The 72,089-nt window shown below is 47.4% G+C and overlaps 1 long non-coding RNA gene across 1 annotated transcript; it reads right to left on the minus strand.

The window, feature by feature from the left end:
• Positions 1-35,907: 35,907 nt before the first annotated feature.
• On the minus strand, positions 35,908-38,614 carry LOC120371642. Its single transcript, XR_005584506.1, has 3 exons — positions 38,454-38,614; positions 37,833-37,990; positions 35,908-36,012 (listed from the first exon to the last, which is right to left on the minus strand). It is a non-coding gene; the product is annotated as an uncharacterized LOC120371642 (long non-coding RNA).
• Positions 38,615-72,089: the final 33,475 nt, after the last annotated feature.

The following is a 72,089-nucleotide window of genomic DNA, read 5'->3' on the forward strand; positions in this document are numbered from 1 at the left end:
CATAACCCAGCTGGCTGGGTGGCAGTTCAGGGAGGAATCAAACGTCCAGAAACAAAAGAGTAAATCAAGTCACCATTTTACATCTCTTTAAGCTGTTTCCCTCTTATCGTTCCCTAGATTCTGTCTCTGGTAGCAGGAGGAGTTATGATTTGGACTTGTAGAGGGGGCTTGCCAGAGGCTGTCATGCTTATTAAGAGGAGGAATGGGTTCCACCGGGCAGAAGGGATCTTTGTTACATAGGAGAGAAGGCTAGTGAAGTGTGCTGGGGAAAGGACAGGTTCAGTGGGAAGGGTCCAGTGGACAGCGAGTCGTCCTTTAGGTTGCAGGTCCTGAGTCGCAGACTAAAGGGAGGGAGGGAGAAGGGAAGGCGCAATAGACAGCAGCCCCTTGTGAGTGTATTGTTGAGGAGGGGGAGACAGATGAAGAATGTGAATGTGAGGGAAAGGGTGTGCCTGACACCCCAAGTAAACACAAGCAGGTACCTGGTTTGCAAATTCCCCATTTACTGGCTTTCTTGGATACAGACAGAACTTGTAGTCCCCACAGAGAATCTAGGTCCCACGCAGCACTTAGGGGCTCTCTTTCCCCACAGTCTCTGGAGTTCAGGCAGGCCAAAGGCTTAACAGAAGAGTAGCTCTTACAGGTGTCTGCCCAGCCTGGCTGCACACCAGGATCTGTTGTCTCACAGCACCTCGTACTTCCTCCCCACCTGACAGACCTATGGGGTGAGATCAGGGTTTGCCTCTAGAATGCAGCATACTGTACCCTGCGATCATTCGAAATTACTGAGGTTGAGATAGAATTTCCCAACTTTTCACTCACAAGATAACAGCGAGTGGGGATACTTAGATAGCCATGCTTATTGTCACGTCATGGACTATGTATCCACAGCCATGGGAGAAGCCAAGACCCCTTCAACACGTCTCTGAATGGTATATTCTTCTAAGCACAGGAACGGATTGGCCTTGTTGCATGTGGTCACTCCTGCACACATAGCCCTTGTCTTTGGGCATACCACACATCTAGCACACGCCTTTGGACACTCTACTCACCTAGCACATGCATTCCTATTGGAGTTGTGAAGCATATGATCACACTCTGCGTGTTTTTCTTTGAGGGCAGGGGATCTTTGGAGCTTCTGCTGGGCCTAATCATTTTCCCCCAAGTCCCTTAATATAGAAACATGTTGAGATTTCCTAATCTAAGAGATGATGATAACCTGAGAAATTTCCAGTCAGGCTTCATTGGGCATGGCATTTCACTGCTCTTTCAAAAATCCCTGGTGTTTTCCTATCCCAAATCACAGAAGAAACAGAAAACAAATCAATCTGTGTAATAACAGCAAGAACTGCTTTTCAGTAACCATGGAGTGGGATGGAGAGGAAGGGAGGAGAGGAGAGATAGGGAGAGAAAGTACAGAGATGGGGAACGGCAGCATTTATGGACTCATTGGAAACTATCAATCATTATTAGTGCAATAGGCTATTTAGAGCTGGTGAGTATTAAATTCCAGCAGAAAGGGAGTCAGTTTGATGAATAACAGAGGGAAAACACTCCCACTGAAACAGAATAAAAACAAGAGTTCGCCTTACCTCCACACCTCAACCCCAAGACAAACATTCCCCACCTGAGAGAAGCTACTATGCGAAACACTGAGTGTCTGAGAGAGAAGCCAAGAAGGAGGAGAGCAAGGAAAAGTGTGAGGAGATAGTATGGTGAAAGAAGGGAACGCTGCGGGGAGACAGTGAGCTCTGGGGACTGAGTGTGTTGTTATGGGAACATTGAAGGGCCCCCATCTTTCAAAGCCCAGATTGCCATCCAATGGGGAGCAGGGGTCGTACTCTACCTTAATTATTAGTGACTGCAGCAAGTTGGTTCAGAAAAGTTAAGACCCCAATCTTCCTCCAAACTTCCAAACCTTTCCAGGTTCAAAAACATTCAGTTAACCGTCTCTTCCAAGCAGGGTCCACATTTACATGTGTGTCTGTAAAGCATCATATATATCTATGGTCATAAATATTATTGTTGAATGCCAAGACTGGCATGGCTCAAAGACTGAGAAAGACATTGTCCCTGCTCCAAGGAATGTATAATCTAGTTCATACTCAGGCTGAGCATTCCAGGCCGATATAACACAGCTGTGTAATAATAAATGGTAATCATTTATAACATTCTCTGGTGCCTCTGTGTTTTCCTGTTTGTGGCTGTTCTGAAGATTCACAACCAATGCTAGAAGGACTACGCTCACAACATTTCCAACCCGCAACAGATATCTTACACTGGACTCCACACAATGGTCACCAGAGCAAGTCATTAGTAGTACCACCACTTAATTACACTGCTAGCAATGGGACCTGAATTTTTGCAGACCCTACTGACTCCTCTGATTTCAGCAGTGTTTGGTTTCTGGTGGGCGTAGAGGACTCTGCTGAGATTCAACAAGGCCATCCCAGAGAAGTAAGTAAGTAAATTGTCCTAAAAGAAAGGACAGAATTCAAAGGCTGGTGTGGTGCTTTCTCCTTTATATCTCTCGATAATGGACTCGGGTATTGGAATGCGGGGGAGAGGGGAATCTTAAACTAGACAAATTATGAAAAGAGTGAATAATTACACTCGTGGTATTTGGTTTTACAGAAGAATTAACTTGGCACAAATGCAAATTTGAAAGGGAAAGGCTGAAACAGCTCAGGTGACCTTTTCCTGGAGCCATGTGGGTTGTCGCTATGATGAATGGGATACAGTGTCAGCACAAAAATTTGCTAAACAATAAGGGAGATGGCCAGTGAGGCCAAAGGCTAGAGCCTGGAACTGCCATGAGAGAGACATAGGTTCCAGCCTGGCTGCCCACTCTCCACCCCAGTGGGGTTGGGATGTGAAGGTCCTTTCCAGGGTTGGTGAGAGAGGACACACTAAGGAATGCCCCTCCCCTGTTCAGCACCCACTACTAGCAGGGGGGGTCACTGCAGAGGTGCAAGAGAAGGTTTGATGCTGTCCACATGGGGCATGGTGGAGTCCTACAAACTAGGGTCAGGAGAGGGAGCTCAGGGGTGACTTACGTCACTGGGTTCCAAACGAGGGCCATACTTCCTTGACGTTACTTTTCCATAGAAACATTTGCTGTAGTTGGCCCAGGGACACTGTGTAATCCCTAGTGGGAGGAGAGGGCTCTGTGAAGCAATCTCTCTATTAAGATGTCAGCCACACTCTGAAGCAGTTTGAGAACTCATGACCCATGTGGTGTGCTCTGTCTCTGCTCTCTGTGATGTGATTCCACGTCACTGAATGCCAGATGCTGAAAGAGTGGGGGCTTCACCCTTGATCCCGTTCTGGGGTCTTCCTGGATGTGCAGACCCTGCATGTGGCATGTGTAACTGCCATATGGCAGCGGGCCTGGGGACAGCTCTGGGATAGGACAAAGACTCCTCTGTGGGTGTGTTTCAAATTAGGGCCATTCAAGTCCCACAATTAGGAATGTAACTAAACCATAGTGTGAATCTTTAATAGAAAACATCCACACATGTATAGGAGGGACCCTAATGAAGATGCCGACACTTTGAAGGGCCTCTCTCTAGTTATTGTGTGAGATCTGGTGGGATGGCTCCCACATGACATAGGATCAAAGAGAGACGCTCCAATCCTGGGGTCTCTTGGACACTTCTGCCAACTTGGATCAGGGTTTTCTTCTGACTCAGACACATTTTTTTCACACTTGTTTCCCAAGTTCCTAAATGCCTGGAGCTATACTGGAAACTCTGAGACAATTTCAGATTCCTTTGCAACAAAGCCAGGGCCAGGACAATAGAACTTTGAAGTTATTGACATATTTGTTTGGAAGGTTGTTTGGGGTTTTTTTGGCGGGGAGGGGATGAAGGGGGTAGTGTTGTTTCCAGCATTAGGACAGAACATGGGCCTGCTGCTATGCTATGTTTAATTTGTAAGTGTTTGCACAGCAGTTGGAGAATATAAAGTGCTCTAGGTGAAAAGAACGAGGAGTCCTTTTGGCACCTTAAAGACTAATAAATATATTTGGGCATAAGCTTTCGTGGGCTAAAACCCTATCCTTATTGTTATACCTTCCCCTATTCTCTAGCTGTATTTTTATGAGAGCTGCAAGAGCGTTAAAAAAAGCAAAGAAATTTTAGTTTAGTTTATTTAAATGTAAAATAAAACTTTAGTGCTTATGAAAGGTAATGGGTTGACAACCCTGGGGAGTGAAGGGTTCTATCTACAGAACAGAGACCGCATGGGCAGAGTCAGGGTAAGCGTCCCCTCCCTTGTCACCCACTACCTCACCAATGTACCCTGGCGGGTCCCTCCTCTTGGAGAGAAGAGGAGAGTTCAGTCACCAGGGATCATTCAGTCTTTGGCCTCTGTGCTGAAACTGCCAACAACAGGCCAATTGGTGTCAGTCATGGAACATGTTCATTTGTCATGTGGACATCTGTTAGCTAGGAACTGGACTGAATCCCATCCACTGATTCTATATAGCGGTCACCATGCAGCCATTGGATAGGAATCACTTTCAGCTGCCATCCATCTGGGCTGAAAAACTGTTTGCCATGCTCATGAAGCAATTCCCTGTGATGCTGTTTGGGCCTGACTGCACAGGGACCTTGGAAATGAAGTCCCAGATGAGAGTGAAGTTGGTAAAAGGCTGAAGGGGACAGTCAGAGAATGTAGCAGCAGCCCCTATTGATGGCAGAATAACTGCAGACAGGAAATGATGAATCTTCTTTCTGTCATCTTGGTTGTTTTAATGGATTTAATAAAATAGTCTGAGCATATAAGAGTGAAGCCCTCATGATTCCAACCCCTCTCCATCCAGATATTGCCCAAATCCCATATTCCAGAAACAAGACACAGCATGGGATGTGCATACATTGCTTAGCCTGGACTGATGAAAGATCATGAGGAGTCCTAGCCTAATGCAGAATTAGAATTGGAGGACATTCTTGCCTCGTATAGGACTAGAGAGCCTCCTTTGAAGCTTTGACGATGGTCTGACAAGTAGTAGGAAGGCTGCTTGCAGTGGTGGTGTAGCCGTGTTGGTCCCATGATATTAGAGCAGGGTTTCTCAAACAGGGGTTGCCGCTTCTGTAGGGAAAGCCCCTGGCGGGCCAGGCCGGTGTGTTTACCTGCCCCGTCCACAGGTCTGGCCGATCGCGGCTCCCACTGGCTGTGGATCGCTGCTCCAGGCCAATGGGAGCTGCTGGAAGTGGGGCGGGCCAAGGGATTTACTGGCCGCCTCCTCCAGCAACTCCCATTGGCTCAGAACAGCGATCCACGGCCAGTGGGAGCCGCGATCAGCCGGACCTGCAGATGGGGCAGGTAAACACACCGGCCCGGCCCGCCAGGGGCTTTCCCTACACAAGCGGTGACCCCTGTTTGAGAAACCCTGTATTAGAGGAACAAGGCAGGTGAGGTAATATCTTTTATTGGACCTACTTCCGTTAGTGAAAGAGACAAGCTTGTGAGCTATGCAGGCAGAGCTCTGCTTCAGGTCCGAAGTTTGTCAAATAAAAGATATTATTACCTCACCCAGCCAGGGTCTGGATGGCCCTTTGTGAGTAGGAGAGGCAGGCATCAGAGAGAAGGACTGGAGAGCTCCCTAGAGTCGGTTCTGAGGATGGCCCTAACTGAGCTGGAAAAGCAGGTATCCCAGTGGTGCAAGTGAATGGCTTCCCAGTGTTGAGGGTGGCCCCATGTGAGACCCAGAGGCAGGCATCCCTGAGACAGGCCTGCTGTACACTCTCTTGTCTAGTCTGGGTGGGGTTTTTTTTCCCATTTGACTGAGATTTACTCTCATTGTGATTCCATTCCTTGCTGGTGATAAAACATTTGATGAGCTGCACTAACGGCCCAGACTCCGGCAGCCCCACAACACCCCTCTCTCCTCCCATCCCTGCCCCCATCAAATATGTTTGTATTTTTTAACGTTGTAGGCAACAATCTTAAACCAAAACAGATGTGACAATGAATATTTATCTGCAGCATCTCAGTATGGGATTTTCTCTTAAACTCAATAAAATAAACTGCTCATGCTCCAGAACAACATTGCTCCGAATATACAATACACAAGGGGCAGGAGGGGGAATTAGCAGATGAACTCAGCATTAAACCCATTTAAAATCAAAAGAGCAGTGAGATTTACATGCAAGCAGACTGGTTGGTCGCTTTTAATGAGATCCTGTTATGTTTCTGGAGGCACGTAAACTCCGTGCAAAAAGCTTATCGTTGACGCTGGACACCACAGGTAAAGAAAGGGCCCGTCTGTCCAGGTGGGGAGCAGGGGATGTGGAGAGGGGTGCAGAATAGAATACCCACTTCCTGTAAAGGAGCAATGAGTCCCGTGCAGTAGGGGGAAGGGAGCAACACACAGGCAGTTCAGGAATATGCTGACTGACTTAGGAACGGAGGTGGAGAGGAAGGGGAGTCAAACGGGAGGCATGAATTAAAACTAGATGACTATGTCTGAGTTTCACATACAGGCCTATTCTGGCGGCTGCGCTGAGCGCCTGAGGGGCAATTTCATTTTCTATTACTCTCCCTGCCTTCTGGGATTGACTCATAATGTGAATGGTTTAGCATGAAGTCAACTTCATCAGCACACTGGCTGCCAGTATTACCTGTAAATTCAACACCTGGAACTTGCCTCTTTAGAAGCTACCATGGGCTTAATTTAGGGGTTTGGCCACTAGGGGTATGTCTACACTGCAGCTCCAGCTCATGTAGACTGATTCACACTAGCGAGGTTCCAGCTGGTACGCCAAAACTAACAGTGTGTCCATTGCAGCTCAGGCAGCTGCTTTGGCTCTCACGCGCACGTGCAATTGTGGGGCCCCAAACTATGCAATGGGACAGACCCGTAGCGTGACTGTCGAAGGGGAGAGAGATTGCTGGGTTTTGCAGTTGTACTGACCAATTGTGTGGAGAGTGGATGGGCTTTGCAGTGGGCTATTGGCAGACCAAGGGGGAGACTCTCAGCAACACAGGCTACTGCAAACACATCAGACCTGTCCTCCAATCCTGCTCCGGCTTCCCATAGAATTTCCAACCAAGATCAAGATCTTGGTCCTTATCTTGGTCCAGGCACTCCAGGGCTCTGGGATGAAGCGTTGACCACTCTGCTTCTGGGGCACAGTGGAAGGGAATACCAGAAAGGTAAAGCTCATCTCTGTGTAGGACACAGCTTTCCCAGAGGGGCTGGTCCCAGATCTGGGACAAACTCCCATGGGAACTAAGGGCCCTCCCATACCGCACCACCGTCCGCTCCAAGTGCCTCTCAGCAAAGAAGTCAGTTTAGTATGAAGTGTGAGGGACTTTTGGTGATGTGACTAGACTGACACCCACTCACTCATTTCACGCAGGCCCAGCTGAGTTGGAAGAGATGGGAACTGACTACTGATCTTGACCCACAAAACATGGGCTCATTTTCTGCTCCTAGAAATGTGCTCCAGTTCCAGTCCAGTCAGCAATCCAGCCCACAGGGCTCTAGTCTGTTGCCCCGTCTGTTCAATGTGTTTATATGGGGCAGAAGAGGAGGGCTAGTGTGGAAGCATGGGCTGTGTGCGGATGGCATCAGCTTTATAACTACATCTCTTCTGACCCAGCTGGTGCAGCTGAGTACCTTACCCACATTGTGTGGGCAGTAGAGATTAGGGTGCAGATGAAGGTGAACAAATTGTTACAAAACAGAGATAGTGAGGAGGATGGAGGCTGATTATACAAACACCCATCATTAGTTATGCCCATATGAAGGGAAACAGGTGGGGAGCAGAGCTATATAATAAAAAGTAATGTAATTATCAGGATAAGTGTTTACCTTACTGACCCAAGCCTCCAGCCCCATCACTCCAGTCGCCTTCTCTCTCCTATGTCTGCTCTGTAACTGTAATTACTTGCACTTCAGCTACAGCCTATACACCTTCCCTGTCCTCTTCTGGGTAGGGATCTACCCTTTGTGCCTCTCTGTGAGGTTCCTACCACACTTCTGGGTGCTTGATAAATAGTGAGTCAATGAGAACAGGCCACGATCAGTCTGGAGGGAGAAGTGGGAGGAGATGTGAGAACTACCTACAAGCAAGGGCAGGGATATTCCAAGCAGACAGGGATTGGTTATTCTTATTAGTCAGCAAAGGCAGAACAAGCAAGAATGGATTTAATCCACAGTAGGGAACATTTAGGGTGAGTATTGTATTAGAAGATACTATATAATTCTAAGAACACATTGGCAAGAATATAAGCTGTCAAGGCAGCGGCGTATTATTACCTAGGTCAACAAGGCCTAGGCCTAGGGCGGCAAATTTGTAGGGGCGGCAAATTTGCTCGTGCCCCCTCCCCAACTCCACCCCTTCCCCAAATCCCCAGCCCGCCTCTTCCCCCAGGCGTACCACGCTTCCCTCCTTCCACCTCCCGCCAAGGCTTGCTGTGGGAAAGCACTGGGAGGGAGGGAGAAGCCAGGGGCGGCTCCAGGCCTCAGCACGCCAAGCGCGTGCTTGAGGCGGCATGCAGCAGGGGGGCGCTCTGCCGGTCGCTGGGAGGGCGGCAGGTGGCTCCGGTGGACCTCCCGCAGGCGTGCCTACGCAGAGTCCGCTGGTCCCGCGACTTCGGTGGAGCATCCGAAGGCACACCTGCGGGAGGTCCACTGGAGCTGCGGGACCGGCGACCGGCAGAGCGCCCCCTGCGGCGTGCCGCCGTGCTTGGGGTGGCGAAATGGCTAGAACTGCCCCTGGGAGAAGCGAGTAGCGGCGCGCTTGGAAGAGGCAGAGCAGAGGTGAGCTGGGGCCTGCAGGCGCGGGGAGTAACACAGGGGAGCCGGGAACCGCTCCCCACCCCAGCTCACCTCTGTTTCACCACCGCCATCCCCCGAGTGTAACGCAACTCCCCTTCTCCCTCCCAGGCTTGCCGCACGAAAGTGCTGGGAGGGAGGGAGGAGAAGCGAGTAGCGGCGTGCTCAGGGGATAGTGGAGGTGAGCTGGGGCCAGCAGGCGCAGGGAATAACTCTTGTGGGGGGCAGGGAGCAGTTCCCTCCACGCCACCTCCACCATCCCCCGAGCGCACCACAACTCGCCTTCTCCCCACTCCCTCCCAGGCTTGCCACGGGGCAGCGGAGATGAGCTGGCTTGGGGGGAGGGGGAGGCGGCAATTATTTGAGGGTCTAGGGGCGGCAAATTTGTTAATCCGCCACTGTGTCAAGGGAGGTTGTGGGACCTCTGCATCTGAGATACTAGATTGGTTGTTATTTGCCAGAGAGAGTGAGAGAGCATCCAATTCAGCTGCTGGAAAAGGCAATGAATGGGGAAGCTACTGCCACTTCCCAGCCTCTCAGTCTGTTACCATGGCAGAAGATTTCCTACAGGGCTCAAGAGGGAAAGCATGTGCCAGGTGGGGGAGTCTTGGTTTATTCTGAAGGTCCATCAAAAAGGAACATCCCCCTGGGGTTCCTTTGCCAGCTGTGAGCATTTGCTGTTGAGGTGCGGGGGAACTGACGTGAGTGGCTAGTCTCAGTATGGGTTACATTGATTTGCAAATGGTGTGCTCAGGAAACTGGGAGTAGAAACGGGCTTTCTAGAGCCTGGCAAAGTGCAAGACAGTAGTGTGTAAGCTTCTCTCCACAGCTCTGCCAGTGCATCTGAGTCCTGACCAGCCACCCTTTTGTAAAGGGACCACTCAGTGCACAAGAGACACTACCTACAGTACTGCAGGCTGGGAACGCGCTGCTTCATTCAACCGTAGGAGGAAAACACACACTAACTAAACCAGGATGGAAGGAAGGGTTGGAATATGACCCCAACCTATAATACTCTGAGTAACCCAGTTAACCCCTTGATTACCATTCTATTATATGTCTCATATTGTATGGATGTCCTGTGCTCTCACACAGCTCTGCCAACGTCATTCAGTCCTGACCTGCAATTCCCCCTGCTACTGCTACCCTCTGACGAGCCTGAATTGCCACCCATGCTACTCGGGCTGCACTGCTATTTTTAGCGGACTAGCTCAAGCAGAGCTAGCACAGGTACGTCTATGCGAGACGGGAAGCACACCTCCACCTCGAAGCGTAGAGGCTGCCTATGACGCCACACAGTTGCGCTAATCCATTTCGATTCTGTCTTGCAGACCCCGCTGCTATTTGAGCTCTGGGCTCTCCGCACCACTTCCAGGGGTTTGGCTCAGCCTTTGTAACAGTATGTCTGATCACATGTCAGTTTGAAAGCAGCGCCCCAGGGCACTGACTGATACTACCAGCCTCCAAGCTGCATCCAACATCCTGAGATAAGTTTCTCTCATTCCCCAAACCTTATAAAAGTTGCCTGATGTTATGATGTAGCCGCATAGCATTCCTTTGTAAGGAAGTGAAGTGTCAGGGGCACAGCTGTGAAATATATGCCCAGCTTTCTCTAATTCGGTAGCAAGCGCAGGGCAGAGAGAGGGAGCGGGTTCCTGTTTAGGTTTTCAGTTACTGCGTTTCTAAAATATTTATTTTTCTGGGTGTTTCTATCACAGCCTTTTTGGAATCTAAATATTTGGATGATCAGGCAGTTGTGGCCGGATTCAGAACGCTGGCCTCGGCATTTCACTGCTCGCTGAGTTACAGTATGTGTCAGGCATGCCGATGCCCCCAGCTCTGCACTCTCATTCCACAGGTCCCCTCAGTTCTTGCATAAAGATCAGACACTATTTAAATGTAATCTCTGGGGGTGGAGAGGGTGATGTGAGGAATTGAAAGGCCTGATTGGGGGGAAGAGGGAGAAAGAAGCAGCATATAAATGAATAAATAAAAAAAAAAGATCATTGGAAAGCAATGGAAATTCTTTATGGTGCATTAATGTGTTTTCTCAGCTGTTCTCTGTACTTTCTCCTAGTTCTCTTGGTTCCTATCCCAAGGATGCTTTCTGCTGGAGAGCGGCGGGAGCAGGAAAATTCAAGTTTATTGCTTTCCCCACGGCCACCTTCCTCTCTGGAAACAGCTATTTTCACACTTTGCATTGCAGTGACAGAAAAGCATCAAATGCCACTCAGAACAGACAACCTAACCCTGATGCGTGGGACAGGAAAGGTGACTGCCAGCATGTCAGGCACAGCTCAGAGTAGCCTTGAAACTGGGCCCAATCCTGCAACACTTACACACAGAGGCATTTGTGTGTGTAGGGCCCTTCACATGATGGCATGGGGTTGGGCTACAATGAAATCCCAAGCAAGGCATTGTAACAGTGAAGCTTCGGGGCAAAGCCATTTGGGCCAGCGTGAGGCTGGAACTCTGGCCTCTGCTTGGGATGGCAGAACTGTGAGTTCTGTGAAAGCGGTTTGCCCAACTCTTGGGGGGTGAGGAATGCCTTTCAGTCTCTTGTGCCAGCTGCCTGGCCTGTCCTGGGATGGTGGCTGGCTCCAGCGAGGAGGTGGGTTAGTCTGTGAGAAAGCCACACACTATTTATTTTGAGTAAAAGAGTAGAGTCTGCTTTATGAGTGGGACAAGTAACGTAACAAACAAACAAATTAACTAAACACTTAATCAATGACACTATCAAGAATAAAATATGACTGGCTCTAATCCTCCTGCTTCAGGGCACAAACTGATCACCTCTAGCCCACCTGAGGGTCAGGAAGAGGTTTTTGCCATGGGATAATAGTACACACTCAGGAGTATTATGTGGGTTTTACTGCTTCTTCCAAAGCAACTGGCATTGGCCATTCCCTGGCAGAGACAGGGAGGGTCCATAGCTGAGAAAGTTTGTGCAAGGAGGTGAAGTTTAGTGTCACAACTTTGTGATATCATCTTTGTGTGATGGAACATTAGTGTTGTGCACTGAGGATGTCATCTCACTGAGTCAAGATGTTACTATGTCACGGCCTAACATTGCAATATAAGGATGTTTCGTAAGCTCTAAACTGCAATTTGGACACCTGTGAATGTTCATAGGATACAGGATCACTCCTGGAAATGAGAGATGGGTGGTATTCCTGGACTCTTCTAGGATGCTATACCAGATGGCATATGTGACCCAAGGACCTCTTGATGCTAACTGGCAGAGGGCACAGGGGGAAATAGGGATGACCCTGGGTTCACCAAAAGAATGTCACGTAAGGTCTCTAATGCAAGCCTGTGGCACACTGGTCATCATAACTGTTGTGAGATTTATGTACAGAAAATATGTGAGGAGTTATGTTCATATGCTGAAAATTGTGTCTTCTGGGCCTTGTAGTTAAAGGGAGGTCACTCAAAGGTACAGTACCTTGAGACAAACTTCTTCTAATAGGAGGTAGGAGACACTTATCTCCTTGGTGGGCCATTGTGTGGTGTGTGCCTTACAACAGAAGTCTGTTAGCATACGGAGTCAAACGCTAATGAAGAGCTTGCAGAGACTTCAAAAGAAATTAACAGGAAGAGGTACACCGCAGCAGAGGGGTGGATCCTATTTTCAGTGGTGTGGAATACCAGTAAGACACCCTTGCATCCTTCAATCTGTGCAGAGAAGCCAACAGCAGGCTTGATCTTATGAAAGGGGGATCTCAGCCAACTTGGCTGAAAACACTGGAAAAAGGACGTGGGGTAAGCTGTCTTGCAGCAGGTGGAGGAAAGTCTTGTGAGTTAAGTTTAGGCTCTAGTAAGCACATTATGATTTTGTTTTATTTGTAACCATTTGTTTCCAGTGTTATTGCTATCACTTGAATCTCTGTTCTTTGAGAATAAACTTATTCTTGTGTTCACTATAAATATATCTAAGTGCTGTGTGTCAAGCAGAGTGGTGATCGTGAGCTGGTGTATGCTGTTCCCGTGGGAGTAGAAAATCTGAGAGTTCTGTGAGCGAGGCACAACGGGAAGACGCTCAGAAGACTCATGGATCAGTGTCTGCCTATCGCTAACCTGCACAGAGAGGGCGAGACCTGCAGAGGCCTGCCAGGGAACTGATCCAGAGCAGATACAGACAAGACTTCTTCATGCTATGGGAGGGTGGTAGCAAGATGCCTCACAATCTCGAGCTTGTTGGAAAACATCACAGCATTGCAATTCCTAAGTGTTGACTGAGGGTTAGTCTTGATTCCTAGCGTGACCTATCCATATGAGCCTCTCCAACCATGCTGTGGCCGAGCAGCTATTTCAGGGAACGGATATTAAGGTTCTATTCCTGGCTCTGGCTCGTAGTATGACCTTGGGCAAGTCACGTCCCAGATCTGTGCCTCAGTGTCCCCATCTGCAAAATAGGGATAATGATATTGACCTAGAGAGGAGTCATAAGGCTGAATCCATTAGTGTTTGCAAAGTGTTCTGAGATTCTCAGATGGAAGGTGTCATATGGCACCATTAGTGGAATCTGTTCTATCAAAAGCCACCAAGGTGGTAGCTGTCCTGTTTCCTGACATCACAGACAATCTCCTGGGGGAAGGAATTCAGGCCAGACGCTCATGGTGGAACACAAGTCACATAGGCATGGCTTCTTATCTGTTTGCTGCCAGCATTGTCCTCTCACTGTAAAGAGTGACGCAAATATTATCACACCTGCGCTCAAGGTGTTCACTGGGAAATGCTTTCATTACCTGGGGAAGTTTCACAGCCTTTATTTTCATCCGTTTCCTTTTTCTTTTTTCTTCAGACCTTCAAAAAATCCCTCCTAATTCATCTGCATTTTAGACCAAGAACTGACAGAGAGTCCTCAGTGCAGGGGGCTTTCTGCTAGGACATACTCTCTGTATGATCAAGACAAGATGGACTGCACAGCACTCCTTGCCATAGGGCCGTATCTTGATTAAGGAACTGGGACCCCGGAGATCTGGCTTCTGTTCCTAATTCTGACACTGACTCACTTGGGCAAGTCCCTTCACCAGGCTATGCCTCAGTTTCACCACCTATAACATGGAGTGAAGATACTCACCCAGGGAGTGGGATTGTTGTGAGGGTCTTAACTTATCAGGGTCAAGTCTTGCTCCCATTAATTTCAGCGGGGCCACGGTTTGTTCCCTGTGTTTGCACAGTGCTGTGAGATCATCAGACAGAAGCTTTGGGATGATTTTATTTTCCTGGCTGCTCATCATCCATCTGCTTATTTTCTTGAGTTTTTCTTCTCGTAACCCATTTTGACGTCTGCAGCTCCACTGACAAATTGACTTGAAAGCACAGCTAACTTTGCCAATCGCTTTTATGCATGACCATGGGGAGAACAGGCACTGCCTCAGAATGGCTGCTGGGTCTCGCGTCAGGAGGGCAACATCATTCTTTTTTTTGTTTTGCAAGCAGAGACAGCCATGGAGGAGAAAAGTGTGTCCTCGATTCATGGGGGTCTGAATTCTTCCAGCATCCCTGCAATAGATGAATGAATGTTCAGGCTGCTCTGGCAGAGCATCCTGGGAGAAGAATTGTAGGACCGTCAGGAATGTCTCTGTCCCAGCCTTGGCATCAGGCAGCGACGCTGCCCCAGAGCTGCAGCTACTGTGTCCTGGTTTGGACAGAGGAACAATCCATCTTTGTTCAGGTTTCTCTTTGCAAACACCCGCAACATCTTGACCCACACAACACACCCCTTATTATTCTAGGGCCAGGGCTCCTTGACAGCGGTGCCAGTGCACTTCAGTCCTGACCTAATCCTGACTTTACTATGCCAGTCGCTAATCATGGGCTCCCACAAACAGCTCTGCTAATGCGCTTCTGTTCTGGCTTGCAGCACCTCCCCTTCCATCATGGTCATAGGCTCCCAACAAAGCTGTGCCAATGCATCTCAGTCCTGACTTTCCACACCCCTTACTAGGCCATGCTGACTTCTCCCTCCAAGCTCTGCCAACACACCTCCTTTCTGTCTGCAGCAGCCCCTGCTTTCTGGGACCCACCACAGCGCTGCTGATGCTCCTCCGACACAACCCCTGGCCTCCCACTCCAGCTATTCTATCCCTGGAGCCCCAAAGCTCTGCCTAGGCACTTCAGTCATCACCTGCACAGTCCCCTGCTATTATGGGGTGAGCCCCGCTTGAGACCACCCCGCACTTTGCCCGAGTGTGGTGGCAGATCTGCAGCATGGATAAAAGTGGCTGATGATTTAGGCTGAGGCCTCCAAACTTGTCTCATGTGTGCCCTGCGCTGGACTTGCCCTCAGCTGTGCTGACAGGAAAGTGTAACACCCCAGCCCCACTCTATGGCACCAATAACGTGATTGAAAACACAAGACATGCTCAGGTTCAGAGAGATCTGGGCCACACCTGGATGCCATCAAGCAGTTTAATTTCCCTTTTAAATTACAGAGCAGGCTAGATGATTTCCAGTGATTTTCAGCACAGGCCTGTCCCTGAGCCCTGCCTTTCTAACAGCTGCCTGGTGTACATCTGATAGAACACCTGCTGCTGGATATGGGGCCTGGACAGACAGAGCAGGCAGCTAGCTACCGAGCAAGAGAACAGCTCGGAACCAGGCACAAAGGGCAGAAAATTGACTGTGGAACAAGGGGATGGGTCAGAACCAGGCAAGAAACTGACTGCAGAACCAAATAATCCAGATGATACAAAAAGGAGAGGGAGTGATCACATCACACCCCCTTGTCACCTTCCCACTCTCAGGGTTTATCAGTTTTGTTTGGGCTCAAGGGCGAAACATGTTTGTCTGTGGGGGGGTCCTGAGTGGGGGCTGCATGACAGGAAGTATCTCAGGCAATCAAGGAGAGAGAGACACACAAATCTGTGCTCTGAAAGTCAGTCCCCATCTCCTCTGTTCCCACTCTGGTGCCCACTGAATGGCTTGAAGGCTCATCAGAACTGCTGTGTCATCATTGAAGTTCTTGGGCCTCATTCACCTCTCTGTGCCATCAGCATAAATCACGGGTAACTCCACTGAAGTCACTATAACTGCAATTGTGGCAGGAAGAGCGGAATCAGGACCCTGAATTTGATGGGTTCAGGCCGGTAGTGGCTACATGGGGAGATCGTTGTTTGGGTCATGAGTGCTGTGGGAGAAGCAGGCTCTGGAGTGTTCCTCTGCTCTCCTTGCTGGCCCTCAAAGCAATGCGGGTGGTTCTTTGAGAAGCTATGGCCGCCCTGCTTGGCTGCAGGGAAGGCCTCTGTGATGTTGGGAAGTGAAAGTCTAATACTGGGAAGCAGAGCAGGGCCTCCTGCTGGTTCCCTCTGTGGTTCTGGAAATACCCAGTCTACGGTACAAAGATGTCTGTGTTTTCCTCTCTGTACAGGAAACACCTCCCATTGATAGTATGGACAGGATCCCATCTCACCCCCAGCACGACTCCAAAGGTCTCAGCTTTAGTATGTTTACTGTAGTTTGACTGTGCCAAAGTCCTGGCCTATGTGTAACAAGAAGTCTTCCTTGGATACAATGTACGGGCCGCATTCGGCCTTTACTTTACACTCTGCAACCCTAGGGACTTCCTATGCAAAATAGGTCCACAACTGCCTACTTTCTTGGCTCAGCTTTCTGAAAATTGGGCTCTAAGCCCAAAGACACACAGGAGGCCTCTGACAGAGACAGGAATAGAACTCAGGTCTCCCACCAACCTGTCCATCCATCCCCTTTTTTAAAGTATGATCAGGCATGTTACAGTACCTCCCGTGACACAGGCAGTCCAGCATAGTGAGCAGAGCTGAGCACAGTCCTGGGGGATGGGGCTCCAGCTCACGTGTGACTCTGACCATCCACATTTCCTTCACCACTGAGGGGCAGCATTCATCCCCCAGAGAGTCTCAACACGGAGGTTGGTGGATGGGGGGAGCTGGCCTGGAGCCAGACACACAACAGATGCCTCCATCACTAGGGCACAGAAACAGGATACTTTCTTTGACTGAAAAAGAACAATGGAAGAAAATGAACATGCAAAATGTAGGGCAAGTTAAATATGTTACACTGGCAGCAGATCAGTGCACTGTTCAGAGAGAGTAGACGCTAAAGATAGACCCAGAATTAATGGACTGGGCCCCGCTGCGTTCCATGCTGATTAGGCCTGTTGTCTATTGGCAGCAACAAGCCCAGTCCGGAGGGAGCTCGGCCGAGTGATTGTACGGTAGCTGCAGTACTTTGCGTGGTTAGGGATTCGCTGCGCTCTTTCCTGAGCCTGTCAGTTTCTCCTGTAAAACTGTCAGCTCAGGAAGGTCCCAGAAGTGTCTGTTCATGCAGCACCGGAACTGGGATTATTTGGATTGTTCTTCTATTTTTCTTTCTTAATCAAGCGTAATCTGATTATTTTGCTTTAAATTTAAATTGAATGTAGCAAAGGTGAAAGGTCCTAGATTGACAGTTCTGGAGAGGGAACGCTGTAGTACCCCAAGAGCAGGGACAGTATGGGCAGCACACCAGCGGTGCATGGGAACCCGGGTGTGCAGGGACTGGCACTGAAAATAAGAAGGGAGTGAAGGCTCTGGCCAGTCCTTGGACTCTACAGAGACTGCTAGCAAGGGGATCAGTGAGGGCCAGGGGCGGCTCCAGGCCGCAGCACGCCAAGCGTGTGCTAGGGGCGGCATGCCGCGGGGGGCGCTCTGCCGGTCGCCGGGAGGGCAGCAGGCGGCTCCGGTGGACCTCCCGCAGACGTGCCTGCGGAGGGTCCGCTGGTCCTGCGGCTTCGGTGGAGCATCCGCAGACATGCCTGCGGGAGGTCCACCGGAGCCGCGGGACCAGCGGACCCTCCGCAGGCACGTCTGTGGGAGGTCCACCGGAGCCGTGGGACCAGCGGACCCTCCGCAGGCACGTCTGCGGTAGGTCCACCGGAGCCGCAGGACCGGTGACCGGCACAGCGCCCCCTGCGGCGTGCCGCCGTGCTTGGGGTGGTGAAATGGCTAGAGCCGCCCCTGGTGAGGGCCTGACCAAAGCCCATGCCAGACTTTCCATTGATTTCAATGGCCATAGGCTCATCCCCTAAATGCTAGTAGCATGTGTGGGTTTGGGACATCTGTCCTCTGAACTGGGAACACCCAACTCATATCACGAAGGGGCTGAGCTGTGGTCAGCTGGGTAATGACAGAGAGTGGATCTGAACTGGGGCCTTTGAGATGAAAGTCTCCACTGTTGTTCCAGCAAAGCCATTTTCCAACATCCTTGCCGTCTAGCGCCCCTCGTTTTTTCCCCTTCCATATATTCTTGTATATCCATTCTGCTAATCAAATCGGCTCAGCGTAAGAACCAAGGAGACGTCTTGAAAGGGGATTTGAACTGAAATTCAACCCGTTCTGAAAAAAAATATTCCTTCAAATAGAAAAGTTCTAAACAAACTTGACTTAAGAGTCATTTAATACTTTGCCAACTTCCCTTTCCACAGCTCACAGGCTCCGATCAGCAGAGGGGGCCCTGCAACTGGCCTGGCTGCGGGTCACGAATCAGCCCGTGGCATGATGCCATTTCCCTCATTCTCACTTTACCTGTTTTGAAATATGTAAACAAAATCAGAATCCCCCATGCAGCAGCCACTGACCTGGAAATACCATTCTCAAGCCTATTTTTGTCTCAGATCCCTGGCCAAATGCCAGCATGGGTCATTAAATTCCACCTTCTTAAATCCTCCTGGCAGTTTCCATTGGCTGTGTTTTGTTTCTTCACTTCTGTCTTAAATTGTAGTGTTGCTCATAAACAGCTGCCATGTTCCACCGCAGAGGTGGCTGCATTTCAGTGGTGGTGACATGATGACTGTGAACTTCCCTGGGGATATCTGGGATGAATGTGTGATACTGACGACGATCAGAATCAAAGTGGAGCAGACTGTCCAGCAGCAGGAAGTGCACTAGCTGGACTGTCTTGGTTTACAGAGTTTTTCAAGCCCAATATGTTCATGACTAACCTTCCATTTCCCCTTCTCCTTCCCTGTAATCTTTCCATTTTGTCAGCAGCCTGAGTGCTGAGAGGGAATCACTGGCTTGGAAAGGCTCCTGAGTTTCACTGAACTAGCACTTGCCTTGCAGTCACGTGAAAAGAACAAGCGAAACCACCCTGAAATGCTTCAATCCCCTTCCAAGCCATCCTCCCTGCGTTCCCGAGGGACACCACACTGTAGTGAACTGAGCACAGGGCATTGCCTGGCACTCCTGAGCCCTAATCTCAGCTCTGCCATATTAGGACCTTGACTAAATCACTTCTCCTTTCTGTGCCTCAATTTCCCTATCTTAAAATGGGGCTGATCATTCTTATCTTCTTGATGATTAACTGGATAATGTATGGGAAGCTTTGAAGATGGACAATGCTCGGTCTTACAACAGTGTCACTAATTAACACCCACCCGCTGCCTTCCCCTGGCACTGAGACTGTGAATAAAAGAACTGACTCTGCATTGCAGATCAGATGGGTTTCCAGGGATCCCAACCCAATCCAGGTCCCGCTCCCTTTCTCAGCTCCCGTCTTCCTCTCCTGGGGGAGTTATCGGTACTCAGTATTGTACAGAAAATTTCATGTGTAGGGTTCAATGGCTAGATGATCACGTGGAGCATGGAGGAGGAGTTTTCCTGTACCTCTTTTATTCCTCCTGCCTTCCACTCTGTCTGGGTGAGCCCACCCAACCCTTAATTTCTGGACAGAACAGTGGGAGGACTGGGGGGCATTAACCCCTCTTTCCCTTCCTCATAACAATGAACACGGGCAGCGGGAGGGAGCCTCCCACCCCCCGGAAGGAGTCCTCTGCAGACGTCCCCAAGGGCCTGACAGAGACTACCAGTCTCCTGGACCTAGGATGTCTGAAGCCTGCAAAGCCACCCCTGCAACACAGGCTTGACAAATCCCCTGTCCTCTGAAGGCAAAGAGGCAGCAGCAGACAACAGTCAAATGCTAGGCAGACCGCATCCCCGCTGGGCCTTGAGCCCATGATCCCTGGTTCAGGAATCCAATGCTGGATCCATTATCTATGCCCTAAAGATTTCCCATTGCTGCTGGATGATTCCCTCGCATATTGCCTGTGCCGTGTGAACTTGGAACTCACGCAGCAAAAGGCACCCGGATTCTCCCGATTTGGTTCCACCTGGCGCCTCTGACTCTGGAGAAGTTTCTTTGAACAGGGTCCTCCTTTGGGTGGCATCTAAAGTGGAGTTGTTGGCTCAAGAGAAGGGCACTGGTGACCGTCCCTGCCAGGCCTGCCAGGCCCAGGCATGCTCTGAGGAGCACACACTTAGCCCCGGGCATTAGAAAGAGAAGGAAGAAATGTTCTAGTTGCTCTTATCACCCTCTCTTGACCGAAAGACACATTCAGTCTCCCGTGACTGGAAGGAAAGGCCACCCTGACACAGAGTTTTCAAGGATGGCAAGGGAGACCCAGGGCCACATGCCCTCTCTCACTACCTCTATCTCTTCCCTTGTCTCATTGTGACGAATGCCCCGGCAAGCAGAATTGTCAGTGCCCAGGACAACCAGCCTGGCCTGCTACTCAACCCCGTGGCTCCTGGGGTCAAGGAGGCGCTGCCACGGCAGCTGCTCCTTCGGGCACAACGACCACCAGTCCAGCCTGCCAGGGAATCTCTAGATGTCTGTTCTCGCTGTCGCTGCCACAACCCACTGACGGCGCAAACTGTTAATATTCTCCACTCACTTTGGTCTGTTGCAGCAGCTGGAATGCGACTCAGGCAGCGTATCCCTAATAAAGGCAAGAGGGCTGAGGCCCATTACACATGTGTTTTATCCTAAATGAAAATGAAGTAGCTATATAATTGCTGCTGTGATGGGCCCGGGGAATTTTGCTTTTTCTTTCTTTCTTTTGTTCTTTTTGTCGGTGTTGTTGCTCAAAATCAGAGGAGTAACCACAGCCTTACGGATGTGAAATCTCCTTAGACGAGATCTACACCTAGTGGCTACAGTGGGGTATGAGACGTGTCCCCGGCTGAACATCAGCAGCATTTAAAGTCCAGTCCAGCTGCAAGCCTGAGCTGCAAAAGCTGGATCTGGATTACAACCCGTCTCTTCAAAGTTTGAATTTCTTGTCAGTAAGGGACAGAACTGGGAGCCAGGAGGCCTGGCCTCTGCTCCTTGCTCTGCCACTCTCTCGCTGGACTTCATTTTCCCCCATATGTAAAATGGAGATACTAATACTTGCAGGGGGATCATTAATAATGCGTGTAAGGGGCTTTGAGACAGCACATGACAGACATTGGTAACTGAATTCTGGCTGATCTAAGCAATCCAAAGCAGACACCCCACCTCTCTCCACATCATTGACTTTCCATCCCTTTTTAAAACGCAGGTCAACAGCCATCAACTTTGTGCTGCATGAGGCCAGCGAGCAGTCAAGCAGTTAATTCCCCCACTGGTATGAACTATTCCAAGCCCTTCACGCTTCTACGTGTCTCCTCTCTGCCTCTCCTCTCATCCTTACCTCCTGCGAGCGATGGATCTGCTGGAGTAGCTCCCATGTGCCGGGCAGTAGCTGCATAAATGATGTTTTCCAGTGTTACATTGTATTACGGGTGGATGGACAAGGAAAAGGCAGCCAGGACAATCGCCAAGATGAGCAGAGACCAGAATGTGAAAGGGAGAGAGGATTTCCTGATCATATATCCCAAATGAGAACGTCTCCATCCTAGAGAGGAGAGTCCTCTCCCTTGATTCCAATGCCTGTAGCCTCTGTGGGCAGGTTCTGATCAGCCCCCAGACTTTCTACAAGCAGACAGAGATGATTCAAAGGTGTCGGACTGAATGAGCTATTGGAGAAACCAAACAGGAAGGTGACTGGCTGCTCATCCTTCCAGGTGGCCTGGGGGGAAAGGTCTATAAGTGAGCCCGGCAGATTTTGGCTTTGTCCAAATGCTGCAAATGGAAGAAATACAAGTGATCTTTATTCTCCCAAGTATTCAGCCATAAACATCTTTTTACATGTACTAAGAGAAATTTTGCCATCTCCCCCCTCCAAAAAAACCCACCAATATCGAGCAAATGACTTCAATATTTCATAGTTTTTGTGGCAAATGTTCAGAACCCAGGGATTTGTGAAACGTCTTGTAATTCAGTGACTGCAATGAGCAGCCTGATCAAAATTAACTAGTTTGCTTAGCTCAGCTCTCACAAGCAACCCTACAATAATAAACCAAGAGTTCAGATTTGGGGCTGCACCTCCCAGACGCACAGCATAGAAGACTCAGCCTCCAGATACTGGGTTGGAGCAGGGAACAATACATCCCCTGGTGTAAGTTAGGCAGTCTAGGGACTGCTCTAAATTAAGCATCTCCAGGATTTGCAGCACAAGCCAGAATGGCCATAGTGGTGTGAGCTATGGCCCCACCCCAGCATGTCCCCTATGCTATGGCACATGGGAGTGCTAGAGTAGGGTGGGCTGCCAGAGAGGCATTTAGGGACCAGACCTGAGGGCCGAACCCCTCCCAACATGCCTAGCCCGGCGTCCAGGTGTTAACCCTATAATAACAACCCAATGTGCATAGCTCCCATAAGGAACCTACCAAACCCGAAGTGGTGTGTGCTACCCCAGCACTCATGAATGACGACAACAAACAATTCAGCCTGGCCTAGAGCTTTCAAACAACACCCCAATAACAATCCAGCATGCTTGTGGCTGTCCCTAGGGCGGCAAACCAGAGCATGCAGAATGGAAGGGAAAACCACGTGGGTAAGGTAACCGATTGCAGTTTCCAACTTCATAGTTATTAAGAACAACAGTGAGTAAAAAATGAGGTTTTTTTAGTGATGAAAAGCGCCCTGATAGTGTTTCCTTTCAGGTTTTATTTGGATATTTAGGAGTACAAAAGGGAACTGACTCCTGAGCCCTTGTAGAACAAGCATGATTTTCACTTTATAAAATATAAATAACCCTGCTCTGCCATTCATGCCAAGCCAGTTGGAATCTCTAAGTTTTTTCTCAGATGTGATTTGTCAGAAGCAGGCAGATAAAACATAACTTATTAAACCCAAAATGTCATGAGTGCTAGCGCGGATTCAGATCCGAGAAGACTCAGCCATCAGAGAAGGAGGAGATACATAGCGATGGGGGAGAAGCCATGATTAGAAACCAGCACTTGCTCCTTGCTACAGCTGGTTGTTGGGCTAAAAGAGGACCGGTGAATGTTTTTGAGGATAAAATCAGAGAGCTGGTATCGCTTGTATTTCTGGGGTCTGAGTGTGTATTATCCATGAAGGTTCAATCACCTGGCATGGGGGGAAATGTTCAACGGTCCTAATGTTTTATGAATTTTAGCACGGGTCATTATTCATCTAAATATTCACACCAGAAAGTGCACCATTTGCTGTTCACTCTTGGTTACCCTTCTGTTTAAAAATGCTTCGGTCCTCCAACCATGGAGCAGAAACAATATTGTGTGACCAACCACACAACGTGCGCTCAGATACAATGGTAACGAGCCTGTATGAGAACCTGAACAGAACATGTGTAACGAGCAACAGTCAATGCCTAGTCAGTCTGAAGCTGGATTCTCTCAATGGGCTTCCCTTTTCAGGCTTCCGGTGACATATGCTGTATGTCAGACTCCCGGATCTGTGACTGTAACCGTTAAAGAACCCATGAGTGGAAGCATAGCTTTCTGAGCTACACACTGACAGTATGGGACAGAGCAGGGATTGCTCTCAGGGTAATGAGAAGGATCTTCATTGTACATTACAATGGCACATATACATAAGAAATGTAGGAATCACCACCTGGGAACAGACCAGAGGTCTATCTAGTTCAGGCACCACCAGATGCTTCAGAGGAAGATACAAGAAATGCTGCAATGAAGGATTATGGAATGTCCTTAGGGAACATTTCTTCCTAACCCCATAGGTTAGCTGTTGGCTTATGCCCTGAAGCAGGGGGATTATATCCCTGATGTGTTTAATCCTGTCTTAAGTCACTGTGGATGTTCTCATTGCCTGTATTAACATCTGATCCCTATTCATATACCACTAGGCAGTGGAACGGGACGTGCACGCCCAGTGACACGCCAAGCAGAACCTCTGCTGCCACCATAGCATTGGTGTGGACTGGAAGAGGCCATCAAAGCTCAGAGAGGTCCTGCAGAGGGAAGACCCAGTCAATGTCAATGGGAATGTCGGTGCCAGTGAACCAGCCAGATGTGTGGAGACGGGTCTCAGAGTGACACAGTGTCGCGCAATGTCACATTAAGCCTTTCACATGTGCCCTTTGGAGTAGGTGATGGGCAGCGCTGGCCCTTGAAATGCAGAATGAAGTTAGAATTTGCAAGTCGCCCAGGAATTCTGTAAACTCCTGTAAACACCTGCTCCGATCTACCACTTTCCAACTGAGACGAAAGGGTCCTCACAGAAGAATCACATTTTAGTGATTGACCTGAGCCATGAATTTTAGATCCAGAAATGGACCCAAATCCAAATTCCCCCAGTGTTGGGGGTCATTCAGACCTTGGCTTGTGGTTCAGCCCTGTTTCCGCTGTTCACTCACTTGGCTGCTTGGGGATCAGGATTTACTTGCTTTCGTTTTTATTTTCTTGTATGTTTCTTAATGTTGCCTATGAAAATGAAGGACTGAAACCCACCCTGGCTAGACAGCCTTAGTTCAAGCAGATGCAAGCACCCAGCTCCACTGACACAGCTCAGTCCTGATTTGCAGCGCCCTGTGCTGTTCCAGTCCTGGACTCCTCACAGGGATCTGCCAGCACCACTCACTATTAGCCTGCAGCCCCCTTGCTATTCTAGTCTTGTGCTTCCCTGCAAGCTCCGTCAATGCACCCGCATCCTGACCCGGAGGTCCCCCTTGACGTCTCCTGAGAAGAAGGCTCCAACCGCTGAATTGTGGAATGGATATGGTGCATACCGAGAACCCGCCAAACTCATTGTCACATGTGACCAAAACTAGTAAGTGAACCCAGGCCTCTGCAGGTGAAAACTGCTGCCGTACGCACTGCAGCAGCTGTCAGCCCCTTGTCCCTTTGCTATGATTTCTTTGCTGTTGTATTCCAGCATGTGGCATTAGGTTGCATAACACAGAACTGTCAAGTTCTTCTATTATTAATATCCTAGGGTTCCGGCCAAACACAATGCAGAGATTAAAAAAACCCCAACGGCATGTGCCACAGAAGGAGCCCAGAGAACAATCTGTGCTGCTGAGTGAGGTGAATGAGAGTCACCATGAAACAGAGAGACTAGAAAAGCCACGACTATACGGCTGGAAGCGTGGTCTCCATATTTCAAGAGATTTAATTCACCACAGGTCAGCCCTAGTGCACCTATGACCAGTACACCCTAGGCTAGGGGGTCAGCCTTAGAGTGGTTTGTGACAGTGCCCCCTGCAGGAACAGATTGGAGAATTTATCTCAGAGAGTTTCACGGGCTGAGAAAGCTTGGGAATTTTGCTGCTAAGGACAGATGCTGTCAGCAGCCCCTCCTCGGTGGGCAGAGGTGTTATCACTGGGACTAAGGCCAGTGCAGGAAGTTGGAGACTCCATCGGCTGCCAGTGTGTGGTCTAAAGCCCGGGTGTCCGGGGAATGGCAATGGGCAGCAGCTGGTTTAAGGGGACAGAAATGGGTTATGTGGGAGACAGAGACCCAATGGCATCCATGTGCTAGTGAAAGCCCCTTCCAGCTGTTGCACATGCACAATACCCCTAAGGGCCACCCCAGGTGCAAAGGATGTCTGGTTAAATATCTTCTACTTCTCTAGCAGCACATGGATAAGGGAAGCCATGGGTCCTCCTTAGAGCCCGGCCTAGCGCTTGCTGCCTCACCTTAATTATGTTGGTGGTTTTGATCTGCATGAAGAGCCTGAGGAAAATGAAGACATTAGCTCCACTGTGAAGAAGGAAGAGAGGGAGGAGTGGGCCAGAGGGAGGTAGTGAGAAGCCCCCTGTGCATTTCAATAGAAAACAGTCTTGTTTTTTCCAGGCCCCGTTTTCCATTTCAAATCAGCCCTGACACTTCTGCTAAGTTCTTTTAATAAGTCAGGTTTGTTCATTAAAAGCCATTCATCGCAAATGTCACAGCCAATTTCAGAGAAAAATAACATTTGAAGGAGAAGGAATGCCCGGCGCAGTACCCATCAGCCTGCTCTTTGCCAGGAGCAGAGAAACTCGGCACAAGGACACTTCTACTCAGGCTCCTCCTTAGTGACATGAGTTTGCTGGCCTCAGCTCGAGAGTGTGACTTTGGAATCCTCACTGCAGTCATCTTTTCACATTAGAGGCCTAGGACTCAATTATGGCCTGTAGTCACAGCTCTGCACTGGGGGCGCTGCACTGCTGTAGCACTCCAGGGAGACGGAGAGCTCTGGGGATGCCCCCCTCCCAGGAGCTTCATGGAGAAAACCTGCTGCACCACCATTGGAGAGAGCCCTCCTCTGGCCATCCAGCTCTGCTGGTCACTGTAGATGGGGTGAGCTCATGTCCTTGCCCCTCCCCACCCCCGCTATAGACTTTAGCACCTGGACACAAGGATTCACATTGTGCCAGGCCTGGGAGGAGAGACCTGGAAGATAGGCTCCTTGTACCTTCATCACGCCTTGCACACCTGCCATACAATCTGCACCAAGGGAGCAGGCTGTACTAGCAAACCCTGCTCCCATAGACCATCCCAGGGTCAGTCCTCTTTCCCTGTGTGACCCCAGCACAGACCCCAATGGGGAATGCTGCTCTGCTGGGACAGTCCCTGGAGAGTCTGTCTGAAGAACCCTTTCCCTGAGCCCCGCTCACACCCGGAGAGTGAAGGCAGTTCACCCAAGAGAGCTCCTGGGAATGCCAGCCTGAGAGGCCCTCCTGGGAATGCCAGCCTGCCCAGCCCGTGGGGAGCTGCAGGGGATTCTAGCCCTCATCTAGCTCTGCTCCTGTGGACATCACAGGGAATTCCTGACGAGCGCCACTTTTGTTGGTCCTAGAACAACTAAGAGAACCATCTCCTAGCACCTCAGCTATTAACGAGCTCTGTAGATATAGGGACATTTCCTTTGCTGAGCACTCTCGTAACAGCTGCTGTACTGCGAGGGTTGGGGATGAAAGAGAAATAGAGAGGAGATGGGACCAGAGACAGTGGGGGAAGGAGGACGATTAAAAACAGGGAAGGTAACATATAAATCAGGGGAGAAGGCCCGATCTGAAAAAAAAGAAATGTCTGGAAGAAAGAACAAAATAACCAGAAGCCTTTATAAAGGATGAAACATGACAGAAACATTAGCCTGAAGGGGATACAGATGCTGAACATAACTAACGAAAGGCTGCACTGAGAGATAGAAGGGAAAGTGGAGATTAGGAGAAAAAAAAGAAAGGAGGGCTAAGGGATTCCTAGCAGGTGATTTTTGTTGCTGTTATTTCAATGACTGTTTTCTTTCTCTGACACTCTGAGCCTATGATTTAATAGCAGTTTATCTGTTTCTGTAAATTCTCCAGCTTGGGCCCAGGTAAGGGGAGTGACATACCCAGCCCCCCCCCTCCGCCCCCCCAGAGAAAAGAACGCATGAGAGGAAGGATGGTCCAGTGGTTAAGAAACTAGCCTAAGATCTGGGTTCAATTCCTTACTCTGCCACAGATTTCCTGTGTGCCCTTGGGAAACTCACTTAGCTTCTCTGTGCCAAGGTGGGATACTAGCAAGGGGATAATAGCATTGGCTTTTGTCACCAGGGTGTTATGAGGATAAAAATATTATAGATTTTGGGGTGCCCAGAAACTAAAATAAGGGCGGGGGGGGGCAGAGCAACCTGAGTAATTTTTTAAAGAATTGAGCAAATGTGTAGGATTGGTGAGAGGGTGAGGCCTCCCATATGTTAGCCTCCTTAGGCCCACTAGATGACCTACCTTTTGCAAAGCCTGTCACTTTGGATGCTTCAATAGTATGCCAGTGAACCACAGAGAAATTCCAGTAAATAAATGCGTGGCCTTAAACCAGTCAGTCTAGCTAGGTGCATTTTCAGCACCCAAGCACTCTAGCCGCCTGCCATAATCTCATCCTCACACATTGCGTTTATTCTTCTCCTTCCCAAGCCTCTCCTTCTCCCTTGTCCCTGTGGCAAATGGCACTTAACCTGAAGAGGGTTTACAAGGCTTTGAACCCTGGGGATAAGACTGTAAAAAGGCTCTGGGAGATAGTCACCGGCTCGCACAGCTGTAACTCACACAACTGCCAGTCAACATTATTTAGCCTGGAATCATTCCTCACTCACTTTAGCGATGAAGGGCAACATCCTCTGCAGAATGGGAAGATGTTGAGAGGGCCCTATAGAGAGCTCTCCGCCAGCACCCTACTGCCAGGGTTCCCCAGAAGTTCACTGATAGTATTTCATTGCTATTTGTTCATTCTGCTTTCAGCAGAGAATGCCCCTTCTACACTTGCTCACCCAAGGACTTCACTGGTATTTAATAAAGTCAATAGGCATCTCCTAATTTGCTTTCATAATGAAAACATAATTGTTTCTGCTGTTAAAACGTAGTGACTCTCCAATGCAAATGGCAGGTTCTTGGAGCAGTGCAATAAATCACGGAGGAGTGCAACATTCAGGGAGGTTATTTCTACCTTCCCTTAGGAAATAAACACATTATCCTATCGCCCAGGGCACTGGTGTTCTGGAGGAAGAGCAAAGAAGGCTAAGTCATTTCTTTCAAATGTTTCATAAAGGGAGAGCGGCAGGGTTTGTGGTTTAGGACAATCTCACTCTCTTTTGTCTCATTCACTCACACTCTGTACCCACCTCTCTATCTAAACCAGTGGTCCCCAACCTTTTCGTCTGGCGGGCGCCAGACGAAGGTCTGTGGCAGCGGTGGAGCACCCGCCGAAATGCCACCGAATTTCTGCGGCATTTCGGCGGCAACGCCGCTCTATGACATCGCTTGTCGGTGACAAGCGGCATCATCGAGAGGTGTCGCCACCGAAATGCCGCAGAAATTCGGCGGCATTTCGGCGGATGCTCCCCTGCCAGCCAGGATGCGGTCACATTTAGATGCCCCTGCAGGCACCATGGCGCCCTCGGGCACCGCGTTGGGGACCCCTGATCTAAACACACGCATGCTAACTCAGGCCATGTCTTCACTAGCACTTATATTGGCAAAACTTTTGTCACTCGGGGGTGTGAAAAACACACCCCGAGTGACATAAAGTTTGCCAGCCTGAGTGCCTGTGTGCACAGCGCTATATTGGTGGGAGATACTCTCCTGCCAATGTGTCTACCGCCACTCATTGAGCTGGTTTTATGATGTCGATGAGAGAGCTCTCGCCCATCAGCATAATGTGGCTACACAAGTGCTCTTACAGTCTTGTGCCGCTGTAAGCTTGTCAGTGTAGACATGGCCTCTGACACAAATTCCCCCATATCTACACACACACCTCCGCATACACACAAGCACTCAGACTGCAATCCCACCATACCACAGCTATGTAAATGCACACGCATGTACACACACAGGGCTGCCCAGAGGATTGAGGGGGCCTGGGGTCTTCGGCAGTGGGGGGGGGCCACCATCGCCGAATTGCCGCCGAAGACCCGGCACTTCAGCAGCGGGTCCCGGGGTGGAAGGACCCCCCGCCGCCGAATTGCTGCCGAAGACCCGCCCCGGGACCTGCCGCCAAAGTGCCGAAAGGACCCCCCCGCTGCAGGTCTTCGGGGCACTTCGGCGGCGGGTCCCGGAGCGGAAGGACCCCCCCCCCCCACGCTGCCGAATTGCCGATGACAACCCAGAGAGGAAGAAGCTCCAGGGACCTGGGCCCTGCGAGAGTTTTCCGAGGCCCCCAGAGCAAGTGAAGGACCCCACTCCAGAGCCCCTGAAAAACTCTTGTGGGAGCCCCTGCGGGGCTCGGGGCAAATTGCCCCTCTTGCCCCCCACCTCCCCCGGGCGGCCCTGCCCACACAGATACACATGTGCACACTCCCACACAAACTTAAAGCCCCACATACCAGTCTGGACACACACACACACAACCCATCTCCTGACATATTTACAGATGTACACTCCTGCACAAGCCCCCTCTCACAAAGCAGCCCATGCCCACACACAGACATCTCACGGTAGCCTTAGTACAGTGGTGGGGAAATAAGTTATATTTCTAATTGTGGTGTGTCGGCCATTGCGGGGAGTTGGGTATGGAACTAGAGGAGTTTTTGGATGATCCCCATTTGGCAATTCCTAAATCCCATCTTGAGAGCCATTGTTCCCAGCAGAAAGGAAGTGGCACCATCAGTCACCGGCGCCTGTCCTTCAATATCTGACATGTCCTCTCTTGAGGGCGTGTACCCAGCATTTGCAAGGAGATGGACTACATCGAATGGGTCTTTTCCGTCTCTCATTAGTAGGGTCCTGTATTATGAGCCCATGTTGTTCTCCCCGCTTTGGGGTGCCTGCTCATCAACAGAGGTCGGGGGTTCATATTACAGCAGCCTCCAGAGGCCCCAGGATCGGGGAACTGCTGGGAACTACAAACTCAGCAAGAACAAGAGAGAGCGGGTTGGTCCCTGCTCCAATCTAAGGCCCCTATCCTGCCAAGACATGTGCTCTGGGACTCCTCACAGTGCTCAAAGTTCAGCACATGTATATGTCTTGGCAGGATCAGGGCCTAATTTAAGACAAATGGGCGAATGACGCACAGATGGGCTGGGGATAGATGACAGTGACTTGCACACTTTGTGTGTGACTGGGTGGTCCTCAATCATTTTAAGTTGTTGCCGTTTTGCTAATTATGTGCTTTAATTAAATTAATACATCAAATAGATCCCAGCACTCATCTGGTTTGGCTGTGTGTCCCCATCTCCCCAGTGTCACCGGCTTCATCTCCCTGCCAGTGCAGGTTTGTTCCCCACACCACGCTGACAGCCATCCCTACGGCAGACGGTTATCCAGCTGGCCCAAACACGGGGGATACATGCAGAGATGAAATTGCAAGACACGGTCCATGCAGTAATATTTGTTAGAGGGGGAAAATGAGAGAGGAGAAATAAAAGAAACCTGCCTCTATAAATCACTGACAGGAGACCAGCATTAAAGGGCCGATGTCTTCAGACACAAATAAGCACAGGGTAGGAGTGAAGAAGGCATTTGCAGGCCCAGCTGTTAGACTCTGGAAATATGCATCAGGTGTCCCTGACATGGTGTTATTAGCTTTCCTATGCTGAATTGCACAGAGATAAACTTGGGGCTGGGAGAGAAACCACAGAGATTATTGTCAGCTCTGGCACCGCCACTCACTGTTTTTTCTTTTAAACCAGGAACACAAAGGAAATTCATGGCATTTCTGCAGCTAATACAGCAGGAAGCATTGGTGGGCTTGAAAGGGGAGATGGAATTAACAGGATCATCCAGACAGTGGGATTTGTCTGGGGGTGGGGGGCAACTGGGGGATGGCAGGGAGGGAAAGAGCGAGAGGGGAGCTGTTAGGAGTAAAATGATAGTTTGATGCATCAGTGGGAGAAAAAAAAGAAACGTCAATAAAACAAATTGAATTTAAATCCTTCAGGAAAGCTGGTTCCCAGCGAATAAGTGCGGGGAATGGCTGGTTTATGTTACACTTGTATGACCATGTGGCTTCTCATGCACAGTTTGCTAAGGGGAGGTGTGGAGAGGAAAAGTGAAACTGCAGGACGTGTGCAGTACGGGGCAGTGAGTGGGGAGCTGACAGTTCCCCCACTTGACACATGCACAAACACTCCAGACACATTTTGCTTTCCCCCACATTGCTCATCAACTCCACACAGCTCCCCGGCCTCCCACTTGCCCCTTTTCCATACCACTTGCACCTGATACCAGACTCACACCTCATTTCCCCACCCCACTGCACACTGCAGCTTCCCCGAAAACAGCCAAGGCCCAAGCAGGGCCCTGTCACTCAGCTGAGTCCCCACCTCACACACAGCCCCCCCAACCTCTCCATCTGCCCACTCAGCCCCTGCGCAGCCCAACGAGCTCCCGGCTCTTGGAAAGGGGTGGCACATCTGGGTCTTCGGCGGCAATTCAGTGGCCGAATTGCCACCGAAGAATGAAGCAGCGCGGAAGAGCAGCCGCCAAAGTGCTGCCAATCGTGGCTTTTTTTTCTCTCTCTCTCTCTCCTCTTCGCCGCTTCGGGTGGCAAAAGCCCTGGAGCCGGCTCTGGCTCCCAGGTCAGTTCTGCAGACAGCTCCCAGCCTCCTCCCAACCCACGCCCACCCTCAGCCCTACTTTGTTGGTTTTAATGAAGTGAATCAGACTCCTGATAAGTCATGAAAAGGCAAAGCAAATGTTTGGAGGAACCACCGGGCCTCAGTGCCGGGTGCTGTGATGCTAGAATTCAAGTCAGTCCCAGCACTGGGGCAAAAGCCCCAAGCTCAGCAAGGCAGAAGCCTGGATTTTGCTCTGACTCTGAGGCCTGCCCTTTTGGCAAATGACAAAGCCCTGCACTGGGCTTTAGTCTGATGCCGTGAGGAAGGATCAGGGGAGATTGGGGACCTGTGCTGATTTCTTCGGAGTTTCTAAGAAGAGGTGGGGGGGAGGGACGATTTTAGCTACACTCTCATAAGCTCAACTGATGTACCTCAGACCTGACCACCTACAACATACAGCTCAGCCAATACGCTCCACCACCCACCTCCAGCACTGCCTGCTAGTCAGGCCTGGGCCCCTCCTGGGCAGCAGTAAGCTGCTGATCACACCATGTGATGATCCTCTGAGGTCAGTCAACTAAAGGAGAAGTCACCCAGCTCATTGTCGCTAGTAATGAATCGGATTTGATGTCAGGGCTCCAGAGAGGTGAAAGCCTGGTGCATTAACTCCACTATTGCCAAGTTAACTACCCATATCATTACAGATACCATCAGCAATAAAGCCTAAAAATAGCCCAAAGCAATTGTCAGCAGTGTAAAGAAAGAGTGTTGCGCACTGTGGAACGGGGATAAATACATCAGATTCATGGCTCGGCTCCCTGTCATGCTCCAGCATCCTTTCCTGCAAGTGTCTCAGTGGGAGAAGTAATCACCTGCACACTTTGTACAGAGGTTTTGGTGGTACCTATATCCTGAGTAGACACGGATGTGTTTGGGTGATACCTACATGGGCAGATTAGTATTTTATATGGATACTCAACCAGGATAAGTCCTCCGTGGAGCAAAGAATGACTGCTCAGATCATGGATCTGAATGGAGCACGTATCACCTGCGCTCTGTCCCAGCACCTGCTAAGTACCTTTGGATGGAAAATTTTATTAAACCCCTTCCAGAGCTGGATTTGGGCATTTCCTTGTGCTGCTTTGGGTGGCAGGGAGGAGAGAGTGTTGCGTAAATCCTTCAGTGAGGAGAAGTAAAAATCCTAGTTAGGAGTTCCCTGAGTAAGAGCTTGTTTTTTAAGCCTGCATCAGTTTACCATGTTTTAATATTTAACAAGCCCAATAGATTGGAGCAAACATCGCAAGAAATAGGGGGTTTCTTGGGGGATTGGAGAGAAGAACAAACAAACTAAACTTTTTCCAAGTTTTATAGTTGTTTGCAGGGGCGGCTCCAGGCACAAGCACACCAAGCGCATGCCTGGGGCAGCAAGCCGTGGGGGGTGGTCTGCTAGTCGCCATGAGGGTGGCAGTCAGGCTGCTTTCAGTGACATGCCTGTGGGAGGTCCGCTGATCCCGCGGTTTCGGTGGCAATTCGGCGGCGGGTACGCCGAAGGCGCGGGACCGGCAGACCTCCCGCAGGCATGCCGCTGAAAGCCACCTGACTGCTGTGCTTGGGGCGGCAAAATACACAGAGCCTCCCCTGATTGTTTGTGTATTTCCACATATAATTTAGGAGAACCCAGGCCTGGAATAACAGGGAGCTCTGTGGGTCAGGAATGAGGTGCCTTGGAAGAGCTGTGTGGGGAGCTCAAGCTCTCCAAATCCAATGGTGATGGATGGTGACTTTATAAAACTGGGATAGGTATATAGATGGGACGGCATTGCAGGGGTGCTGCAGAGCAGGAGTTAGGAGCATGGGTGGGGAGTCCAGGACTGAGGTAGCGTTTTGGATTCATGAAAACATTTGGTTGCTCTTCCTTTTCGTTTCATGTGAATGTCCTCTGGGCCAGGCCAGGCTGGAATCAGAAGGTTTTGTGATATTTCTGACCTGTCCCAAACTAGGAGCTACAGAACCAGATATCTCCCAAAGGGAGCCCATTCTTACATGATTTCCAGCCTAATTTGTGGACCCAGGACATTCAGATTGTCAGGAGAAGCATCCCATCTTTTGAGTCTTCATTCAAACGTAAAGAACCCTGCAATCCTTTTGAAGTTGGCCAATCAGCAGCATGTGTGTAATATCCTGTATGTGTTATACAGCGTGGTGTGCGCATTCCTTCTATCCCTCTGCTTCAGCCAGACTGGGGTCTTACAATGTGATCTTCTGGATTTTAGTGGCATGAAGGGAAATCTGGAAGCTATTGCACTGGTGCATTTCTCAAATGGGAATGCCATGCCCAGTTCATTTCCTTTTAGGAAACACAACCCCGGGGGATAATTAGAGCTTCTTTGCGTACACAATCCCATATTGTTTATCCAACACAAATTAAAAAATGTGGTCCTCAAGACCATGAAGCTGGGGAGATAAAGGAATGATCAGCTCCCAGACGGCTTTCATTACTGGCCTGACACACCGGGCCTCCCCTGAAATGGCTTTTGTGTTTTAATATAACAATGGCAGGCGAGTCAGGGCAGCGTCTCTCTCTCTCTTTCTCTCTGTGTGTTGGATGGTTGTTTTTTTAATAAAAATATCCCGTCAAAGAGACTGTGAAAATACCAGCGATGTTATTCATAAAGAGGAGCGTTGAAGATTCAGGCCATGTCTTGGGAAGTTCTGCACCAACCTGCCTCTCTCTGTCTCTCATTTTCTGCGTCTGTCAGTTTTGGACCTCGGTCCATAGACACTCACAAGCCACATGAAAGCTTCATCATACTTTTTAGGAGCTGCTGGTACTGTCGGAATGAACTTGCTAGCTTATATGTGTGTCACTGCCCTTTAGTGGCTAGAATGAGAATGTTTCAGCAATGAGTCATAGCCTCTTTACTGCTATTAGTTAACAAAGATTCTCCAGTCACTCAAGGAGAAGAAGTTTGCTGTTTTGGAGCAGGGGGATCTGAGTTCTATCCCTGCAGCTGCTGGTAAATTGCAGTAGTCAAGGTTTTACGGAATTATTTTTCTTCCAGTTGTCACATTGTGGTCCTCAAAAGAAAAGACATTCTGCCATCCTGGACCTCACATGAAAACCCTTTTACAAGCAGCTATAACTAATAAAAAGTTTATTTCTACAGCTATTTGCCAGGGAAAGGGATGATCTGTAACAAGGAAGCAGTGAACAAGCTGGCCAGAGCTAGAGCAGGGCCAGGCTGGTCTATATGCTTCATAGCAGGGCAGGGAAGCCACTCCCCAGAGCTGATCTCAGCAGCTGGGAGAGAATCTTAGTGGCTCTGAGTGCTTTTTCTCTGCTCTCAGGATTTGTTTGCTGTCCCTGTGATGGTTACCCTGCTGCAGATCCCTTTCTCTTCTGGGTTAGATGAACTCAGTACCAGCCAAGAAGACAATTTCAGGGACCAGCATGAAGCTGCAAAGTTAAGGGGTCTCCTGGAATGACTCTGGCTCCCTCAAGCCATCTGCTCTGCAATAAAACAGTGACTGATGTAATGAGTGAATAGCTCCTGGAACATGTGGGGGAAGTGCATGCAAATACCCCCATCAGGAGTCCCCAAACAGCTCCCCTTGGACCAGACCCTGGGACTCAATTCTGATGAGCCCAACGAGGGCAAGGTTTTGGGTGCAAGGCCGGGGCACTGTCCCAGAGTAGGGTGAGGGGTTGCAACCCCCCCTCCCTGGCCCCAACTCAGGAACAAATGGCAGTAGAGGCATCTTTTTTAATCTCTCCTCCTCCCTGTCCAAGCCGGAGCTTGTTATGAGCAGCGCTGTTTGTTTGTTTTGTTAATCGGCTCGGAGAGGCCCCGTCTCAGTTTGCAACACTTAGCATCTCTCTTCAGAGCCCTGGCTCCTGCCCTGACAGCGAGGAATTCACTGTACATTTTCCAGTGTGGTTTCTGTGGCATGGAAACATACTTCAGAATCTCAGTTTAGAGACTCCTATCAAAATCCTTCCTCTTCTTGCTCTTTCATCCTTGGACTGTGACATAACAGATCTCCATGGGCTTGGTGCACCAGTGAAATCTCCTTTGAAATACCTGCTTGGCCTCTCCTTCAGCTGAAGAGAAAAAGTCATACTGAGCATGTTCTATATCCCTACACTACCGTAGGAATGAAGTACAGTTGCCCGGCCCCTACAGACCCATAATCTGTTCATCTGATGTGACTCCCCATTTGTTAGAATTATCTTTGTGGCCATATATGTACCTAAGATAGATCGATAAAGATCAGTGATCCTCACTGGCCCTCTCAGCAGCCATTATCAGTTGGCAATTTCACAGGAAAGTGGAACTTGAGGACAGAATAGTAGCCGGCTTTACCGGGCAATTTGGGGAAAGTGCTCCATGCCTCTGGCGCAGTGTGGAAGAGACATGAAGCCACTTGCGGGAGAAGACAAGAGGGTGTTGTTTTCATTGGAGAGAATGTGTGAACATCAGCGTTAACAGGAGATTTCATTTTGGCAAATTCCTCTGCAGTGTTCGGAAGCCAAATGTTGCAGCATTGTGCTAGTGGGTGAGAGTGGGAAGTGAAATTGACTAGACGCTAAGGTGAAACGACTGGCCAGTCTGGTTCTGCTGCCCCACACCTGCATCTCGCCACACTTGAACGGCATGGGGAGAAATATAAAGGCAGAAAAGTCAGCATTTGTACTCCATTGAAATCCATTGGGTGGGGAGAGCTTTTTGAAGGGGAAGAGAGGAAAAAATGTTATTTATTCCCCTGAAACCGAAGGACCATCTCTCCTACTGCACACGGGGCCAGGGGGCAGTTAGTGAGCAAGCTGCACAAAGGAGAGCCATTGGCACATTTAACTTTCTTTCTATCTGAATCATCTCCAGTGGAACTGGAAATCCAAGCAAAGAGCACCTGGGTTCTCACTATGGTTGTCACCCAAATTTAACAGCATCCGCCAACGATCAGCATCAACTAGCTACAGTTAAATCGTTTGGTCTGAGGATGCCTGCTGCGACTCCTGTCCAGGGATCTGTGCATGGGGCTCCCTGTCCAGCTGAAGGAGTCACCACACGGCTTGATCCGAGGTGAAATTCTTCCTGGCTGAAGCAAAAGGAAGTTCAGAGAGCCCAGAACACATTTCCATTCTGTCCTGCGGCACAAAAAAGCGACCACTCAGATCTCCCATTCCTTGTCTCTGAGCTCAGGGAACATGTGGCTGGCAGATTTCTATTAACTGTGTAGCCTTCTCTCTCACTCTTTTTTTTTTTTTTCCTGCTTGCTTGACAGAATTTAGATTAGACAAAACATGAGATCATTTTTGCCTGGGAAAAGAAAAAAAAACCTCACCTCTCTCCTCTACCGCCCCATCCCCCACCCCGCTTAGCCTGCTGCTGTCCAGAATTTAGGACATCATCGAGATTAATGGCAGACACACTGCTTACCACAACCTCATCCCCAAACCATCCTCTGGCCATGTCTAATGAAGCTGTTTGCTCACGCTGCTTCCTTGCTGTGGTCTCTCCTGGATGGCCTCATGCTCTGCATTGCACAGGGCCTTGCTCTCGAGAGAGAGTGGCAGGAACTGAGGCTGCCGGTTTTCTCCTCAGCATCATGGTCTGCCAACGTCTAGGCTTGTTGGGGGGTTTCTGGCAGTCACACCCTAGGACTACGGGAGGTTACAAATGGCATCACATCTTATTGCTATAAGCCAACTTTTTCATCCAGCCTCTCTCCCTCCCCCTCATCCATTAAACATTGGTGGTTTCCATCAAAATGGAACCCAGATCCAACCAAAGCCTGGCAGAGAACGTTCCACTGAAGCAAAACTGCCCTGTTGCACTTTGTGGGAACTCAGCAAGTGGCCAGGAGGATTAAAAATGAATCCCCTATTCAAGCAAAATCCCCAAATGCCACAGCTCTCACCATTTACTTTTCTCCCTAATAAAGAAAGGGCTACATGGATCTCGCATGGCCCCTGCACTCCCCAACTTCCAGAGGTGTGATTCTTGCAAGTAGATTTGGAGGCGATGGTGGTTCAGATTCATACCACAGAGTTGAAATGCTTCCCTCGTTCAAAGGCCCTTGAATACAAAAATCCCAGCATGAGCAGTTGGGTATTCATCCCCCACAATTCAGAGCCCCAGGAATTCCTGCTGTCATAGGCATCCTCTTCACTGTGCCCCTCCCCTGTTATCCCACCTGGGCTGCCACTAGCTCCACACAACCATATTTCTAGGGGGTTCAGAGTTTTGTTTTCCAGATCTGCTTCTACCCACTGTGCCATCTTCACTCTTCATAGTACTGACCCTCTCTCTGGCCGGGGAGAGCTGCTGGCAGCTCTTGTGTGCCAGCTGCACATCAGGGCACGCAAGAGTGACATGAAAATGCTGCCTCCCTTCCCCTGCCCAAAGTGGAGCAAGCTGCTTCTGCATGCCCTCCTTGGCACAGGCTGAGCAGTGTGTTTTTCACTGAAAAAAATATCCTTTCCCAGTCCAGGCTGCAAATATTTCCATGAGCTGGGGATGGTACCGAGAAGTTCATTACCTTAAGTTCAACAACCTTGAGATTTGCCGAGCAACACCTGATCTGCTCCAATTTCCATTCCTGGCACAGGTGACTTTGGGAAGAGGAAACCAAATGTTTTGGTCAAGCCTGCTGTAGTTCTCATCAGGAAGCAGGGAGGCTTGCTCGGGTCTTAGTATACATTGTATTTAGCAGCATCATGAGGCATAGAATAGCAGCATGGCCAACCCTAAGAAATTAAAAATTACAAGCCAGGTCTCAAAAGAGAATGAGGGTTTTTTTTATAACAAAGGTGGGCTCTTTTGCTTTGCCTCTTGGTTTCTGAGCCTTCAGGGTGCACTTGGATCATGTTTTCAAGTTTTCTCTACAACCAAGAGGACTAGAAACTTTTTTTTTAAATGAAAGTTGAGATTCTCATGTAATCACTTGACTCCAGGAGCTGGGGTTTTAAGAAAAAGGTGAAATATTGCAATATTTGAGATAAAAACATTGGAGTTGGCACCACTGAAAATGGTTCATTGTCTGCCTCAGATAACACTTAAACTCCCTCTCTCTCCCAGTCTCTCTCTAGCCTACTTCCTTTTTACTGTGCACTTCCTGTTAGACACTTGTGGTATCCACAAGAAGGCACTATGCCACATCCATGAGGTCAGTTGAAGTGCTGGAAACCACAGCCTCTCAGTTAACACAGTTTCCTTCTAGGGTGACCAGATGTCCCAATTTTATAAGGGACAGTCCCGATTTTGGGGGCTTTTTCTTATATAGGCACCTATTACCCCCCCACTTTCTGTCCCGATTTTTCACACTTGCCATCTGGTCATCCTATTTCCTTTGGAGCCACCAGTAATTGCAGATGTATTTGCTAATGGAGTTGGTGGAAGAGTATCCCCATTGCTAACACAGGAACGTCCTTTATGCGCCACTAATCCCAGAGAAGCCCTGGAGATATGCAGTTCAGGTCACCCATCTGTATGGGTTAGGTCATAATGGCACAGGACTGAGCCACACCAATTGGCTGGCACATCATCAGCAGTTCTATGAAGCCCTGTGCAAGATATTCACAACATTACAAAACATCAGAGCTTGAGGTCTCAGATTTGTTCCAATTATTTGAAAACCCTGCAAAATATCATATTTTTTCTCCTCAGTATCATGGGACTACTGCTGAAGGAAAAATATGCAATGCTCCAGTGAAAGTCTATGGAATTTTCAAAGGCTGAAATTCCATTCAAGATCAGGGTTCACAGAGATGCTACGGTGCCACTAAGCATTTCACACAGCACAGACGTTGGTCCAATAAAAGATATTACCTCACCCACCTTGTCTGTCTAATATCCTGGGACTGACGGCTACAGTTACTCTGCATACAGAGAGAGGAGAGAAAACATTGCAATGTTTGCATGTTTCACTGTGAGAAACCCTTAATCGCAAAACGTTGGGGGCACAAACTTTCATTTAAAAGTGGTACCTCATTTCACACAGCCTGGGGTGCTGTGGACTGGCATAAGCCATGCCAAATAAATAGGGTGGAATCTGTGGAGCTACTTAGGTGCCTAGGCAGGTAAGTCCCCTTTGTAGGTGCCCAACTCCCCCACTGTGATCCGCAAAACTCCCACTGAACCTTGTTGGCACTTAAATTCACTGGGCACCTATGTTTTTCATAGTAAAAATTCCCCAGGTGATGTACGTTTTTGCCCGTGGGCATGTGCACTGCTGCTTCACTCTAGGCACCCAGTTGCCTAAGCCCCAGAGCAATTCACAAACCAGGAGAAGACAGGTGTTTGGCTGCCTAATTTGCCTGATCTATCACTGGACTGGGCCTCATTCAAATCCAGAAGAGGAGGAGGTGGTGGTACTGCTATCCTCCATATAACTTTTAGCCCAGTAGACAGAGCAGCCACTAAGCATGTGGGAAATCCAGGTTTAATTCCCCTCTCAGAGAGGGAGAAAGAATTGGCACCGGGGTCGCCCACCTCTCAGGAAAGTGAGCTAACCACAGGGCTTTGGATGCTCTGAGCTGAGGCTCCCTCAGCCTGTCCCGTTGAAGCTATTTCCCCGTGGACAAATAATGAAAGAGTGATTGCAGAAGGGGGATTTGACCCAGGGTCTCCTGTCCCCACAGGTGAATGTCCTAACCACTGGGCTACATAGTCATGAGCTCCATTGCTGGTCCCATTAGTCATTATTTATAGATCCGAAGTGGAGCTGTTTCAACTGGAGAGGCCGAGGGACCCTCTCCCAGCTCAGATTATCCCATAGCTCAGTAAGTAGAGCACTCTCCTGAGAAAGGGGAGACCCCCGGCCAAATCCTTTCTCCCCATCTGGTAGAGGAGGGAATTGAACCTGGATCTCCCATGTAAGTGGACTTAACCATTGGGTTAAAGTTATGAAGTCAGTACCAGCACCTCACCACCTCCTCTGGCTTTTTTGTGGGGAGCAAGGCAGGTGCCTAACTCATTCTGAAAAGAAATGGCATAGGCGCCTAAGCCAGGAGAGTGGTTCCCATTCATGGATCACCAGCAGAACTAAGCACCTGTCTCTTAGAAAGGGGCGGTGCTTAGCATATCAGCATCTCCCATTGGCTATCTTAGGGTGGGAGCCGCGATACCCACCTTGCCTTTGTGGATCACAGTCTCAGGATATGGCTACACTTACAGCCGAACAGCGCTGCTGCGGGAGCGCTCCCGCGGCAGCGCTTTGAAGTGCGAGTGTGGTCGCGGCGCCAGCGCTGCAGGTACTCCACCTCCCCGAGGGGATAAGCTTACAGCGCTGGCAGCCGTGCTCCCAGCGCTGGGGCACTGTTTACACTGGCACTTTACAGCGCTGTAACTTGCTGCGCTCAGAGGGGTGTTTTTTCACACCCCTGAGCAAGAAAGTTGCAGCGCTGTAAAGCGCCAGTGTAGCCAAGGCCTAAGGCATCTGTCCCCATTCATTATATAGGGAGCCTAGGCACCTAACTCAGCTTGGAGGATTGCAGTGCGTTCCACTGATTTTTGAGGCACTGTGACGCTCCGAGTTGTACCACCCATGTCTCTTCATGGATTCCACCCACGCTCTCCCATAGCTTTTTGAAAGGGTCAGGGGAGAGCAGGGGTGAATGGCAGAGTGTTGAGGGTTTGAACTCCAAAGAGCCTGAATCATCCAAGAAACACAAGCTTCAAATTTTCTTTAGACAATAAAGAACACCCCAGACTTTTCTCTGGTATATTTTATTTCCTGCCAGAATCCCCATCCTCTGGCCTCCCCCCTGTGCTCCTGGGGCTAGCATTTACCAGTAAAAACTGCAATGAACGCAACCCTTTTGTAGCTGACAGACCCGCTCAGTAAAATACTAACCCCAGTTCTCCTTGGACGGGAAGTGCTTTCCCACACATGCATTTCCTGAAGGCTTTGCTAGTTAAAGGAACCTCAAAATCCATTTACTCCAAGTAGCTCATTTCCTTTGCCTGCATGTTTTCTTGCTGGGGTAACTCTCTCACCCCAAGCTTCACATCCACTCATGGCTCTGGCAGCCGCTGTGTTCTGTGTCCAGCCTACAGATTTCTCAGGCTTCGGGGGCCTCCTTTGCGGTCCATAAGTTAGAGGCATGGTTAGCAGCACACAAGTCTGCTATTACAGCTTATTAGAGGGCTATTATAGACTCACTCATTTAAAGAATTACTCATTTTTTTGGCCTTTCAGGAACTGTAATGAGTTGTTTTAAACGCATGCAGCAGCAGATGTGGCCTTGGGATGATCCCTTATGAAACATCCCAAACCTACCCAAGCAGAAGTAAATAAAGCTGCAGTGAAGATTTCATGTTAGGTGCAGGGGTGGGTGGAAGTGGCTGTGAATAGACTCAACACTCATCATCCCTTCACTATTACTAGGGCTGGTCTACATTTGAAAGACAGGTTGACAGAGCTACTGTGCTTGTGGGTGTGAAAAATTCACACCCCTGAGGGCCATCGCTACGTCAACCTAACCCCCAGTGTAGATGCAGCCAAGTTGATGGAAGAATTCTTCTGTTGACCTAGCTACTGCCACTCGGGAGGTGGATTAGCTACAGAGATGGAATAAACCCTTCCATTGCTGTGGGCACTACCTCAGCATGGCTGTAGCACTGTAGCTGTGCCCTTGTAGCACCCGTAGAGTAGACATGACCTAGATCAGTTCAGAGTCTCCATTCCATCCCCCCACAGAATTACCCTGGGCCTAATACCACTCACCTGACTTTCATTCAGCTCCATATATCTAGCCCAAACGTGGTCCACCCCTGGTCTCACTCTCTATATGCATCAGAAGAGGGTCCCGGCTGGAGACGGAATAAAGGAGAGGTAATTAAAGCAGGGAGCAAGTGCCGTTGCATGTGTTTTAGCTTTTATTAATTGTGAGGTCAGCGCTGGTAGAGCTGTACAATGGACCCCTCCACTGGGAAGGAAAGGAATAATCCCCTAATATTATGGGATCAGCACCAGGTGCTGCTCGCAGAAAAACCAAAAGGACTTTGAAACAGAGAGTCCTGGGTGCTGATTGGCTGATGATGGGTGGGGGGAAGTCACATGATTTTTTTATTTCCCCAAGAAAGCCACCACACAGGATTAAATTGCAATTTGCTGGGCATGCAGACAACATGAGGCACTTCCCTGAGAAACAAGGGCTCCTTGAACATGCAGAGACTCCAGCTCTGTTCTCTCTCTCTTCTCAGAAGCCTTTTTAAAAAGTTTTTTTTTTTCTACTCAACAATGGATTTGCAAAACCTGGACCAAATTATAGCCCATTACCTGACCCGACTCATTCCAAATCCCTTGCATTAATGCAATCAATAAAGGGAAGTAGGCTCATATCGCAGCTGAGTCCATGAGCCAAGTGCTCAGTTCCCAGTCCCACTAAAGGTCCCTCTGTCTCTCTCTCAATGCAAGGCATCTAATTTCTGCCAACCCACAGACCACAGAGATCAAGATGGAGTTGAACAATGTAACAAAACAAGAAAACAGAAAAGAGGGGGTAGCAGGAGGAATCTTCAGACTGGGAAGGAATGTATGGTCTAATTAGAATTTATTTAAACTTCTATAGATTACTACTTGGATACGCAAACTGATTTCATATGCACTGCAGTGATCCCCAGAAGAGATAGCAGCAGAAAGATGAGAAAACAGGCCCAGTTCAGCTGTATGCAAAGAAAGATCACGAGGCTGAAGAGCCTGCAAGACATGCATGCCTAGGCTTCCCTCATAATTTGCCTTCTGTTGATTATTGGTATAGAATTTAATACGTGTCCTATCTAAATGGGAGAAAAAACAGGGAGTGATAATGTATGTGCCTCTCATCCTTTGAATCCCTGAGTGTTAGATATACTCTTCAGTGATCACTGTTTAAATCTTTCTAATTTGCCTTTTCAAGTACACAATCTTAGCATGCTATAAGGAGTGCCATTAATACTGAATGGAAGATAATTATTTGCAAAGACAGCTGTGTAAAAATATTAACAGTGACCACTGTATAAAAATGTATCCATCACTGAAATGCGGCAAACGCTGGGGTGGAACCCAGAAGCTGTTTAACAGCACATAGTAACTCTATGGGTCTGACTTAAACAAAAATGAGAACTTAACAAAACAGACACTTAACCCTGGAGTCTTTAATGACCATCTAGAGCTTGGGCCTCATTTCATATCTCATCAAAAAGACTTTGCCTCCCTGCTGTATCTGCTCCAGTTCGGACGCAGTTCTACCAGCATGGAAGTGACTGGCTGACAGAGTTAAATATTTTTATCTACCCCAGGATCTGTAGCCTTACCTTGAATAGCTTTTGTGCTGCATGAGCACTGGCAGAAACAATACTGAAATTGGAACTCATAGGCAGATGCAGAAGTTAAGTAGTTCCCCAGAAATTCTCCCCTATTGAGGATTACTGGGTAGGTAGGGAGCAGGTATGGTGAAAGCGGACTACACTACAACTCAACTGGGAAGGAGACTGATCTCTTTTTGCAACTACAGCTTACTTTAACTTTGCACGAAATCACTGTGATCTGGAAAAATGTTTGTCCTTTCCAAGAATGAAATACTGATCAATAAATATATTACCGGTACACATGACCCAAAATGGTTCTGCATGCAACAAAACAATACACCACAGAACCCCCAGGTGCAGAGGGCAGGGGTCATTGAAGGGGCTATCGAAACTACACTCAGGCCCATTTTCTGAAGCCTTATATGCAGAAGTAGTGAAGGTGGAAGCAGCTGCACGGTGCACTATAGAACTGCTTTCTCCATTCTCCTACCTACTATATGGGGTGAGCAGGGGAGAAGATATCTCTGACACACTCTTCCCCTAAGCAGGGAACTGCTTCCAGTAACACCACCTTTTACCAGTGAGAAATACCCTCTACTAGAGTCATGGGCATAGGTCTGGCAATGTTCCTGATTCACAGCCTCACCAGCTGCGTATGGCTGCAGCCATGCAGCACTGCAGTTTGTCCCCCTGAGATGAAGGCAGTGGCGGATTAGCCACTGGGCCAACGGGGCCCATGCCCAGGGGCCCTGGCCAATTGGGGGGCCCTGTTGAAATGGGCACCTCTGTGACCTGACCCCGCTTCGCCCTACCTCTGCGCTCCTGCCCAGGGAGTGGGGTTGGGGTGCTGTGGCTTGCCCTGCTCTGCCCGCCCACCTGGTGCTCCTGTCAGGGAGTGAGGGAAGCCTCCGCATCCTGACCCCGTCCCCTGGCAGGAATGCCGGGTGGGCAGGGAAGCTCCCCAGCAGGACTGCTAGGTGGGGAGTGCGGGGGAACTGCAGACAGAAAGAGTGTGGCAAGGCCTCCACTTGCTCTGGCTCAGGGCCCCACAAAACCTGCTCTGGATGAAAGGAAAATGACAAATTCAGTTTACTCCATAACTCTTTCTTTTTCTCATTCCTCTCTGCTCTGTAGCCGGTTGGTGCTGGTTTCCCCTGCTTTTCTGCTGCCCAAAGGAGGTTTGGGGAAATAAAGGGGTTTAGCAAAAACAAACAAACAAAAGGGGAAAGAAGGAAACCTTTGGGAGAAAAAGCAGGGATAGGTGGAGGGCATTGATTGGCCAAAGTCACAGGGAGGTGGAGCCAGGAGGAGCTATAAAACTGATCTCCAAGGCCTATGCAATCAATTTAGGTCAGGACTCTAAGCTGGTCTGAGCTCTTAGTGCCTGCCAGTGTATGTCAAGGGGTAATGGCTCATCAATTAATGCCATACAGGTGTAGAGTTCTTATTTTATAGTACCCAAAGATAGGTAGGTGTCTCACAGAAGCCATGAGAAGATAAAGTGTGCCCTCAGTAGCTTGCCAACTAAACTTTAGATGTGGTGTAGCGTGTGGGGGTATTCTACAGTCTAGATAGGGTGGGACTGGGACAGGGACAGAGAAGGGGGAGGGTTGCAGCAGATATACTAGCAAGCAGATGTTCAGTTTATGCATCTCTCTCTCCTGGAAGTTCTGTACATATTTTAAAAATAAAATATATCTAGAGAGAGCATTCTTCACTCACTTATTGTGGCCATTATGGAAAAAGGGAGTTAGGGCAATTGGTGCCTAAACTATGTGGAGAAAAAGTCTCCTGCTCAACGAGCCATTTCTGTGGTGCCTCAAATTGATTATGCATTTAATGCAATCCAAACCCAGTGTATGTGGGCTCCACTACCTTTGCATGTGCCCTGTAGGGTGATGCAGCCCTGGAGAAAACCAGTGAAAAGATGCCAGGGTTTTGCAGGAAAATTCATTTAGCCAAAAGCTCCACTTCACCTGTGTTGCTGCTTTTAGGTTAGCAGCAGCAGCTCAGGCTTGGCCAGCCAGCTCTAAAAATACATGCCCCATTAACCTAGATACATGCCCAGCAATAACAGTGAGCAACAATTTGACTCAATTTCCCCCAACAACAATGCTCTTCTGTCACCTCCCCGAAACAAACCCACATGCAGACAATCTATGGTGCTCTGGGACAGCTGCCAGAGAAATACAATACAACTTAAACCAAAAAACCACTCCCCTAAAAAAACAGCGCGGCCTGGATTCTCTTGCATTTACTTTTCTTTGTCTTTGTCTCTTCCTCCATTTCTGTCTCTTTATTTTCTTTCTATTTGGTTTCCTCTCCTTTTCATTTATCCTCTCCCTGTATCTCTCTTCTGCCTCGAGGGCACTCGGGTGTAGGTGCCATAGAAATAAGACATGTTAACGATGGGTATTAGTGAATATTTAATAGCCTCCTCTCTTCCAAGACTGCTCCATATTGTCTCCTTCTCCTGCATGGTTACCACCATGCCCCTTCATCTCTTAGCTTTCTCTTGGGTCCAGAGAACTAGCTGGAATTAAACGGGAGTTGAGCAAGCCAAACTCAGTCTGGCCTGAACTCTGGAAACAGTCTGGCGCTTTGAAGTTTTCCTCCTCACAACCTCACCGTACAGTAGTTTATGAGAGGAAAGATGGTCTAGTGGTTAGGGTACTAGCCTGTCCTGTGTGACCTTGGTTAGCCTGCCTGCCTCAAGCTCTCCCTCTATAAAATGGGAACAATAGCACTGCCCTGCCTCACAGGGGTGTGGTGGGGGTTAACCGCATTAAAGACTGGGAGGATCTCAGATACTGTGAGGATGGGGGCCATCAAAGTACTATGGCTAGCTATCTGTCTAGACATTTAGGACAGGCAGTGAAGAAGAATCCCTTATCCCATTGAAACAGCTGGGGAGATTTAGAGATGCAGATTAAAATGTGCACTAGACAGTGGGTGTAACATCTTGACTCCTGTATAAAGTGCCACGGGATTTTGGCTGGATACACACTGCCAGGAATCTTAGCTTTATGTCTTTTTCAAACAAAGAAGTGAAGTCATTCTGGCTGAGCACTCTGAGGTGGGCTATCCCGCATGGCATTGCTTATACTGAACTATGTTGGAGAGAAAATGTGTGTCTGTGGCTGCCTTGAGACCCTGCAGAAAATGAGACACAACTCTCCCGGGTTTATCAATAAACAAATATATAAGAATCTAGGAGGACAATCTACAGACCTGGAGGAAACCACATTCTGCTCCACAGACCTGTGTGCTAGGTCAGGCTAATGCACGGTGACTAGCAACATCCATTCTCTGACTCCTCACTGTCCCCTCAAGCTGCTTGTGTGAGGAACTGGGTAAATCATTCCTGGGAAGAGTTTGATCTATAAGTCGAGTATGCATCTTCACACACACACACCCCTGCGCTGCACTCCACATGTGCATTTTCCATAGTCCCCACTTATGCAAATGCTCCTTTTCAGAACGCCACAGCTTGTCAGACCTTGTAAAGGGAGACAAAGAGGCAGTGGAGAAATATAATGAAGTCTGAAGGGTTGTGAGGAATACCAAAGCATGGGAGTGGGAGGGAGGACGCACACTCAGTGACTAGCCCCTGCTGCACACACACACCAATTTTATAAGCCTGGTTCCTGCAGGGATATGAGATGCACAGATGATTAGTGGAGTTTTCATTCTGCCCATGAGAGCTGAGTTCAAGTTCCCAAACAGAGCCACAAGAAAAAAGTTGGGGATTTTTTTTCCCTTCATCTTCTTGCAAAGTTGGCAGCTCTCCGGGCTGGGTTACCTCTTGCCAAGCTGAGCACCAAGTGATTTGCTCAGCTGGGGAGCTGCAGCTGTGTATATTAAAAAAAACAAACAAATAAATGCATAAACATCAAGGAGAAAAGTATGACTCGGGGAGAAAACACCCACACAACAATTAAAAATATGGTGTTAAGGGGGAGGGAGTGGGCTCTTTCAGGAGTTAATTTAAATAGAATGCAAATATATAAAATACCCTCTTCATCTAGTTATCCCATTAAATAAAAGGTGCCTTGGCTCCACATCACAACCATGCAATACTTTCAGTTTTGTGTCATCACCTCATGTGAATCCCTGACAACATCCCATCTTGCAGCTTCATCACGTGGTGATGCAACACCACAATGACTCTGAACGAATGATGCCCTATAGCTCTGTGGTACTGGGCTTGCAAGACAGGCCTGTCCCAGCTGCAACTGTCCTTCAGATTATAGGATGGATGGTGGAACCTAACACTGGGTCCCCCAAGCAGAGACATTTGGGAGAGTCTGTTTTGGGGGCTATTGGAAAATCAAGTCTGATATTCCATTTCCAATCAAGTCCTCCATTAGAGATGTTTAGTGGGCAGGGTCTGTCTTGTATTTTAGGATCTGACAGAAGTTCATGGTCTCTCTCTTCATCCCAGTGTCGCAACTGAGAGAAGCAACACTGGGTGCCTAAGATGTCGTGATAACTAGAAACTTCCTCAAAACTCCCTGCTCTGCCATGGCTATAAGAGTTTGGGGTTGATGCTGAATGGAATAGCAGGGCGGATTAAAATGCTGTCCTGGCACCTTGAAAAGAGGGCCACAGGTCTCATGAAACAGTGAAAATAAGGACAAATATGTTGTGGCGATGCAAACTGTGCTGCTGCTCAGCGTGAGGTGGATATCTGCTCTCTAGGAGTTGGACTGAGACTTCTCCCAGCTCCTTTCATGCAGGCCATGCTCTGATTATCTGGTGGGGATGACTTTCACTCAGAACCCTTGTCCGGGGATCTAAACTGGCAACCTAGACTAGAAAAGTTCTGTGTCTCATTCCCAGTTCCCCAATCCAGCCAGGGCAACCCTGCAGTAATGGCTGTTGACTGTTTGCTCAACATAGCTACACGCTTAGGAACTTCCTTACCAAACTGGACCTAGTTCAGTATCCTGTCACCAACTAGATTCTTCATATGAAAGTGCAAAATCCCTATAATGGACAATTTATGTACTAACATGCATGTAGGGGCAAGTTTTTTTTTTCCAAAGAAATAGGGATGAAAGATGCCAACTCTTCAGAGCTCACATCTGAGTCAGGAAAATAATCCAAAACCACTTACAGGCTGACGTGGCTACTGCCTCAGCATGCCCAGAGTAAATCGAGGCATGTGCTCATCTTTACAGTACGGCCCAAGGAGGGTTCATCTCTAATCTAATGTGTCATCTCTAATCTTTTTCTCTCTGCTTGGCTCAGTCCTCAGGCAAGAAGCCAGAGCCCACCTAAGAGGCAAAAGGTCCTTACTGCAGAGAAGTGGATCTAATGATTTCAGAAAATGAATGAATATTTTATTGGGTAGCATAGACCACTAGAAAGTCTAGTGTGTGAAGAAGCCCTTCAGATGACTATCTTCAGCAAAGTTCCTATCTAGGGGACAGGAGTATCTCTAAGTATCATCAGAGCTCTGCAACGCACAAACTACAATGCACAATCACGTAGTAGTGTTTACCTCAGCTGCAGAGAAGCAACCACTGAAATCCTTACTGCTGCCTGCAAGGAAAACCAAGAGTTCCAGCCAGCAGTGGCCTTAAGCTTATCATGGTACCTGTGCCATCGTGTATGGCCTTATGCCCTACTCATCCAGCAGCTATACCTACATGCACCTGACACACACCAGGTACAGTACCATTGACCTGGACACTGATTGAGAGAAGTGTGGGTGGGGCCTAACATGTTTTTTTTATTTAGGGCCCTACCAACCACAAGGCCAACCCTTGTTTTAACTTCATTGGAGGCATCTGCAGGCATTATGACTCCGCTCTGATCAGATAGCTGTCTACAGGTGGAGGAAAGATCCGAGGGAAGCAGTGGGGTAGAGTAGGGGAGGCCCCGGGGGATGACAGCCTGGAGTAAATGGGATGACATTAATCAAAGGAAAATTTAAGTTAATGTCAGCCAAATTGTCTAGCAGTGTGCTCTATTAGTCTGTGGCACAGTCTCCCATGGGAATGTGAGGAAGCTGCTTAACTTGGGACATTTCAGAACGAATTGGACAAACTATTAGACAATACATTGGAGGGAGCATTCATGCATGTGATAAATGGGCACGATGGAAATTAGAAGCCTGGTTTGGTATCCCAGTCATTGGCACTGAGAGTCAAAAGCTTCCTCCTTGATGAGTCATTGGCAAGCGAGCAGCCACTGCAGGCAGGAAACAGGGCAGAGCGGCTTGTAAGAGCTGACAGAAAAGTAGTCAGTTTTTAAAAAATGACTCCCACAGTGCTGTTGCAGGTTCTCATGTGGAACATGGCCGTGCGCCTGGGGCCTGAGCCTGAACATCAGACTGAGTGGACCACATGCCTAAGAAGGTGTCACTGGCTAATGTTACCCTGAAATGTCTACTCAGGCGGCAAGGACACAGCAGCTGGATAGCTTCTGTCCCCTGAATTTGTGTGCAGGAAAAGTAACATGAGGAACAGCCCCTGAGAGTAGTGTGAGTGCTGTGCCTCCTGCCCATTGCAAAACTCCCGCCCTGACAGCCCCACAACCAAGGACTGAATGGGTCTCTATACGGAAGCTTTTTAAACTGAGTTGAAGGCCTGATTATGCCAGCAGAACTCTACCAGGGGCTTTGGCCCTTAGCCATAACTTGTAGAACTTTGCTAAGACCAAAGAAGTAAAAGCTCTTCCATTTTGGTGTGTTTGAGACTTTTGTGTGAGGGAAAGTTGCGAGGCTGGAGGACCTAGGACCGGAGTCCTCCACGTATCCCTAGGAGAGAGAGGTGAGCTTCCCCATGCTCCTCCATGCTAATATGTCTCAGCCTTTACTTACAGCAGAGGAACTGTATGGGTGGGATACTTGTTCATTTTCAGGTTTGTTCAGGCCTTGGCAGTTAGCAAAGAGACCGATTAGCACCGGCTGCAGCTGTGCTCTTTGTGGTATGGACACTAGTCTACTAGGAACTAGACCGAGACGCAACAACTCCTTTAATATAGGCCACCAAACAACCCTGAGATTGTCACCTTACCTGAGCTGGATCTGAGCTGATGAAATGGGTGTTAAATGCTCCATATTTCATTTTTGATCATAGCTGTTCAGTCCCCAAAATCCAGTCTCCTAAATGGGTATCTCCATGATTCCCAGAGCACCTCAGAAGGGAAGCCTCCCAGACAGAAGGGAGGGAGATAGAGTGGATTTGAGTACGAAGGAAATACCTGATGTTGTATAGTGTCACTGTTTCCTTCTTGAAGACGGGGTGGGAGGCTTAACTTTGCAGGTGACCAAAAAGAAGCCCTTTGATTCCCACCACTGATAGTATTTGGGCAGGTTAATATAAGATCAACAAGCATCAGAGCATCTGCTGCTCATTTCAGGATTCCAGAAAGAATTTCCCCTCTCTATTGCATAATTTGCCTGGTTCATCAAGCATTATTCTGCCTTCCTCCGATGCATCAGGTATTTCCACTTCCAAGATACTGAACTTGATTCACTAATGATCTGCTCCTTTATGAAGAAGCCCGTGTTCCTCTTTTCCTGCCTTCAGGATAGAGGGCTCGTTGGTGGAAGTGAGAGTTGGGGAGTGTGGTGTTATAATGGCTGAAAAGTTCAAATAAAAAAAGCTGTAATAAACTAATGAAAGCTGACAATAGCATCTGTTCCCAGGTTTGATCTGCATATAGATCAGGTATGTGGTGGTTCCAGGCTGAGGAAACAGGCATTTTGATGAAAGAAGAAGATAAGATGGAAAAAAATTCCAGATGGAAAATGAAGAAAGGAAAGGTTGAGGCCATGAAAGTAATGGGAGATTTAAAAAAAATTACATACACTAAAGCAGATTGGTCTGGAGCCTTCCCTGGATCTCTGCCCATCACACAGGGCACAAACAGGTTGCTGTGTGCAGTTTGGAGGGGACGTCCCACCACTGTGCAATGTCTGTCATAATCTAGTTTTGTTTTGTGCGATGGGGATGGGGGTGTATGTGTGTTGGGGCTGGGAGAGGTCCTTTTGTTTTTCACTTTCACTTGCACTCAGTAGGGATTTATGCTGCAAAGTTAAAGGATGAGGTGGATCCTGCGAGGCTGTCAAGATTTCAATGAGTACCATGCATAGCCACCATGATGCGACTTGTTAAAGAGCCGCTCTGGTGAAGGAAGAGGCACGGCAGAGCAGAAGGGGACCTTTGCAACCAGCAATCAAGAGAGAGGTTGGCTATTAACAATGAAGTCTGTGGGGAAACACGGCACCTCAGCAGCTCCTCTGCAGTGGGGTCAGTTCAAACTTGGCATCAGTCATTTCTATTTCATTCTGGGCATTTGGATCCTTTGACAGGCAGTGTTCGGTCTTCAAGAAGCTTTTCCTGGGCATTGCCCCTGCATGGACATTGTATTGGTACAAAGCAATTTTTTGCTACTATAGTGCATTGCATCTAGTCTGGGTGTCCCCAAATGCTAGTGCGTTATGTCGAGTACACACAGTGATGGGGCACTAGCTGTACAGGCAAATGCAGGAGCTGTTATCCAACTGGCAAATATTGTACCTTTACACACAGGTGGATATTAGAACATGTGGTATCGAAACCACGTTAGTAAGGCATTGGGAAGCCATGCAGGACTCACTGGGTGAAGTTCTATGGCCTTTGTTCTGCAGGTGGTCACACAAGATGATCACAATGGTTCTTTCTGGCCTTCCCATCTATGAATCTAAAGTTATCCTCCACTTTTCCTGGAAGCACCCATTGACCTTTAACTTCTACCTAGATAACTTCTCCATCAAAAGACAACATCTTCAACAGCACAGCACTCCACTGCAGCTCCCTGTGATGCCACTACCCAGCCCTGGGTTTAAGGCTGAGTTTTAATGTAAGACTCGAACCCAGACCTGTTTACCCAGGGTAGTGTGGCAGCCCATTGAGCTACACTGCTTGGCCCCGCAAAAGAAGAAAGTATTATTTATGACAAGGTAAATTTCTTCTCGGAGAGAGTCGCACTGCCTTTCACTTCCCCTGTTCTTATTCCTGATTACTTCTGTCTCGTGCCCAGAGTTTCTTCAGAAAACAAGCTGCTGGGATGCACTTAAAGTTCTCTGACAAGTATTCATTTTACATACAAGTCCCCTTCTGCATCAGTTCTCAGGCCACAGTCTGCAGATCAGCAAGGGTCATCAAAGTTTTCCCTAGCAGTCTGAAGAATGAAACATGTTCCAACCAAACAGTAGGGAGTTTCTAGGTTGAGAGAGGAGATGGCCCGTGAGGGGATCTGTCTCTTATAAAGTGATTTTCAGAAGGAAAGAGCCATCAAACCACAGTAGTATCTCATGTACAATCTGTGTTATTTTCTTCTAATTATATAATATTAAGAAAAATTGCAAGAAAGATCAGGGCTCTGCTTTTTTAAAGTCTGCTGCCTATTCCGGCCCAGAAGTCAGGCTCCTTTGCAGCATGGCAAGTGGTAGCTCTGGAGCTCGTTATGATGTCATATAGAGGAACATGACCTCATGTGAAGGGCATAAGCAGCTTCTGAGAAATCAGATGACAGCTTCAGAGAGTCGTCATATTCATGCAAATATCCTTCATAATAAAGAATGAGAAACACCGAGAAAACTGACATCATCAGAATTGCTTCTATACAGAATATTTTTCAAAAACTTCCATGATGCAACAACAGCATTTGAAGAAGACAGTATGTGTACAAAGGAAACACAGCTGCATGTCTTCAGTCACGAAAGAAAGAAACTGGGCATTTTGCTATCAGTCTTATGACAATGCTTGCTGAGTATCAGGTGAAACATCAGAGACAGTTTGAGGCAAATAATGCAAACATTTTTCAGCGTATGTATGAAGGTTTAAATGAGATTGCTTTGGCCACTTTTGTTCCTCTTTTGTGTTTTCACTCCACAAACATTCATTGAGTTTTACTGGCAAAAGTATTCTTGGCAAGTGACATTCATAGTCCAATTCATGAGTATTTCAGGAAATAGAAGTAAGTATTTTCATGTTTAAACAATGAAACATTTGTGTTGCCTGTTCAAACAGTCAGGGAACATAAACTATACCATGTGACTTTTTTGGCCAATTATAACCTAGCTGCATAGCTCAAATGTTTTGAATATTGGTGATCAAGCCATAGAGTTTAAAAAAATTCCGATTGACATTTATCAAATAAGTTAGAAGGTAAAATCTTTGAATAAATTATTTGTTGCAATTATTGGTCCCTCAGTTCTAATCAGGAATTACTACCAGGGTTCATGTTGTGTACAGTGGGCCTGAATCATCCCGAGGTATCGCTTTTGACTTTAAAGGAGTTATATCAAGGATAAAGTTGGCTGACTGGGTGTGACATTCCCCAGAGCACAATCTGTACTATTAGACAGCTGTGTCCCCTCAGTTTTCCAGCCTGAGGTGCCTTTTACACTGCTTCGCTCTGAGAACACCCCTCTTGGTCTGCTCACACACAGCCTCCAGCATATAAATTACCCCCCAGCTATACTGCAGTAGTGCCTCAGTCCGCCTGTCTGTCACCTTTGAATTATACTTCAGAGCAACACCAGCAAATTCCCAGTCCCAGACTAGGCCACAGAAATGTGAGGCTTGTTCTGCCTAGCTCTCTCCTTCTGGACAATACAAGCTCATAGAAAGTCTGTCATTTTATTAATAGAAAATGAGATGCGCAAATCCTGTTATCTCAGATGAAGTTTTCCAAACACTTCAATCCAAACACACACTGGTTTAGATAAAACAATAAAACAAGTGTATTAAATACAGAAGAAAGCTTTCAAGTGATTACAAGTAATGAGGCATAAAAGTCAGAATTTGGTTACAAGTAAATAAAAGGTAAAATGCAACTAATATCTAATGTAACGAGCTAAGTGAACTTAAAGCAAAAGGGTCTCTCTCACCACATGTTCTTTTGCAGTCTGACTGGCTGGATACCCTCCAGCCAGGACCCCTCCCACAGTCCAATGCTCCTTTCCTTGTCCTTCAAGCATTGTGGATGTCCTGGGCAGAAATAAAGGAAGGAAAGAGGTAATCTGGGGAGCTGGCTCCCCTTTTTTATAGTAATTCTCTTCTTTGAGAATCATCTCCAGCTGGAGTCCAGTCCATTTGCATGATAACCTCCATTGCCAAAATGTAAATTTCTCACTCACACCCTTCTTCCTGGCAAAGAATGGCCACTTACCCAGGTGATAGTCCATTTGATTTTGTTGACACTTGGCTGAGGCATCAGTTTGTCTTTTGTCTCTGAAGGGCTGGTTTGTATCTGCTCCTCTAAACTTGGAACATGTCTCAGTAAAGTCATACAGTAGAAACTTATAAGTTTACTTACAATGTTGCCATACGTATTTTACCAGGACATTAATGACCACCAAATTATGAGTTTTCAAATGATACCTCACAGGGCATTACTTGGCACAACATTTATCTTAGGCCTGGTCTACACTAAGTGTGGGGGGGGTCGAACTAAGGTACACGACTTCAGCTACGCGGTCCAGATGCCGCGGGAACGAAGTCCGCGGCTCCCCCGTCGACTCCGCCACCGCCGTTCGCGGTGGTGGAGTTCCGGAGTCGACGGGAGCACGTTCGGAGTTTGAACTATCGCGTCTAGATTAGACTCGATAGTTCGAACTCCGAGAAGTCGAACGCCGCCCGTCGACCTGGCAGGTAAGTGTAGACCTACCCTTAGTCTTGTAAAAAGGGTGAACATAAGGGTACAGACTGTCACACTGGATATGTATAACCAAGAAGAGGAATACAAAGAACATTCCTGGTGTTGTGAATCTAAGAGGTTATTTATGTCCTATCAGTAGATACAGTGATAGACAAACTGGCTATGGGTAAGTGCTGAATAGAAAAAAGGAAAATATTTCCAGAGGTTCCATTCAAGGAAGCATCCCACAGTTCAGATAACTATCTTGAAACTCTTTAGTCTAGAAATCAATCTGCAACTCTGGTGCATAGAAGTTTTCCCATGACATTCACAGCTGTTCATTGTTTTTGTTCAAATTGGAGACCCCCAGAATAGCTTTTGTACTATTTCAGTGTTTTCATTTCTGGTTCTGGACAAAACCAGACAGAACAAAGGAGCTTGGGAAAATAATATTAAAGGACTTGGAAAACTTTTTCAGACTTCTAAAAATGTCCTCAAGTTTAGGTTCGTGAGCTGCACAATGAGATTAAGGACTGGGTAAATCCTGGGTAAGGACTGGGAAAACGTAAATCTGAGATTAGAGTGATCTGTTCTCCATTCCTAGTGGTGATTCTTTGGATCTTTAATTATAGTAATACCTTACAAAACTATTGCATCTTTCCTTCAAGGATCTTGAAGCATGTTATATACGCTAATTAGATTGCATGTTTTTGGGGGGCAGGGACTGTCTTTGTTATATGTTTGTACAACACCTAGCACAGTGGGGCCCTGATCTGTAGGAGAAATAATAATAACAAACAAATTGTCTCAAAACTACTGTGAATTAGATAATATTACACCTATTTTGTCAATGGGCAAATTGTAGCAGAGAGGGGTTAAAGGGATTCATGTGAGGTCATCCAGCATCACATGGGCTTTGTGTTCTGTGCTTTTCCTGTTTGTTCTCTCTTGTCCAGCTTTCCTCTTTCCTCCACTCATATGATTTTTTTCTTGGTCTTTCTCTATCCCAAAAAATGTTTGCTCCATAGGTGAAATTTTAAGATTACGAGTTCCAAGGTGTCGGTGTCATTTCTTTCAATTAACCTCCTTTTCAAAGAGATTGTACGGTGTGCAGCAAGTGTTTTTAGGGTAAATGTTAAAAAAAATCTATACTGATTTTTCTTTCTTTTCTGTTATGCCTGGTGGCATCAACACATGCCTGTCACAGCCTTTCATTCCTATAACAGCTCCATTCCTGACAGATTGAGTTTCTTATTTTATTTTATTTTGCAGCCACTTCTGTTTTCTACCCTCCTTGTTCTGAAGTCTTAAAAATATTTTCTCCTTCTAACTTCTTACCTAGTGGTAGCAGGAATCCATCTGTACTCAGGGGAAATTCTATCGCATTCTTGTCTCTTACAGTGAAAGCAATGTATTTTATTTGAAGCTTTAACAAAAATGTTGGTAGATACTGTGAAATATCTTTTTTTTCAAGAGAATGTCATGCTGGCCTATTTAAATTGTGGGATGATAGGCAGAGCCACTGAAACAACAAAAGGGCCTGTCCCCTCAGATGAGAGAGGAGCATGTGACCCAGAACTTAACTGAGTATGGAGGACAAAAAATGAACAAACAGGAATGATGGTGCAGGTCATTCGGTCAAAACAAAGGAATCACAGGGGGAAACTGAGCAGAGAACCTCAGCCATCATCCACTGCTCCAAGAAGGACTTCAAGGAGTCAGTGGAAGCTGCCCAGAGGACCGCTCTGGAGACTGGGGTCCCCTTTTTGCCCAGAGAACAAGTATACTGTGGGCAAGTTTTCCCAATGATGCACCATGAGCCAGATTTTCTCAAGAGCTCAGCTCCCATTTAGGCATCCAAATAAGTGGCCAGATTTTCCAAAACATTCAGCATCTTGGATCATGTGCAAGTTTTTGAAAATCTGACTATTGGTTGTAATGGTATAAAGCTGCTGAGCTCTTTTGAAAATTTGATCACACTTGTGGGCAAGGAGTACCTGAACATCTGGCACTGACCTCCTTGAAAATCTAGCCTCTTATACTACAACTCTTACTTGGAGGGACCAGATCTAATGGACTTCCATCCCCATGTTCATTTGGTTCGGGCCTCCCTACAGAGATTGTTAACAAGGAGGCCAATAGAGGGTGTCGAATTTGTGATGTGGATACCTCTCTAGCTGGGAAATGGACTGAGCCCAACCAATTCATTTGACACCAAATGACTCTCAGACTAACATCATCCTGTCACTACCTAGCTAAGTTAGATGCAAGACAGTGATTAAGAGGTAAATTATTCACCTCAGCCATACAGCCCTGAGATGTGGTTGGATTGATTGTTGTTGGGTTTTTTTAAAGATAGGTGATATATTTATGGTGACCCCATAAGCACAAAGATTCCTGATGAGGGAACTTTGTATTACTGTGCTCACTGGACTTGTGAATTCCACCCAGTAGAGAATTCCAACTAAAGGAAATTGGTTAGGACAAAAATAAATAAAAGGAATAGCAAGAGATATTGGAGATGGAGCACACCAGCAAGTTCTACTCTAGCTGCGGTGGGACTGTCCCCTCAGACACAACAGGATCACGGTGGGGAGGATGCTAGTGGATCACTCTTCCTCATAAAGGATCAAACTCCACGCACTGGCATTGAAACATAGCTTCCCCTAATGTATGCTTCTCTCCCCTCACCTCTCACCTCACGAGACATCCTGGAAACTTACAGGACAGTTGGGTAGGTTTCTTTCAGGGATGAGCCTTCCTCCCAGAAGTCAGTTATCGTCTCACATACCTGATCTGGTGTTACACTGTATGGTAGCAAGAACATTCATGTAGATTCACTCTCACAGCTAATAGATTACATGCAAAACAGCCATATAAGGTCCCTACTCGGTTTTTACTCAATCCTTATTCCCACTGACAAACTGAATCAGGACTTCAAGGTGTGGCCCAAAGGAAACCAAATGCCAGATCTAACCTGATAGCTCTCTAGAGATGCACAGGCGTCCTCATGGTCTAAAGGCGCTGCCTGTCCCACAGGAATGTGAGCTTTGTTTGAACTCTGCCTACAGTGTAAATGACTGACTGGACCACGTACTGTATGTAAAGCTCATAATTGGTTCAAATTGGAGGACAGAAGCAATTTTCATTTTATGCTGTTTATTCACCAGCGATTATCCTGCATGGGGGCCAAACAATCTTAATTGCATCTCTTCAAAGAGTGGGTCTTTGGGCAATTTTCTGCAGCAGAACTTTTTTTGTTTTAATCAAAGCTTTGTAAAAGTTGGGTCTGTTGGGTCAAAGGCCTTTCTCTATTGCCCTGGATCCTGTTGTCCTTGGATTTGTTTACCTGGTTACTTTCATTAAAGGTGAATTAAAATCCAGATTATTTCAGAGTGGAGATAATGAATACAAAACACACTTTCAGATCATAGGGGGCTAATTTATGCATCCCCCTGGACAAGTGTACTTGCAAGGAGATTGGACAGAAGGTGCACTAGATGGGGGAGAGAGTGGTGGATAAACTAGAGTGAGGAATGTGATCAGGACATGCTAGGAACAGGGATAGATACCTCCTCGTGCACCAGTGTGACTAAAGGCAGAAGGTGCAACTAGTGCTGTCTGATCCAGAGGGAGTGTTTCTGGGTGGGGCCTGTGTGGAGTCCAATGCAAGATCCACTGCATAATGCCTACAGGCGTGCCACTCCAGCACTTTCCCCACTCAGCAGAGTAGCTCAGCCTTTGGAGAGGCACAGCTGAGAGGCCTATGTTAATAGCTTTGGCAACATTTGCATATACTGCCATGCCATGCCAATAAAGTTGTTGACATTATGGAAAAGTATATATCCCTGATCAACCTGTGCAGACTTAAAATGACAAATACATGGTCTTTTATTACCAAATGCAGGAGTGGAATCGAGTCACTCTCCTCTTTACTTACCTACCCAGCCCTGTATGAACCTTTTGGCCTTTTCCCCACAAGAGCAGGATGACATCACTAGCACCTAACGCAGCTGGCACAGAGAGGAGTGTTTTAGGTGTTAGTGGCGTCATCAATTGTTACAGCCTTGAATTGAAACACAGCCCTACATTCAGGTCTGCGCAGGAGAAAGGGCTTTGGGTTCACTTTTCAATGCATTCATATGTAAGTCTGCCCTTGCATTCTGTTAATGATGTGGGAAACGGTGTTTATCAAATTAATTACTTTATTTGGGGTTAAAGAAAAGTAAAAAAAGCATTTCTGTTTACCACTAGGAGCTTCTCCCAAAACGTAGAATACATCAGCATCTTCCTTATTTGCTGTTCTGATCCTTGCACTTGTGGGAATTAATGGCTGTAAGTTTTGAATTGCAATTATAGGCTTTGCAGCAGTAATTTTGTTTTTATTTCCCACTGTGTTTGCTGTTGCTCTGCAGAGAGAAGAGGCTTTAGTTAAAGTTCATGTAACACAAATGTACCTACAATTTGTTTGTTTCTTTAAACCCCCTTTTTTATTTCCTTTTGTAGGCTCTGGGTCCTTGGGATGTTTTCCTTCTGTTTCAACACAAATAAATATTGGGGGGCTGGAAGTCTTGGACTGGTAATAGGATAGGGAGGCTTTCACCTCTGGGTCACTTGCTGATATCCAAAGCAAGTCAATAATAACCAATGGCTGATCCAGTCTGATAGCTACTGAGGCCTCTGTGTGTGTGAAATGATTTGTGGGGCCTCAGTCCAGTTCCTTACAGGCAGGTGCCGATGTCACAGAAAACAGCACCACAGCTGGCAGTGACTGGCAGTTGCGAGAACTTTGCTCATCACTCTCCATGGAGAGGTCAAGCCCTGGTTGGCGAATCAAAGTCTGAGCTCTCTCTGCCTCTGCAGAGCAGGATTGAGGAACACCAGGGACACAGAAGGGAGGACGCTAGCATTGCCTCTGCCCTAGCTGTAGCTGGTGTGTGGACTCAGGCCTGATGTCCACTTATGCTACATTGGCTTCACACCAGTGTAACTTCACTGATTTCAATGGCATGACACTAACATAAAGCTGGAGTGACCAGGGATCAGTCAGGCCCTTGCTCTCCAGAGCTGACAATGTACCTGGGATTAATTCATCTAAAAATGTCCAATATCGTCATGGGAAAGGTAAATACACTGGACCAGCCATCTCACTTTTACTAAAGTGATTTCTATGCATGGGGGGGCCAAAATGCTCATGATGATGTTCTCACTGCCATGCAGATTTATTGGTGTGTACTGGCTAATAATGACACGCGTTCAGAAGGATTTACACAACAAGTCTGCAATGGCTCAGAAGGGAAGGAGCCATTCGAGTTAATTGGGTCAAAAATCTGCAACTGTAAGAAGGTCCTGAAATCGAGGTTAGTTCAGAGTCATAATGTCAGAGTTTAAGGCCAGAAGGGCCAATCTGATCATCTAGTCTGACCTTTGGTATATCACAGGCCACCAACAGCACCTGCACACTAAACCCAACAATGGAAATCAGACCAAAGTGGTACAGCCCACAGGAGACTAGACTATTATGTGTCACAGGCAGAGAATAGGCAGGACTGAGGTGCACCCATGCCCAAAGCCCCCACAGTTGCAGGGAAATGATTAAGTGAGATTTACCCAGATTATCCTGGCAAGTGACCCGCACACTGAAGAGGAAGATCAACCTTCCTTCCCCACTCCAAGGTCACTGCCAATCTGGCCTGGGGAAAAATTCCTTTCAGACTCCACATAAGGTGATCAGTTAGACCCTGAGCATGTGAGCAAGAACCAGAAAGTCAAGCACCTGCTGCTAGAAAGAATGCTTGGTGCTACCTCAGAGCTCTGGTTCTACCCATCCAATGTCTCATCTCCAGCTGTGGCCATCCCTGATGCTACAGAGAAGGGAGATAAAGAAAAAGCCTCCCAGAATATGCTGGGGCAAAATCCCTTCCTGACCCCTGCAGGTGACTGGCTAAAACTTTAAAGCATGAGCTTTCAGGAACATAAGACGTAAACCAGGAGCGATCCTCAGGGCTGTTGAGCCCTATTAGGCTTATCATTCAAAGTAAACATCAATTAAGATTCAACTAATATGTTTCTCACAGTCTCTCTAACTCAGTAAGAGTCAGGCAGCTTTGGAAATATGCCACAAGAAAGTCTGTTCTCATGAGAACCCAATTATACAGCAAGAAAATACAAGGAAAAACCTGGTCCCTAAATTCTGTAGTTTGTGCAATCCATACAGCTCCGTATTGCCCAGCAAGGTGGGACTTTGTTTTCACCAGCTTCACTCTATGATTCCACTTTCCCACCACTGGATTGCGTTTTGCTGCCTGCTGTCAGAAACCAGAGCCTGGCCCTCCTTGTTAACATTCCATATTAACTGCTGGCAACGCTGTCTGTAGAACTCCATCGACTGGCAGCCACTTTGTGCTGGATTAATCATGCATTACCCAAGCAGTAATTTGTGATGGTATTGAACATGTCACAGCCCTTCGAGGCATCAAGAGCACAGTAACTTCATTATGTATCTCAGTGAGTCAAGCAACACATGCTGAATAAGAAAATGTCTCCAGTGTTTTGAATATCGCTTCGATCTTGTAGAGGTGAGGAGACCTGGTGGGGATAGACCATGACAGGGCTACAGGAAGACAGGGAGTGGAAAGGGAGAATAATAATTAATATCCCTCTCAGAAGAGGAGCGTGGGCTTTTCTTTTTAAATATACAGTCATAGAAAGCCCCCTCTCTTTTTCTGCCCTCACCCCCCTCCCAGGAGGCAACTTCAATGCTAGCCAATCCCTGATTTCCCCCCAATGCCTTTCCTTTGATCCTTTCCCTTCCCACCTTTTCCCAAAGACAGGTACACCGGGAATGGAACTGGCTCAAGCTGCAGTCAGTCAAGGCTCCCAGCAATCTTTGCTTCCGTCAGGGCTCAATACTCTCACAAGGGCTGAAGGAAGATTTGCTGAGGGATGAAATACTGGATACGCCATGAATTCCTGGGTTTCATTTCTTCACCCATAAAGCACATTGAGATAATGACTCCAATTGCTTCTCCCTGAGTTAAATTAAGAGTTACCCTCTTATTAGTAGCAAGTGGACACTAACTAGGCCTTGTGAGAGACAGAGAAACCTCTAAGGCTCCGGCTGATCAGCCAGCCATTCTACTACTCCTTCTATCCTATCTGCCTGTGCCTGGTTTGAAAAAGGGCACGGTAAATGGGATAAGTCCAGATACAGAGACAAACTGCATAAAGTATAGGTGCAATTCAGAGTATACCCACCGCTGGGCTCAAAAGCATCATGCCACTGTACATGTTGGCATGAATAAATACTGTAAGCTCAAATCTTGCTCTTGAGTTGACCCAAGATTTTGTTTCTAGCAAGTATCCTCGATAGTTTCTTGTGCTGGGACTCTGGGTTCCTGCAAAGCCTTTTAAAGATTAATAGCTTTTTAAAGCCAGGAAGGGCCATACTGATAATCTAGCCTAACCTCCTATATTAGAGCTGGGCAGGAAATATATTTCCCATCCCATAAGCAGTGGTGCAGTTGCATGGAGGATGTCATTTTGTTTCGGAATAAAATAACATCCTCCATGTGGCGTGACTTCACATGTCCAGTGTCCTTCATTCAGCAAAAGTGCCGGTATGCCATTTCATTGTGATCTGGCCTCGCTACAGCACAGGCCATAAGAATGTTCAAGATTTCAAGATTATTCTCCATCCTGAATCAGGATGAAAAGTCAAAATATAAAAAAATGTTCAATCTGATCATCAGGAAAAAAAAAGTGGATTGGGTCAGTTGAAATATTTTGGTTTGATTTAGAGATTTGCAAAGACATTTTAACCCTTGTTTACTATAAATTAACTGAATGTTCTAAATCAGTGGTTCTCAAAGCCGGTCTACCGCTTGGTCAGGGAAAGCCCCTGGCAGGCCAGGACGGTTTGTTTACCTGCCGCATCCGCAGGTTTGTCCGATCACAGCTCCCACTGGATGCGATTCACCGCTCCAGGCCAATGGGGGTTGCAGGAAGGGCGGCCAGCACATCCCTCGGCCCGCACCACTTCCCACAGCCCCCATTGGCCTGGAGCGGTGAACCACAGCCGGTGGGAGCCACGATCGGACAAACCTGCGGACGCGGCAGGTAAACAAACTGGCCCGGCCCGCCAGGGGCTTTTCCTGAACAAGCGATGGACCGACTTTGAGAACCACTGTTCTAAATGAAAGCCATTTCAAACAGGACAGTGAGACTTTTCATTTTGACAGTATTACAACTTTTATTTTCAGCAATGTTTGAATCAGGAGATTCCTCAAAACCATCCCTTTCCCATGAGCAGTTTCGGTTTTAAGGAATCAGCATGTTCTGACAAAAGAATGTTTTGTCAGAAAATCCCCATCAAGTTCTATCCCACATAACACAGGCCATAGAATTTCACCAATCAATTCCCCTGTCTAGCTCAGAATTTCTGGCTAAGCTGGAGCATTTCTCTTAGGGCTGATCTACACTTCAAATTTCGATTGATGTAGCTACAGCAAGGTGTGAAAAATCCACACCTCTGAATGCTATAACTATACAACCTCTAACCCCTGGTGTATATGAAGCTAGGTCATCGGAAGAATGAGTCTGTCAACCTAACTACCTTTGCTTAAGAAGATGGAGTTCCTACAGTGGTGGGAAAAAAATCTTTCCATAACTGTAGTCTGAGTCTATATTATGGTGTCACATTGGCATAGATATGGTGCCGTAGCTGTGCTGCTATAGTTCCATAGTGTAGACATGGCCTTAGAAAGGATCACGGCTTTTCAGGTGGGCTCTGTAAACCAAAGAAAATAAAAGACAATAGAGATGGGGTAAATGAACTAAAAATAAGTGAGGAGGAAAGCAAGCAGGGTAACCCTACATGTTCAGAGGGAACATAAGTACCTTGCCTTCAAGTGCTACATGCTCTCAGGAAAGCTCCTTGTCTGAAATTTGCAGCATATGGCTAATTCAGTGGTTCTCAACCTGCATCCGCAGGCCGCTTGCACCCAATCAGCACAGAGTTGCGGCTCATGTGACATCCTCAGGGCCATACAGGTGGTATTGGATGCGGAACACATGAGACATTGGATGCGGCCCACAATGGTAAATAGGTTGAGAACCACTGGGCTAATTAAATGGACTCTGGTGTATTTCACTGGCTGTTTAAAAAAAGATGTTGATTGTAAAAGCTTTATAAAACATGCTGTGTGTGTCTGTGTGTGTGTGGTGTGTGCATAGGTAACATCCTGTGGTTAGACACAAACGACACACATACTGTCTATATATAAGGCAATAAAAGCAATCTTTCTGCCCCATTGCACTGGTCTGGGTCACTGCTATAGTACCACTTGTATGTCACACATCGCAATGATGGGGAAAGGAGTGTGATTCCAGCCTTCAAACAGAATACAAGACAAGTGAATTGAATAAAGAAAAAGGGCATCTGCAAGAGAGAGATTCAAGGAAAATGCAAGCTCTCTGCACCAAATTAGATCTCATAGAATATATGGTAATAATTAGGGCGAAGCCATCTTCAGCTATTAGCTAATCACAAACTGGAACGCTGACAGAAGAAAGCCCTCTGCACAGGTGTTCACTGAAATTCCTTCAGAGTGAAGTTTTAAATGTATCACTCATTCAGTCTGATCCCAACAAGCCTCTTATCTTGGCCAGTCAATCGTTACCAGCTTGTCAGCCACACACAGAGTCAGCTGTCATTGTAAGAGTTTTAAAAACAACAGAGGCTGAGGCTTCAGGGCAGGTGTAACTTTTTTTCTCTTCTGTGTTACTTAACATACTAATCCCTCTCCCGTCTCCCAGCATTTCAATACCCGTCTGTCAGTGTCTCCAATAGGCCTGTTACATAGGAGGCTATTTCACTTCTCATTGGACACAGCCTACGACTCCTCTCACCTCAAAGGAGAGAGAATGAACAGTGATATTGCCCAATGTCTCTTCTACCCTTCCTCATTTTCCCCATCACCCCACCCAGAAATCCCCCCTTTTACCAACAACAGCTTTAAACCAGTATTGTCCTTGAAGGCCTGGGTGACTTTCCAGTTGCTGCAGGTCACTTTTTGGCTACTGCGTGTGAATGAGTGATTGAGATTATACATGTAGGGCAAGGTATGGTAGGAAGATCCAGCAGGTGCACCAGAGAAAGCTACATCTGCTTGAGAAAGAGGTATATGGAAACTGCATATGGAAACTGGGTGATTACATGTCGAAATACCAATTTTTGAGGTCAATTGCCCACTTTGTGCACCAAGGGCAGGTTTTTTCAGTGCACGCAGATATCTGTTGGTGTTTTTGGCAGGTGTTTCAGGTGTTCTTTTTAACAATGCACGGACAGGGGCACTCCTCTGGGAGTGAAAGGGCGCTGTGCCTAATGACTAGTGCAAGGAGCACTGCACATTTTTGCAGGCAGAAGAAGTGACCATGCAATATGGCAGGTGCAATGGGAAGTACCAATTTTTGTGGTGCAGTTGGTACTGGACATGTTTGCTAGTGCAATGGGGGAGCCTGGAGTTTAGCCTGGGCAAGGGGTAATGAGTCAATGAGTGCTGAGGACTTTTTATGAGTGCTCTGGGGAGACAGCATCTTTGTTGGGTGAATCAAGGAATGAGCATTGATGCTGGTTTAAAGGGAGAGTTCTCATTAGGGCAGGTACAGCTGGCGAGTGTGTGTTTTTGCAGCCATATACATTGCTCCCAACTTCAAACTGTGGCTCTTAAAGTTCAAAGGCTTTTTCTTCCTCTTCCTCTCAGCTGCTTAAAATAACAGGGTCAATGTATATACACTCCTCATAATAATGACAATGGGAGCCGCTGGAGGAATGCTGCCTCCAGATGAACTCCAGACAGAGACAATCAACTGGAACTCAAGGGTAATTTTGGTTTCTGATCAATCTAAAAATCATTTTGACCCAAGGTATAATTTAAAATGTTTCTACCTCAGTTATTATAGCCCCAGGGCGCTGTTGATTGTTTTTGCTCGCTCGGCCGCTTGTTCTTGCGCACTCTTTCCTTATAAGATCCAAGGAAAGGTTTAATGAAAAATGAATGTGTGGCTGGAGGGGTCACTGGTTAGTCATTTTGGATCCGTTAAAAAAAATAACCAAGTAGAATTCGGTCGTGCTTTAAAGAGGGCTTTGCACACTGCAGCAATACACAAGGATTTATGCACCGATAGATTTTCTGGCCGTCTTTTGTAGATCCCCTTCATTAGTATTATCCCAAAGCAAGAGATCTGCCTCCCTCTGAGCCAGGCTTCTGCCTGCAGAGTGAAGGTGGCTATGTTAGTGCCATCTTGGGCTACTGTCATGGTGCCACAAATGCACCCTTATGGTTCCACTGTGCGGGATGTAAAGTGTGGTCTGGAGGCTTGAGCATCCCTATTTAAACAGATTTCTGGATAACCAGTAAATGAGTCACAAGAAAGGCTGAGAAACAACTGAAAAGTCAATGGATTGATGTTTGACACGTTATCTCTAGTATTGAAACGGCCTCATTAAGACACTACGCAGGTGAAAGCATCTCTGTAACATCTACAACAGAAGTGGACAAAGCAAACCCAGCAGCCAAATGAAATCCAGAGTCCTACGGTAAGACCCAGGCCGGGCTGCTTCTCAGTGCAGCGCTGTGGTCTGTGGAGAGTGCAAGTCCCGATGTGCAATGCTTGCTCTTGATCAGAGCAGTCTCTGTTTGGATCCAGATTAAAAAATGTAAACTGGGACCTGCAGCCTCCATGGGCCTCACCCTCCATATTAATAAGGAAGTTGGCTGCAATCAGCCACGCTTTAAACACATGGGGTCAGACCCTTGGACTGCTGACAAAGAGCCAAATGCAGCCCTCAGCCTGATCAAATCTTGATGCTTTGATCTATGTGGACCAAGTTCCTTTTGGTGATGTGCAGTTCTGGTTTCCCAAAGGAAAATACCCCTTTCGCTAGAAAACAAGAAGCAATGCTAACGAAGATGTGGCTGATAGAGACAGACAAACCAAATGAATATAAATGAATCACCATAAAGTAAACTTGCAAACTGGAGCTGGAGGAATGCTTTGGCGGAGGCTGCAGCAGGTTTAAGGATGTCAGAGCGGGTGGCTGGCTGGCAGGGTAATTACTGCAGGCAGAAAACAAAAAAAGAATGACAATTTTTCTGTGGATGGATTCAGCCCTCATGCTGCTTGATTCCCTTTGAACAAAGCCCTGTAATTGTCCTCAACAGTGAGGAGGGGAAGAAGCTAATTTCCAATGTGAGTCAGAGAAGCTTTCAAGTTGGGGGTGGGTGGAACTATTTATAATGGACCATTATGGAAAATCAGGTTTCTACACACAGTACACAGAGCACATAGAAAGCTATTTACATTTGCATCTGGAAAGCATGTCCTCTGTAGCAAAATATACCAGAGTTCACAATGAAAACCTTTAGTGCTGCCACTGAGGATATGCCCCAGTGTGGCACTGGTATATTTTTGTATTGTAATGATAGAACTAGGTGAATAACACAAAGCATCTTCCGCAGACATTCATTTGATTTTTGCATTAATTTTCCTTGTATATTTTATGTTTCCTTTACAGGAATGTTCAAATGATCGAGTTTTGTGTGCAAAAACATTTGCAGAAAGTGAATGTTAAAATCACATGCTCAATTCATTGCACATAATGAACTCAAAATTTGCACGAACACATGTTTTCACCAGACATACTTGCATACTCATCCAGTCTGGAAACATAAACAATCCCACGTGATTTGTCTGACTCATCACAGTTGAGTGTTGATCAAATATTCACAATCATTCCATCATTAAATTCTAGTAATGAAAGAGTAGCAATCTGCTGACCATTCCCCATGAGGAGGAGGAGGTTAAATTAATGCAGTGAATTTTTCCTTGTGAATTATTTGCTTACCTCAGCACAGGGATTGGAATGTGTCTTGGTGAAGTGGCAAGATATCCTTGGCAAAAGGGGATCCGTGTGAGAGAAGACACCAGGAGGAGGATGTGAACCATCTAGGCTGCAGATAGGGGAATTGTGTATCTTCTGTTTTGTTTTCTGGGAAAAACACAAGATGGTGTTTGCAATCCCAACCGAGCCCATTCAGAACATGAGACTACTGTTCCTTCTGTGGCAGTATGTTGGGTTTTTTTATTAATGTTCATGCTGCTGAAAAGCACCAGCCAGAGACCAAAGCCTTCTGTGTGTCCACAGTGCAGGCTGCAGCACAGGCTTGGCTCAGGTCTCTGTGTGTAGATTTCTCCAGTCCTCAGAGTCACTCCATATTTGTGCCTCCGGTGTCTTAGCAGATGTTGGCTATAGTCCTGATGTCGGGGTCAGCAGGCTGGGGCCTCTATGTCTCTTGCTGAAGCACAGTCCATATGGAGCCTGTCTCTTTTATGCACATTTTGATAGCTTTAAATATACATCTTAAAAGAAATGCATATATGTGCCTGAATTTCAGTTTCAGCTTCTCCTTCTGCTCTTCCATAGCCAGCCTGCCCTGCATGTCTGCAATGGGAGCATGGGGAAATGGGACACATGCCAGTCCTAGAGTGAAGAGTATGACTCTCCCGCCATTTCTTTCTAATATGAAACCAGACTTTCAATCCAAGGGGAACTATATCACTACCTAGAATAGTGTTAATTAGTACCAAGCACTTTACAAAGGTGACGAAGTAGCATTTAGCCCTGTTTTATGGATGGGGAAACTGAAGCACAGAGAGGCAGTGACTCAGCAGATATGGGACCCGGATCTCGTGACACCCATCCTGTGCTCTTTTCCAGCTCTAACGTCTATGATTTGATTATACTGATTTTTCCATTGCAGAGCCAGACCCCAGCTGATGAGATGACGAGCTTCACTGTGGAGCTTGAGCTGCTAGACCAAGTCCATTAGGGAGGGAGCACTGCTCTCTCTGTGATGTACCCTGTGTGCATGCAAACCTGATTTATATCTCCTCCAACAAGCTGCTCACTGCTATCATGAACCAACAGGACCCATAGGGTGTTACAAGACATATTACATGCAGTCAAGAGCTTTAATCCCCCTGGGGGAGTGATTACAAACAACTACACGCATCCCAGAGTTGCTTAATCACTGTTAAGAAATTTCTTTATAATCTGACTAAATTACTTTAATTACTCGCAACTACCAATTAGTGTTTGAATGCTTCCACTGAGAAGTTTGCAGGCATTAATCTGCTCCCTTGGAATGTTAAATCACCGATCGGAAGGCAGCTTTCATCTACGCAGCACACAGCAGTCTGCTGAGGCCAGTGCAAATACAGGCCGAGCACTATTACCCAGCATTCCCCTCTTCGGCCATCTTTCCTCCTTTTATTTTTATCGATTTGTTTAAAAGAAATGTTGAATCCTTAAATGAGTTTTAGTGGCCAAAGGAAATTGACAGATTGTCATTTCACGAGATGGAAGGGCCTCTGTTTATCACCACCACTGGTGCAGGATTGGCACAGCAGGCTCCCACATGCACAAGCCCTGACCCAGAGAGTCTAGCCCCTAGGAGAAGGGACCTAGTCGATTCACTCCTTGGCTCCTCTGGATTGGCTCTCCAAGGAGAGGCAGTATTGTTTAATGGATTGGTGTGGGACTGGGAGTCAGGAATTGTGGGGTCTATACCTGTCTCTGCCACAGATCTCTTGTGCGACCTTGGACTTGTCACTTCCCCTTCTTGTTTCTCCTCCTAACCATTATCCGTCTGACTTATTCTGGTAGTAAACTGTTTGGAACAAAGTCTGTCGCTTGCTATTTGCTTATACAAAGCACATAACACAATGGGTCCCTGACCTGGGATGGGGCCTCTAGCTGCTACTTTAATACATGTTATAAAGAGACTTTTTAGTGCCTATTTTGAGGTGTTTGTCTGTATTGTGGAGATCTGTGCACTAAGAAACTCCAACATCTTTCACACAGGCTACTGAACACGCACCAGTTAGTGATGACTTCTGGTCACAACCAGAGGTGCACCTGAACCTAACCTTAGGATGTGAACCCCAACGAGATGCAGAGGAGCTTGAACTCATTTCTAATTTCACTGCTGGTGGTGTCTGTATAACAACTGTCAAACTTTGGAAAGGTTAGTATTGGGATCTGGCCCGTCTCTCGTCACTATTGGTTTGGGCTGGCTTCAAACCATCTTCTATTTCTTTAATATTTATGCCTGGGGTGACTGTCCTCATCTCATTTTGTGTTTGTGCATTCATCAATAGGAGTGCAATGGTTTGAGGAGTTTGGACAAGAGACCAACATGCCCTTGACTGCTCTCCTAATCGTAGCAAAAGAGACCCGCTGCTGCAGCACACATTGAAAACTGCAGAAGTGAGAATCTAACAAATGTACCTGCCATATATACTAGATCAGTATGACACCTTTTATACTAAAAAAGAGAACGAGACGTACTTGTGGAACCTTAGAGACTAATAAATTTATTTGGGCATAAGCTTTTGTGAGCTAACACCCACTGCATCCGATGAAGTGGGTGTTAGCCCACAAAAGCTTATGCCCAAATAAATTTGTTAGTCTCTAAGGTGCCAAAAGTACTCCTCGTTCTTTTTGCTGATACAGACTAACATGGCTACCACTTTGAAACCTTTTATACTGTGCACCTAGGGCTGCATAGCAAACTGTACAATTCATAGCTTATACCTCTTGAGTTATCTTAGCTTTGTTCTGTGTTGAGTGATAGCTGAGGACCAAGAATCAGTAGGGCATGAATACTTGCAAAACAGTAGAGGGAGTTAGAGAGAGAAAGATTGCAGCACTTCCAGGAGTTAGACAGCAGCAGCAGGACTTTGAGCTAAGAAGTTCCTGAGAAGTGGGAGGGCAAAGAAGGAGAAACACGGCAACATGGAGAATCAGCAGTCAGCAGTGCCCTCTGATGAGACATGAGAGACAGATTCTGATCTCACTGACACTGGTTTATACTTACTTCAGTAGAGTTGCTCCTGATTTCCACTGGTGTAACTGAGATCAGCATCACATCATAGTTTAAGATCTGTAGGTTTATAAATGTGCAGATTTCCTTTGGGGAACTAGTAATTTATGCTCTTTGATTTAAGATGTGAAGATGATGCTTTCAGTGTGGCAAGTGTCTCAATTTTTGCATTAAAATTATGCTGATGTTGATCATAATAATTGCAGATTTCTACAATTATTATAAATTTTTTAAAGAAAAAAAACGAACACCCTGCCCCATCAATTACAATAGACTACTCTATTGTATTTCTTTTC

Source organism: Mauremys reevesii, linkage group 9 (genome assembly GCF_016161935.1).
Source record: "Mauremys reevesii isolate NIE-2019 linkage group 9, ASM1616193v1, whole genome shotgun sequence".
Taxonomy (NCBI): Eukaryota; Metazoa; Chordata; order Testudines; family Geoemydidae; genus Mauremys; species Mauremys reevesii.